This window comes from Tachyglossus aculeatus, chromosome 1, assembly GCF_015852505.1.
Source record: "Tachyglossus aculeatus isolate mTacAcu1 chromosome 1, mTacAcu1.pri, whole genome shotgun sequence".
In the NCBI taxonomy this organism is placed as follows: domain Eukaryota; kingdom Metazoa; phylum Chordata; class Mammalia; order Monotremata; family Tachyglossidae; genus Tachyglossus; species Tachyglossus aculeatus.
The window spans coordinates 31,201,763-31,273,851 of record NC_052066.1 but is presented as its reverse complement, the minus strand read 5'-3'; the positions used below and the strand labels follow the sequence as shown (position 1 = coordinate 31,273,851).

Genomic DNA, 72,089 nt, shown 5'->3' with positions numbered 1-72,089 from the left:
CTATGTGCAGAGCACTGTACTAAGCGCTTGGGAAGTACAAATTGGCAACATATAGAGACAGTCCCTACCCAACAGTGGGCTCACAGTCTAAAAGGGGGAAATCTCCAATGACTTCTTCCCCACTGCTTTCAAACATGCTCATCTCTCCCTGTTCTAAAAAACCCTCCCTTAACCCCATGGCTCCCTCCAGTTATTGCCCCATTTCCCTCCTCCCATTCCTCTCCAAACTCCTTGAGTGAGTTGTCTAAAATAAATACAAATGAATGAATGAATGAATAAATGCCATCATTATTATTATTATGAGAGCTCACCTCCTCCAGGAGACCTTCCCAAACTGAGCCCCCTCCTTCCTCTCCCCCTCCCCAGCCCCACGCTTTACCTCCTTCCCCTCCCCACAGCACATGTATATATGTTTGTACGTATTTATTACTCTATTTATTTATTGTATTTGTACATATTTATTCTATTTATTTTATTTTGTTTATATGTTTTGTTTTGTTCTCTGTCTCCCCGTTCTAGACTGTGAGCCCACTGTTGGGTAGGGACCGTCTCTAGATGTTGCCAACTTGTACTTCCCAAGCTCTTAGTACAGTGCTCTGCACACAGTAAGCGCTCAATAAATACGATTGAATGAATGAATGAATGAATTAATATCTGTGAGAGGATTTCCCCGCCTAAGTCCTCATTTCCTCTTTTCCCACTTCCTTCTGCATCAACCTTGCAGTAGCATTTGCACCCTTTATTCGTCCCTCCCTCAGCCCCTCAGCATTTATATATATATATATAAATATCCATAATTTATTGATTACTAATGCCTGCTTTCCCATGGAGTGTAAATTAACTGTGGGCACAGAGAAGTGCCCAAGGTCACTCAGTAGAGGCAGAATTAGAACCCATGACCTTCTGGATTCCAGGCCCATGCTCCATCCCCTACGCCATGCTGCTTCTCGGCAGTGTATCCATAGAGTTTTCTTGGGAGCCCGGGCTAGGGTGTCAGAGAGCGTGGGTTCTAATCCCGGCTCTGTCGCTTGTCTGCTGTGTGACCTTGTGCAAGCCACTTGACTTCTCTGTGCCTCAGTTGCCCCATCTGTAAAATGGGGATTGAGACTGTGAGCCCCATATGGGACAACCTGATTGCCTTGTATCTACCCCAGAGCTTGGAACAGTGCTTGGCACATAGTAAGCACTTAACAAATAATAATAATGATAGTGGTATTATTAACAAATACCATTATCCCCATAACCACCTGTCTACATGTTTTGTCACCTGTCTACATGTTTTGTTCTGTTGTCTGTCTCCCCCTTCTAGACTGTGAGCCCGTTATTGGGTAGGGACCATCTCTATATGTTGCCGACTTGTACTTCCCAAGCGCTTAGGACAGTGCTCTGCACACAGTAAGCGCTCAGTAAATACGATTGGATGAATAAATGAATGACAGGGAACATGTCTACCTATGCTATATTGTGCTCTCCCAAGGACTTAGTACAATGCTATGCACACAGTAAGCACTCCATAAATACTACTGGTTGTTTAAGGGCTAACTCTGCCTAAGCACTGAACCATGTGCGGGGTTGGTACAATATAAACAGGGGAGGTAAAATTCCTGTCTCACATAGGTCACACAATCTAAGAGGGGAGGAGAACAAGTGTGCTAGTCCCATTTTAGAGGCGAGGAAACTAAGGCAAAAAGAAGTTAAGTGACTTGCCCAAAAATCGCAAGGCAGTCCATCAGTGGTATTTATTGAGTGCTTACGGTGTGCAGAGCACTGTACTAAGCACTTAGGAGAATACAGTATAACAATAAACAGACATATTTGTCATCAATAAATACGATTGATGACATATTCCCTGCCCACAGTGAGCTTACAGTTTCGAGGGAGGGACAGATATTAATATGAATAAATTTGCTCCTCTAACGCCTACCTTCTCACTGGGCCTCAATCTCGTCTATCTCATAGCCAAACTCTCACCTACATCCTACCTCTGGCCTGGACGCCCTCCCTTCTCAAATCCGACAGTTACGTTTGCCGCCTTCAAAACCTTATTGAAGGCACTTCTCCTCCAAGAGGCCTTCCCAGATTAAACCCCCATTTCCTTTTCTCCCACTCCTTTCTGCATCGCCCTGACTTGCTCCCTTTATTCATTCCACCTCCAGCCCCATAGCACTGATGTATATATGTGTAATTTATTTATTTAAATCATCTGTCTCCCCTCCTCTAGGCTGCAAGCTCAATGTGAGTAGGGAATGTGTTTATTGTTGTATTGTAGTTTTCCAAGCTCTTAGCACCGTGATCTGCACACAGGGAGCACTCAGTAAATATGAGTGAATGAATGAACATGTACATTAGTGCTGTGGGGCTGGGAGGGGGGATGATTAAAGGACGCAAGTCAGGGCATGCAGAAGTGAGTGGGAGAAGAGGAAAGGAGGGCTTAGGGAAGGCCTCTTGGAGATGTGCCTTCAATAAGGCTTTGAAGGAGGGAGAGTTATTGTCTGTCAGATTTGAGGAAGGAAGGCATTCCAGGCAGGAGGCGGGATGTGGGCAAGGAGTCAGCGGTGAGATAGACAAGATTGAGGTACAGGGAGAAGGTTAGCATTGGAGGAGCCAAGTGTGTGGGCTGGGTGATAATAGGAGAGTAGCAAGCTTGGGTAGGAGGGGGCAAGGTGATTGAGTACTTTAAAGTCAATGGTAAGGAATTTTCGTTTGATGCAGAGGTAGATGGGCAACCACTGGATTTTTTTGAGGACTGGGGAAACACGGACTGAACTTTCCGGTAGAAAAATGACCCGGGCAGCAGAAGTGAAGTATGGACTGGAGTGGGGTGAGATAGAAGGAAAGGAAGTCAGCAAAGAGGCTGATCCAGTAATCAATCAATCAATCAATCAATCAATCAATTGTATTTATTGAGCGCTTACTGTGTGCAGAGCACTGTACTAAGCGCTTGAGAAGTACAAGTCGGCAACACATAGAGACAGTCCGTACCTAACAGCAGGCTCACAGTCTAGTAATGTACGTCTGTCTCCCTCTCTCCAGTCTCACATTTCCTCTTGCGTTCAAGACATCTCTATCTGGGGATCCTCCAGCACCTCAAACTTAACAAGTCCAAAACAGAACTCCTTATCTTCCTACCCAAGCCCTAGCCTTCCCAAGAGTTTCCTGTCACTAATAATAACAATAATGTTGGTATTTGTTAAGCGCTTACTATGTGCCAAGCACTAGAGAGGACACCACCATCCTTCCTGCCTCACAAGCCTGTAACCTTGGTGTTACCCAGAGAAGCGGCGTGGCTCAGTAGAAATATCCCAGGCTTGGGAGTCAGAGGTCATGGGTTCTAATCCCAGCTCCACCACATTTCTGCTGTGTGACCTTGGGCAAGTCACTTTGCTTCTCTGAGCCTCAGTGACCTCATATGTAAAATGGGGATTAAGACTGTGAGCCCCACATGGGACAACCTGATCACCTTGTACCCCCCCCCCCCCACCAGGGCTTAGAGCAGTGCTTCATACATAGTAAGCTCTTAACAAATGTCATCATTATTATTGCTATCCTTGAATCCTCTGTCATTCAACCCAAATATTCAAGTGACCACGAATTCCTGTCGGTTCCACCTTCACAGCATCACTAAAATCCCCCGTCTCCGCTCCATCCAAACTGCTACCACTCTAATCCAATCACTCACCCTATCCCACCTGGATTACTGCATCAGCTTCCTTGCTGACCTCCCAGCCTCCTGTCTCTCCCCACTCCAGCCCATACTTCACTCTGCTGCCCGGATCACTTTTCTACAAGGACGTTCAGGACAGCGAAGCCCACTGTTGGGTAGGGACTGTCTCTATATGTTGCCAATTTGTACTTCCCAAGCGCTTAGTACAGTGCTCTGCACATAGTAAGCGCTCAATAAATGCGATTGATGATGATGACATGTGACCCCGCTCCTCAAAAGACTCCAGTGGTTGCCCATCCACCTCAGCATCAAACAAAAATTCTTCACCATTGACTTTAATGCACTCCATCACTTTGCCCCTTCCTACTTCACCTCACTACTCTTCTTCCACAGTCCAGCTCGTACATTTCGCTCCTCTAGTGCTAACCTTTTCATTGTGCCTCCATCTTGCCTATCATCATCATCATCATCATCATCATCAATCGTATTTATTGAGCACTTACTATGTGCAGAGCACTGTACTAAGTGCTTGGGAAGTACAAATTGGCAACATATAGAGACAGTCCCTACCCAACAGTGGGCTCACAGTCTAAAAGGGGGAGACAGAGAACAAAACCAAACATACTAACAAAATAAAATAAATAGAATAGATATGTACAAATAAATTAAATAAATAAATACATAGAGTAAAAAAATATGTACAAACATATATACATATATACAGGTGCTGTGGGGAAGGGAGGGAGGTAAGATGGGGGGATGGAGAGGGGGACCAGGGGGAGAGGAAGGAAGGGGCTCAGTCTGGGAAGGCCTCCTGGAGGAGGTGAGCTCTCAGCAGGGCCTTGAAGGGAGGAAGAGAGCTAGCTTGGCAGATGGGCAGAGGGAGGGCATTCCAGGCCCGGGGGATGACGTGGGCCGGGGGTCGATGGCAGGACAGGCAAGAGCGAGGTACGGTGAGGAGATCAGCGGTGGAGGAGCGGAGGGTGCAGGGTGGGCTGTAGAAGGAGAGAAGGGAGGTGAGGTAGGAGGGGGCGAGGGGATGGACAGCCTTGAAGCTGAGGGTGAGGAGTTTCTGCCTGATGCGCAGATTGATTGGTAGCCACTGGAGATTTTTGAGGAGGGGAGTGGTATGCCCAGAGCGTTTCTGGACAAAGATAATCCGGGCAGCAGCATGAAGTATGGATTGAAGTGGAGAGAGACACGAGGATGGGAGATCAGAGAGAAGGCTGATGCAGTAGTCCAGACGGGATAGGATGAGAGCTTGAATGAGCAGGGTAGCGGTTGGGATGGAGAGGAAAGGGCGGATCTTGGCAATGTTGTGGAGCTGAGACCGGCAGGTTTTGGTCACGGCTTGGATGTGACCAACATATATACATATATACAGGTACTGTGGGGAAGGGAAGGAGGTCAGATGGGGGGATGGAGAGAGCGACAAGGGGGCCTATCTCACGGCCAACCCCTAGTCCACGACATTCCTCTTTCATGGAGCCCCCTCCCTCCTCAAATCCAAAGATTACTCTCCCCTCTCCTCCAAGAGGCCTTCCCAGACTAAGCCAACCCGCCTCTTCCTCATCTCCCACTCCCTTCTGCGTCATCCTGACTTGCTCTCTTTGTTCTTCCCCCCTCCAAGCCCCACAGCATAACTGTAATTTATTTGTATTGATGTCTGTCTCCCCGTTCCTAGACTGTAAGCTCACTGTGGGCAGGGAATGTGTCTGTTTATTGCTGTATTGTACTCTCCCAAGCACTTAATACAGTCTTCTGCACACAGTAGGCGCTCAATAACTATGAGTGAATGAATGAGCAATCAAGGCAGGATAGGATGAGTGATTGGATTAATGTGGTAGCAGTTTGGATGGAGAAGAAAGGGTGGATTTGGGGAAAGTTGTGAAGGTCAAACCGACAGGATTTAGTGATAATAATAATAATAATGATGGTTTTTGGTAAGTGCTTACTATGTGCAAAGCACTGTTCTAAGTGCTGGGGAGGATACAAGGTGATCAGGTTGTCCCACGTGGGGCTCACAGTCTTAATCCCCATTTTACAGATGAGGTTACTGAGGAACAGGCTCAGCGGAAAGAGCGCGGGCTTGGGAGTCAGAGGTCATGGGTTTGAATCCCACCGCCCCCACGTGTCTGCTGTGTGACCTTGGGCAAGTCACTTCACTTCTCTGTGCCTCAGTTCCCTCATCTGTAAAATGGGGATTAAGACTGTGAGCCCCACATGGGACAACCTCATCTCCTTGTGTTCCCCCCAGCACTTAGAACAGTGCTTTGCACATAGTAAGCGCTTAACAAATACCAACATTATTATTATTATTATTATTATTATTATTATTATTATTATTAAGTGACTTGCCCGAGGTCACAGAGCTGACAGTTGGCGAAGCGGGGATTTGAACCCATGACCTCTGACTCCCAAGCCTGTGCTCTTTCCATTGAGCCTTGATGGATTGAATATTTGGGTTGAATGACAGAGGAGTCAAGGATAACTCCAAGGTTATATCGCTAGAATCTGCCCTTCCTCTCCATCCAAACTGCTACCATGTTAATACAATCACTCATCCTATCCTGCCATGATTATTCATTCATTCATTCATTCAATCGTATTTATTGAGCGCTTACTGTGTGCAGAGCACTGTACTAAGCGCTTGGGAGAGTACAATTCGGCCACAGATAGAGACAATCCCTACCCAACAACGGGCTCCCAGTCCAGAAGGCGGAGACAGACAACAAAACAAAACAAGTAGACAGGTGTTAATACCATCGGAATAAATAGAATTATAGCTATATACGCATCATTAATAAAATTAATTGAGTAGTAAAGATGTACAAATCTACACAAGTGCTGTGGTGGGGAGGGGGAGGGCTAAGTCTGGGAAGGCTTCCTGGAGAAGGTGAGCTCTCAGTAGGGCTTTGAAGGGAGAAAGAGAGCTGTGTCTGTCGGATTTAAGGAGAAGAGGGCATTCCAGGCCAGTGGCATGACTTGGGCTAAGGATCGGCAGCAAGATAATCGAGATGGAGTCACAGTGAGAAGGTTGACACTAGAGGAGTGAAGTGTGAATCAATCAATCAATCAATCGTATTTATTGAGCGCTTACTGTGTGCAGAGCACTGTACTAAGTGCTTGAGAAGTCCAAGTTGGCAACATATAGAGACAGTCCCTACCCAACAGTGGGCTCACAGTCTAAAAGAGAGAGACAGAGAACAAAACCAAACATACTAACAAAATAAAATAAATAGAATAGATATGTACAAGTAAAATAAATAAATAAATAGAGTAATAAATATGTACAAACATATATACATATATACAGGTGCTGTGGGGAAGGGAAGGAGGTAAGATGTGGGGGATGGAGAGGGGGACGAGGGGGAGAGGAAGGAAGGGGCTCAGTCTGGGAAGGCCTTCTGGAGGAGGTGAGCTCTCAGTAGGGCCTTGAAGGGAAGGCTGGGTTGTAGTAGGAGAGTAGTGAGCTTACGTATGAGGGGGCAAAGTAGTGGAGTGCTTTAAAGTCAATGGTGAGGAGTTTTTGTTTGCTGTGGAGGTGGATGGGCAACCACTGGAGTTTTTTGAGGAGTGGGGTGACATGCCCTGAATGTTTTTGCAGAAAAATGATCTGGGCAGTGGAGTGAAGTATGGACTGGAGTGGGGAGAGACAGGAGGCTGGGAGGTCCGCAAGGAGGCTGAGGCAGTAATCCAGGCGGGATAGAATGAGTGAATGTATTAACATGGTAGCGGTTCGGATGGAGAGGAAAGGGCAGATTCCAGCGATGTTGCAGAGGTCGAACAAACAGGATTTAGTGATGGATTGAATATATGGGTTGAATGAGAGAGAGGAGTCAAGGATGACACCAAGGTTATGGGCTTGTGAGACAGGAAGGATGGCGGTGCCATCTACAGTGATGGGAAAGTCAGGGGAAGGACAAGGTTTAGGAGGGAAGATAAGAAGCTCTGTTTTGCACGTGTTAAGTTGGAGGTGATGGAAGGACAGCCAAGTGGAGATGTTTTGAAGGCAGGAGCCCACTCTTGGGTAGGGACTGTCTCTATATGTTGCCAACTTGTACTTCCCAAGCGCTTAGTCCAGTGCTCTGCACACAGTAAGCGCTCAAAAAATACGATTGATTGATTGATTGATTGATTGAGATGCAAGACTGGAGAGAGCGAGAGAGATCAGGGCTGGAGATGTAGATGTGGGTATCATCCACACAGAAGTGGTAGTTGACACCATGGGAGTGAATGAGTTTTCCAAGGGATTGGGGTGCAAATGGAGAATAGAAGGGACCCAGAGCTGAACCTTGAGGAACGCCCACGGTTAGGGGGTGAGAGGCAGAGGAGAAGCCCGTGAAGAAGACTAAGAAGAGGACAGAGTCAGTGAAGCCAAATTTGGATAACATTTCCAGGAGAAAAGTGTGGTCCACTGCATCGAAGGCGGCTGTGAGGTCGAGGAGAATTAGAATGGAGTAGTGGCCATTGGATTGAGAAGCAGTGTGCCTCAGTGGAAAGAGCATGGTCTTGGGAGTCAGAGGTAATGGGTTCTAATCCCAGCTCCACCGCTTGTCAGCTGTGTGACTTTGGGCAAGTTACTTAACTTCTCTGGGCCTCAGTTACCTCATCTGTAAAATTGGGATTAAGACTGTCAGCCCCCCGTGGGACAACCTGATCACCTTGTGTCCCCCCCAGTACTTAAAACAGTGCTTCGCACATAGTAAGCGCTTAACAAATGCCCTCGTTATTATTATTATTTGGCAAGGAGATCACTGGTGACATTTGAGAGGGCGAGTGAAAGGAATGGGAGCTAGATTGGAGGGGGTCAAGAAGAGAATTGGAGGAGAGGAATTTGAGGCAACAGGTGCAGACAACTTGCTCCAAGAGTTTGGAAAGGAAGGGTAGGAGGGAGAAGGGATGATAACTGGAGGGAGCCGAGTCAAGGGAGGGTTTTTATTAGGATCAATCAATCAATCAATCAATCGTATTTATTGAGCACTTACTATGTGCAGAGCACTGTACTAAGCGCTTGGGAAGTACAAATTGGCAACACATAGAGACAGTCCCTACCCAACAGTGGGCTCACAGTCTAAAAGGGGGAGACAGAGAACAGAACCAAACATACCAACAAAATAAAATAAATAGGATAGAAATGTACAAGTAAAATAAATAAATAAATAGAGTAATAAATATGTACAACCATATATACATATAAACAGGTGCTGTGGGGAAGGGAAGGAGGTAAGACGGGGGGATGGAGAGGGGGACGAGGGGGAGAGGAAAGAAGGGGCTCAGTCTGGGAAGGCCTCCTGGAGGAGGTGAGCTCTCAACAGGGCCTTGAAGGGAGGAAGAGAGCTAGCTTGGCAGAGGGGCAGAGGGAGGCCATTCCAGGCCCGGGGGATGACGTGGGCCGGGGGTCGATGGCGGGACAGGCGAGAACGAGGTACAGTGAGGAGATTAGCAGTGGAGGAGCGGAGGATAGAGGAGACACAGGCATGTTTGAAAACATCTGGGAAGAAGCCTTTGGAGAGCGAACAGTTGAAGACGGCTGTTAGGGAGGGAAGAAGGAAGGGGGTGAGAGTTTCGATAAGGTGTGAAGGAATGGGGTCAGAAGCGCAGGTGCAGGGGGTGGCTTCTGAGAGGAGATCTCTAGAGATACAGCTGGGGTGGGAGAGTTGAAAGGGGGAGCCAGAAGGGGAAGGAACTGAGGAGGGGCAGGAGCAATTTTAGGGAGCTCACACCTGATGGTGTCAATTTTCTTAATATAATAATAATAATTTTGGTATTTGTTAAGCGCTTACTATGTGCCAAGCACTGTTCTAAGGGCTGGGGAGGATACAAGGTGATCAGGCTATCCCACGTAGGGCTCACAGTCTTCATCCCCATTTTCCAGATGAGGGAACTGAGGCACGAAGTGAAGTGACTTGCCCAAAGTCACACAGCTGACAAGCGGCGGAGTCGGGATTTAAACCCATGACCTCTGACTCGCAAGCCCGGGCTCTTTCCACTGAGCCACGCTGCTTCTCAAACAGGTCACTGGGGGCAAGGGACTGGGGGGCAGGGGGACAGAGAACTCAAGAAGGGAGTTCAATGTCCGGAACAACTGGTGAGGGTGATGGGCACGGGGTTAATAAGGGTGGAGAAATAATTTTCCCAGGCAGAGGAGAGGGCAGAGTTAAAGCACGTAAGAATCAACTTGAAGTGGACAAAGTCAGCTTGAAATTTAGATTTCCGGCAGCAGCGAAGGCGGTGGACTGGGCAGGTGATCCAGGGCGGTGGGTTAGGGGTATCATCAATCGTATTTATTGAGCGCTTACTATGTGCAGAGCACTGTACTAAGCGCTTGGGAAGTACAAATTGGCAACATATAGAGACAGTCCCTACCCAACAGTGGGCTCACAGTCTAAAAGGGGGAGACAGAGAACAAAACCAAACATACTAACAAAATAAAATAAATAGAATAGATATGTACAAATAAAATAAATAAATAAATAGAGTAATAAATATGTACAAACATATATACATATATACAGGTGCTGTGGGGAAGGGAAGGAGGTAAGATGGGGTGGGCGGAGAGGGGGACGAGGGGGAGAGGAAGGAAGGGAGAGGGGAGCGAGTGAGTTGAGTTCAGTAAGGAAAGTGGTGTTGAGAGCATCTATTTGGTTATCAAGGGAGGGTAGCTTGGGTACGGAGGCAGAGCGGGGCATGGTGGGTTGAGAAAATTGGATGGGGTCCAAAGATCGAAGGTCCCAAGGGGAATAATACTGATTTACAGAGAGGAGGTTGTGGTAAGATAGAGGGATTTCAGAGCTGATGAGGGTAGAGAGAGTGCAGTGGTTAGAGATGATGAGATGGAGTGTGTGTCCAACCAAGTTGGCGAGTGGGCGAGGTGGGGTGGAACGGGAGGTCGGCGGACTTGAGGAGTGACAGAAGGAGGGTGAGCCCGTTGTTGGTAGGGACCAACTTGTACTTCCCGAGTGCTTAGTCGAGTGCTCTGCACACAGTAAGCGCTCAATAAATACGATTGGATGAATGAATGAATGAATGAAAGTGTCAAAGCTTGGATTAGAACTCAACTCCTCTGACTTTTTTTTTAATGGCATTTATTAAGCACTCGCTATGTGCAGAGCACTGTTCTAAGCGCTGGGGAATTTACAAGGTGATCAGGTTGTCCCACGTGGGGCTCACAGTCTTCATCCCCATTTTACAGATGAGGGAACTGAGGCCCAGAGAAATTAAGTGACTTGCCCAAAATCACACAGTTGACAAGTGGTGGAGCCGGGATTTGAACCCATGACCTCTGACTTCCAAGCCTATGCTTTTTCCACTAGATCCCACGGCTTCTCATTGGGTGTTAATAACACTAATGATAATGATAGCATTTATTAAGCGCTTACTATGTGCAAAGCACTGTTCTAAGCGCTGGGGAGGTTACAAGGTGATCAGGTTGTCCCACGGGGGGCTCACAGTCTTCATCCCCATCGTACAGATGAGGTAACTGAGGCCCAGAGGAGTGAAGTGACTTGCCCAAAGTCACACAGCTGGCAATTGGTGGAGCCAGGATTTGAACCCATGACCTCTGACTCCAAAGCCCGTGCTCTTTCCACTGAGCCACGCTGCTTCTCTATTCGATATTTATATGCTCCTCTTTGGCTTCCCGGGCCAGCCCTTCTACTCATCATCCCTCTCGCAGAAGCGGCTCTCAACGTGAATGATTAGAGAGGTCACAAAGACGTCAACCCCCTCTTTCAGAAGAAGCATCACAGAAGGGAATGAAAAAATCTAAATAACGTCTTCCATCTAAATAACGAAATACAGTAGAAACGGAGAAAGCCAAAAGGTAATTTTTAATATAAAATCGTGGCCATTTTTTCCCTCGTTACATCTCTTGGACCAGGTTTTCCTGCTACTCTGACTGTGGGCAGGGATTGTGTCTGTTTTATTGTGTACATTATACTCTCCCAAGCCCCCTCTCAGGATCGCGCCCGGAGAGCGTCCAGTCCTCTACCAATTTCAGGTACGGGAGGGAGAGTCAAGCAGACTCTCCCATTCCCATTCCCATTCCCAGACCCATTCCATTCCTAGGTTGGGCCTTGGCTAGCGAGCGGAAGGCCATCTGCTACAAGTCAAAACTCACCCGTGCTGGGCCAGGAGACAGTCAAGGGTGGAGACTCATGTTTACCGAGCAGAAGGCGGCGATTATAAACCGCTTCTATATTTTTGCCAGGAAAACTCCATGGATACGCTACCGGAACAATTGCAGTTGGAGGTGGGGAGTTCTGGGAGAGATGTGTCCGTGAAGTAGCTGGAAACAATCAACAGCATAAGACAAGACTCTCCCAAGCACTTAGTACAGTGCTCCACGCACAGTAAGCGCTCAATAAATACTTTTGACTGACTCTGAACCAATCAGTACTGATAAGGGGAGGTTTGAAACGGCACTTATAATAATGGTAGCATTTATTAAGTGCTTACGATGTGCAAAGCACTGTTCGAAGTGCTGGGGAGGTTACAAGGTGATCAGGTGGTCCCACGGGGGGCTCACAGTCTTAATCCCCATTTACAGATGAGGTAACTGAGGCGCAGAGAAGTTAAGTGAGTTGCCCAAAGTCACACAGCTGACAAGTGGTGGAGTTGAGATTTAAACCCATGACCTCTGACTCCAAAGCCGGGCTCTTTCCATTGACCCATACTGCTTCTCCACTTATGTACATATCTGTAATTTATTTACATTAATGTCGGTCTCCCCCTCTAGACTGCAAAGTCAGTGTGGGCAGGGAATGTGTCTGATGTTAAACTGTACTCTCCCGAGCACTTAGTACAGTGCTTCACGCACGGTAAGCGCTCAATAAATGCGATTGACTGACTCTGAACCAATCAGTACTGATAAGGGGAGGTTTGAAACGACACATAATAATGATAGCATTTATTAAGTGCTTACTATGTGCAAAGCACTGTTCTAAGCGTTGGGGAGGTTACAAGGTGATCAGGTTGTCCCATGGGGGGCTCACAGTCTTAATCTAGACTGTGAGCCCACTGTTGGGTAGGGACTGTCTCTATATGTTGCCAACTTGTACTTCCCAAGCGCTTAGCAAGCCCTCCCTCCAGGCTCGCATCTCCTCCTGCCTTCAGGACATCTCCATCTGGATGTCCGCCCGCCACCTAAAGCTCAACATGTCGAAGACTGAGCTCCTTGTCTTCCCTCCCAAACCTTGTCCTCTCCCTGACTTTCCCATCTCTGTTGACGGCACTACCATCCTTCCCGTCTCACAAGCCCGCAACCTTGGTGTCATCCTCGACTTCGCTCTCTCATTCACCCCTCACATCCAAGCCGTCACCAAAATCTGCCGGTCTCAGCTCCGCAACATTGCCAAGATCCGCCCTTTCCTCTCCATCCAAACCGCTACCCTGCTCATTCAAGCTCTCATCCTATCCCGTCTGGACTACTGCACTAGCCTTCTCTCTGATCTCCCATCCTCGTGTCTCTCTCCACTTCAATCCATACTTCATACTGCTGCCCGGATTATCTTTGTCCAGAAACGTTCTGGACATATTACTCCCCTCCTCAAAAACCTCCAATGGCTACCGATCAATCTGCGCATCAGGCAGAAACTCCTCACCCTGGGCTTCAAGGCTCTCCATCCATCACCTCGCCCCCTCCTACCTCACCTCCCTTCTCTCCTTCTACTGCCCAGCCCGCACCCTCCGCTCCTCCACCACTAATCTCCTCACTGTACCTCGCTCTCGCCTGTCCCGCCATCGACCCCCGGCCCACGTCATCCCCCGGGCCTGGAATGCCCTCCCTCTGCCCCTCCGCCAAGCTAGCTCTCTTCCTCCCTTCAAGGCCCTGCTGAGAGCTCACCTCCTCCAGGAGGCCTTCCCAGACTGAGCCCCTTCTTTCCTCTCCCCCTCGTCCCCCTCTCCATCCCCCCGTCTTACCTCCTTCCCTTCCCCACAGCACCTGTATATATGCATATATGGTTGTACTTATTTATTACTCTATTTATTTATTTATTTATTTTACTTGTACATTTCTATCCTACTTATTTTATTTTGTTGGTATGTTTGGTTCTGTTCTCTGTCTCCCCCTTTTAGACTGTGAGCCCACTGTTGGGTAGGGACTGTCTCTATGTGATGCCAATTTGTACTTCCCAAGCGCTTAGTACAGTGCTCTGCACATAGTAAGCGCTCAATAAATACGATTGATTGATTGATTAGTGCAGTGCTCTGCACACAGTAAGCGCTCAATAAATACGATTGATTGATTAATCCCCATTTTACAGATGAGGTAACTGAGGCGCAGAGAAGTTAAGTGAGTTGCCCAAAGTCACACAGCTGACAAGTGGTGGAGTTGAGATTTAAACCCAGGACCTCTGACTCCAAAGCCCGGGCTCTTTCCATTGAACCACACTGCTTCTCCACTTATGTACATATCTGTAATTTATTTATATTAATGTCGGTCTCCCCCTCTAGACTGCAAGCTCGGTGTGGGCAGGGAATGTGTCTGATGTTATACTGTACTCTCCCGAGCACTTAGTACAGTGCTTCACTCACAGTAAGCGCTCAATAAATACGATTGACTGATTCTGAACCAATCAGTACTGATAAGGGAAGGTTTGAAACGACACTTATAATAATGATAGCATTTATTAAGTGCTTACTATGTGCGAAGCACGGTTCTTAGTGCTGGGGAGGTTACAAGGTGATCAGATTTATTTATTAATTTATTTAAATTAATGTCGGTCTCCCCCTCTAGACTGCAAGCTCGGTGTGGGCAGGGAATGTGTCTGATGTTATGCTGTACTCTCCCAAGCGCTTAGTTCGATGCTTTGCACACAGCAAGCGCTCAATAAATACAATTGAATGAATCTCCTTAAGAGCAGGGAACATAACTATCAACACTGTTGATCATCTAGGTGCTCAGTACAGTATTCTGCACACAGTTAAGCGCTCAATAAATACCACTGATGGAGACTGCTACGTCCTAGAGGGAAGAACCATGTTCTGCCCACAGCAGTAGTAAGAGTATTTGTTAAGCAATGTGTGCAGGGCACTGCACTAAGTGCTGAGAGAAAATATACATGTGAGAGCGAGAAGCAGCGTGGCTCAGTGGAAAGAGCCCGGGCTTTGGAGTCAGAGGTCATGGGTTCAAATCCCGGCTCCGCCAACTGTCAGCTGTGTGACTTTGGGCAAGTGACTTCACTTCTCTGGGCCTCAGCTACCTCATCTGTAAAATGGGGAGCTAGACTGTGAGCCCACTGTTGGGTAGGGACCGTCTCTATATGTTGCCAACTTGTACTTCCCAAGCGCTTAGTACAGTGCTCTGCACACAGTAAGCGCTCAATAAATACGATTGATGATGATGAATAGTGCTTTACACATAGTGAGCGCTTAATAAATACCTGTATATATGTTCGTATGTATTTATTACTCTGTTTATTGGGGAAGCAATGTGGCTCAGTGGAAAGAGCCCGGGCTTTGGAGTCAGAGGTCATGGGTTCGAATCCCGGCTCTGCCAATTGTCAGCTGTGTGACTTTGGGCAAGTCACTTCACTTCTCTGTGCTTCAGTTCCCTCATCTGTACGATGGGGATGAAGATTGTGAGCCCCTCGTGGGACAACCTGATCACCTTGTAACCTCCCCAGCGCTTAGAACAGTGCTTTGCACATAGTAAGCGCTTAATAAATGCCATTATTATTATTATTATTATTATTATTTCTCAGGGGGCTCACAATCTAAGAGTGGGCTCGGAAATTCCCGGGAGACAGGTCAGAGCAAGAACAGGGAGCCCGAAGCAGTGTTGCCTAGTGGACAGAACGCAGTCCTGGGAGTCAGAAGGATCTGGGTTCCAATCCCACTCACGATTGAAAGAATGACCCAGTTTCTGTCCCCTATGGGGCCATACACAGAGAGAGCAGTGGGAAGGGAAAGTGTCATCAACTCTACTACAATCCTGACTCCGTCACTTGCCAGCTGGTGACTTTGGGCAAGTCACTTAACTTCTCTGTGCCTCAGTTCCCTCATCCGTAAAATGAGGATTAAGACTGTGAGCCCCACGTGGGACAACCTGATCACCTTGTATCTCCCCCAGCGCTTAGAACAGTGTTTGGCACGTAAGTGCCTAACAAATGCCATCATTATTATTATTATTATTCTTACTCTCCCAAGTGCTTACTACAGGGCTCGGCACACTAAGCGCTCATTAAATGCCAGTGATTGATTGCTGTGTGATACTGGGCAGTTCTCTTAACTCCCCTGTGCCTCAGTTACCGCACCTGCAAAATGGGGATTAAGACCGTGAGCCCCACGTGGAACGGGAACGGTGTCCAACTTGACAAATTTGTACCTACCCCAGTGCTTAGAGTACAGAGAAGCGGCATGGCTCAGTGGAAAGAGCCCGGGCTTTGGAGTCAGAGGTCGTGGGTTCAAATCCCGGCTCCGCCACTAGTCAGCTGTGTGACTTTGGGCAAGTCACTTCACTTCTCTGGGCCTCTGTTACCTCATCTGTAAAATGGGGATTAAGACTGTGAGCCCCCAGTGGGACAACCTGATCACCTTGTAACCTCCCCAGCGCTTAGAACAGTGCTTTGCACATGGTAAGCGCTTAATAAATGCCATCATTATTATTATTGTACAGTAGGTGCATAAGAAATACCATAAAAAAATGACCCTTGGACCAGGAAAAATTAGAAGGAGCAAGTTAACAGCGGGAGGCATGGAGGCAAGGCAAACACACCACCACTTCAGTTGCAGGCACTCCCTGGATGTTTTCTTTGTTTTGCAAGTGTCTCTGCCTTGCTCTTCATTTTTTTTATGGTATTTAAGCATTTACTGTATCCCCAGCATCGGACTAAGCACTGGTGTAGATATTATGGTATCTGTAAAGTACTGTTCTAAGCGCTGGGGTACATACAAAGTCATCAGGTTGTCCCATGTGGGACTCACAGTCTTAATCCCCATTTTACAGATGAGGTAACTAAGGTACAGAGAAGCTAAGTGACTTTGCCCAAAGTCACACAGCTGATAAGTGGCAGAGTCGGGATTAGAACCCACGACCTCTGACTCCCGATAATAATAATAATGATGTTGGTATTTGTTTAAGTGCTTACTATTTGCCAAGCACTGTTATAAGCACTGGGGGGGATACAAGGTAATCAAGGTTGTCCCACGTGGGGCTCGCAGTCTTAATCCCCATTTTATTCACTCAATCGTATTTATTGAGCGCTTAATCAAGGTCGTCCCATGTGGGGCTCACAGTCTTAATCCCCATTTTATACATTCAATCGAATTTATTGAGCACTTAATGTGTGCACTGTACTAAGTGCTTGGGAAGTATAAGTCGGTAACATATAGAGATGGTCCCTACCCAACAATGGGCTCACAGTCTAGAAGGGGGTGACAGACAACGAAATAAAACAGGTGGACAGGTGTCAAAGTTGTCAGAACAAATAGAATTAAAGCTATATGCACATCATTAACAAAATAAATAGTAAATATGTACAGGTAATAAATAGAGCAATAAATCTGTACAAATATATATACAGGTGCTGTGGGGAGGGGAAGGAGGTAGGGCAGAGGGATAGGGAGGAGGAGAGGAAAGAGGGGGATCAGTCTAGGAAGGCCTCCTGGAGGAGGTGAGCTCTCAGTAGGGCTTTGAAAGGAGGAAGAGAGTGAGCTTGGCAGATGGGCAGAGGGAGGGCATTCCAGGGAACGAATGTAGGTCGGGGGTCGACGGCGGAACAGGTGAGAACGAGGTACAGTGAGAAGAATGAGGTACAGTGAGGGAACATTTTACAGATGAAGGAACTGAGGCACCAAGAAGTGCAATGACTTGCCCAAGGTCACACAGCTGTGAGCCCGCTGTTGGGTAGGGACCGTCTCTATATGTTGCCAACTTGTACTTCCCAAGTGCTTAGTACAGTGCTCTGCACACAGTAAGCGCTCAATAAATACGATTGCATGAATGAATGACAAGTGGCAGAGCTGGGATTAGAACCCATTACCTCCAACTGCCAAGCCTGGGCTCCTTCCACTGAGCCACGCTGCTTCTCAATAATAATAATAATAATAATGATGGCATTTATTCATCATCATCATCATCAATCGTATTTATTGAGCACTTACTATGTGCAGAGCACTGTACTAAGTGCTTGGCGTGGCTCAACGGAAAGAGCCCGGGCTTTGGAGTCAGAGGTCATGGGTTCAAATTCCGGCTCTGCCAACTGTCGGCTGTGTGACTTTGGGCAAGTCACTTAACTTCTCTGTGCCTCAGCTACCTCATCTGGAAAATGGGGACTGAGACTGTGAGTCCCCCGTGGGACAACCTGATCACCTTGTAACCTCCCCAGCGCTTAGAACAGTGCTTTGCACATAGTAAGCGCTTAACAAATGCCAACATTATTATTATTATTATTATTACAAATTGGCAACGTATAGAGACAGTCCCTGCCCAACAGTGGGCTCACAGTCTAAAAGGGGGAGACAGAGAACAAAACCAAACATGCTAACAAAATAAAATAAATAGAATAGGTGTGTACAAGTAAAATAAATAAATAATAAATAATTTAATAAATAAATTTATTAAGTGCTTACTATGTGCAAAGCACTGATCTAAGCACTGGGGAGGTTACAGGGTGATCAGGTTGTCCCATGGTGGGCTCACAGTCTTAATCCCCATTTTACAGATGAGGTAGCTGAGGCACAGAGAAGTTAAGTGACTTGCCCAAAGTCACACAGCTGACAATTGGCGGAGCCGGAATTTGAACCCATGACCTCTGACTCCAAAGCCCGGGCTCTTTCCACTGGGCCACGCTGCTTCTCAAGTGCTTCACTAAGCCAGGTTGTGAGCAACATGGAGCTGACCGGCTAGAGGAGGGAGGCCCATTCATTCATTCGATCGTATTTATTGAGCGCTTACTGTGTGCAGAGCACTGGACTAAGCGCTCGGGAAGTACAAGTTGGCAACATATAGAGACGGTCCCTACCCAACAGTGGGCTCACAGTCTAAAAGGGGGAGATAGACAACAAAACAAATTAACAAAATAAAATAAATAGACTAAATATGTACAAGTAAAATAGAGTCATTCATTCATTCAATCGTATTTATTGAGCACTTACTGTGTGCAGAGCACTGTGCTAAGCGCTTGGGAAGTACAAGCTGGCAACATATAGAGTCGGAACCTACCCCAGAGAGGTGAGTGGCCCAAAGCCCCACAGCAGGCAAGCAGCGGGGGCTGGGTCCCCTGCATCCGCCTCACAGAAGCAGCGTGGCTCAATGGAAAGAGCCCGGGCTTCGGAGTCAGAGGTCATGGGTTCAAATCCCATCTCCCCCCCTTGACAATCAATCAATTAATCAATCGTATTTATTGAGCATTTACTATGTGCAGAGCACTGTACTAAGCGCTTGGGAAGTACAAATTGGCAACACATAGAGACAGTCCCTACCCAACAGTGGGCTCACAGTCTAAAAGGGGGAGACAGAGAACAAAACCAAACATACCAACAAAATAAAATAAATAGGATAAATACGTACAAGTAAAATAAATAAATAAATAGAGTCATAAATATGTACAACCATATATACATATATACAGGTGCTGTGGGGAAGGGAAGGAGGTAAGATGGGGGGATGGAGAGGGGGAGCTGTGTGACTTTGGGTAAGCCACTTTACTACTCTGTGCCTCCGTTCCCTCATCTGTAAAATGAGGATTAAGACCGTGAGCCTCATGTGGGACAGCCTGATCACCTTGTAATCCATCATTTAAAATCGCGCTTGGCAATCAATCAATCAATCGTATTTACTGAGCGCTTACTGTGTGCAGAGCACTGTACTAAGCGCTTGGGAAGTCCAAGTTGGCAACATATAGAGACGGTCCCTAACCAACAGTGGGCTCGCAGTCTAGAAGGGGGAGACAGAATAAGCACCTAACAAATACCATTATTATTATCAAGTAGCGAAGCCAGTGCCCGACACCTAGTAAGTGCTTAATGAGTGCCGCAATTATCATTATGACTCCATTTTACAGAAGAGGTAATCGAAACCCTTTCACGTTATTCAGTTGTATTTATTTAGCGTTTCCTGTGTATTAAGCGCTGGGGAAAGTACAATACAGCAAGAGAAAGAGAGACAATCCCTGCCCACATAGAGCTCACAGTCTAAAGTGGGGAGGCCCAGAAAGACGAGTGGCCCAAGGCCTCACAGCGAGCAAATGGCATTCATTCATTCAATCGTATTTATTGAGTGCTTACTGTGTGCAGAGCACTGTACTAAGCGCTTGGGAGAATACAAGTTGGCCACAAATAGAGACGGTCCCTACCCGCCAAAGGGCTCACAGTCTAGCAGGGGAGAGGCATTCATTCATTCAATCGTATTTATTGAGCGCTTACTGAGTGCAGAGCACTGTACTAAGCGCTTGGAAAGTACAGGGGGAGACAGAGAACAAAACAAAACATATTAACCAAATAAAATAAATAGAATAAATATGTACAAATAAAATCAATAAATAGAGTAATAAATACGTACAAACATATATACAGGTGCTGTGGGGAGGGGAAGGAGGTAAGGCGGGAGGGATGGAGCCTGGGCTTGGGTGTCAGAGGTCAGAGCTATGCCACTTGTCCGCTGTGTGCCTCTGGGCAAGTCACTTCACTGTGCCTCAGTTCCCTCATCTGTAAAATGGGGATTAACACTGTGAGCCGCACGCGGGACAGCCCGATTACTTTCCAACCAGGTCCTTAGAATAGCACCGGGCACATAGTATTAATGGTCTTTGTTAAGCGTTTATTATCGAGTGGCCGAGCCAGTGCCTGACACCTAGTATGTCCGCCTCGCTGGGCAGCAGCCGGGCCGGGGATGGACAGATCGGGCTTGCCGAGCGCTTAGTCCAGTGCTCTGCACTCGGTCAGCCTCATCTGGAAAATGGGGATGAAGACTGTGAGCCCCCCGTGGGACAACCTGATCACCTTGTAACCTCCCCAGCGCTTAGAACAGTGCTTGGCACGTAGTAAGCGCTTAATAAATTATATCAATCAATCAATCAATCAATCAATTGCATTTATTGAGCGCTTACTGCGTGCAGAGCACTGGACTAAGCGCTTGGGAAGTCCAAGTTGGCAACATATAGAGACAGTCCCTACCCAACAGTGGGCTCACAGTCTAAAAGGGGGAGACAGAGAACAAAACCATACTAACAAAATAAAATAGAATAGATATGTACAAGTAAAGTAAATAAATAAATAGAGTAATAAATATGTACAAACATATATACATATATACAGGTGCTGTGGGGAAGAGAAGGAGGGAAGATGGGGGGGATGGAGAGGGGGACGAGGGGGAGCCTCGTCTGTGAGCCCGCTGTTGGGTAGGGACCGTCTCTATATGTTGCCGACTTGGACTTCTCAAGCGCTTAGTCCAGTGCTCTGCACACAGTAAGCGCTCAATAAATACGACTGAATGAATGAATAAGTGCCATCATTATTATTATTATGAGAGCTTACCTCCTCCAGGAGGCCTTCCCAGACTGAGCCCCCTTTTTCCTCTCCTCTCCCCCATCCTCCCGCCCTACCTCCCTCCCCTCCCCACAGCACCTGTATCAATGTTTGTACAGATTTATTACTTGATTTAGTTTACTTGCCCATATTTATTCTATTTATTTTATTTTGTTAATGTTTCGTTTTGTCGTCTGTCTCCCCCTTCTAGCCTGTGAGCCCGCTGTTGGGTAAGGACCGTCTCTGTATTAGGGACCGTCTCTATCTGTTGCCAACTTGTACTTCTCAAGCGCTTAGTACAGTGCTCTGCACACAGTAAGCGCTCAATCAATACGATTGAATGAAAAGTACTTCATGAGGGCCGCGATTCTCATTATGACTCTCCATTTGCGGTTGAGGTAACTGCAGTTGAGGTGACTCTCCATTTGCAGATGTGCGACCCGTCCACGTCATTCAGTCGTATTTCTTGAGCGTTTCCTGTGTACTAATCAATCAATCAATCAATCGTATTTATTGAGCGCTTACTTTGTGCAGAGCACTGTACTAAGCGCTTGGGAAGTACAAGTTGGCAACATATAGAGGCAGTGTACTAAGCCCTGGGGAAAGTACAGCGTAGCAATAGAGAGACAGACAATCCCTGCCCACATAGGGCTCACAGTCTATAGGGGGGAAGCCCCACGTGGGACAGTCCGATGAGCTTGTCCCTGCCCCAGCGCTTAGAACAGCGCTCGGCATCCAGTAAATGCTTAACTAATCCCATCGCGGTCCTCAGGCCCACGCTGTGCCCACTAATAATAATAATAATAATAATGATCATCATCATCAATCGTATTTATTGAGCGCTTACTGTGTGCAGAGCACTGGACCAAGCGCTTGGGAAGTCCAAGTTGGCAACATCTAGAGACGGTCCCTACCCAACAGTGGGCTCACAGTCTAGAAGGGGGAGACAGAGAACAAACCAAACCATACTAACAAAATAAAATAAATAGAATAGATATGTACAAGTAAAATAAATAAATAAATAAATAGATGATGGCATTTATTAAGTGCTTACTACATGCAAAGCACTGTTCTAAGCGCTGGGGAGGTTACAAGGTGATCGGGTTGTCCCACGGGGGGCTCACAGTCTTCATCCCCCTTTTCCAGATGAGGGAACTGAGGCCCAGAGAAGTGAAGTGACTTGCCCAAAGTCACCCAGCTGACAATTGGGGCCGGGATTCGAACCCCTGACCTCTGACTCCAGAGCCCGAGCTCTTTCCCACTGAGCCACGCTGCTTCTCTTAATGATAATGGTTTTTGTTAAGTAATAATAATAATAATAATGGCATTTATTAAGTGCTTACTACGTGCAAAGCACTGTTCTAAGTGCTGGGGAGGTTACAAGGTGATCAGGTTGTCCCACGGGGGGCTCACAGTCTTCATCCCCATTTTCCAGATGAGGGAACTGAGGCCCAGAGAAGTGCAGTGACTAGCCCAAAGTCACCCAGCTGACAACTGGTGGGGCCGGAATTCGAACCCCTGACCTCTGACTCCAAAGCCCGAGCTCTTTCCCACTGAGCCACGCTGCTTCTCTTAATGATGATGGTTTTTGTTAAGTAATAATAATAATAATAATGGCATTTATTAAGTGCTTACTACGTGCAAAGCACTGTTCTAAGTGCTGGGGAGGTTACAAGGTGATTAGGTTGTCCCACGGGGGGCTCACAGTCTTCATCCCCATTTTCCAGATGAGGGAACTGAGGCCCAGAGAAGTGCAGTGACTAGCCCAAAGTCACCCAGCTGACAACTGGTGGGGCCGGAATTCGAACCCCTGACCTCTGACTCCAAAGCCCGAGCTCTTTCCCACTGAGCCACGCTGCTTCTCTTAATGATGATGGTTTTTGTTAAGTAATAATAATAATAATAATGGCATTTATTAAGTGCTTACTACGTGCAAAGCACTGTTCTAAGTGCTGGGGAGGTTACAAGGTGATCAGGTTGTCCCACGGGGGGCTCACAGTCTTCATCCCCATTTTCCAGATGAGGGAACTGAGGCCCAGAGAAGTGCAGTGACTAGCCCAAAGTCACCCAGCTGACAACTGGTGGGGCCGGAATTCGAACCCCTGACCTCTGACTCCAAAGCCCGGGCTCTTTCCCACTGAGCCACGCTGCTTCTCTTAATGATGGTAGCTTTTGTTAAGTAATAATAATAATAATAATAATAATGGCATTTATTAAGCGCTTACTACATGCAAAGCACTGTTCTAAGCGCTGGGGAGGTTACAAGGTGATCAGGTTGTCCCATCGGGGGCTCACAGTCTTCATCCCCATTTTACAGATGAGGTAACTGAGGCCCAGAGAAATGAAGTGACTTGCCCAAACTCACCCAGCTGACAATTGCCGGAGCCGGGATTCGAACCCCTGACCTCTGACCTCTGACCTATGCCAATTGGCATATATTGGCATTATAGATGCCCACAATAATAATGGCATCTGTTAAGCGCTCACTATGTGCCAAGCACTGTTCTAATAATAATAATGGCATTTGTTAAGCACTCACTATGTGCCAAGCACTGTTCTAATAATAATAATGGCATTTGTTAAGCGCTCACTATGTGCCAAGCACTGTTCTAATAATAATAATGGCACTTGTTAAGCGCTCACTATGTGCCAAGCGCTGTTCTAATAATAATAATGGCACTTGTTAAGCGCTCACTATGTGCCAAGCGCTGTTCTAATAATACTAATGGCTTTTGTTAAACACTCACTATGTGGCAAGCACTGTTCTAATAATAATAATGGCATTTGTTAAGCGCTCACTATGTGCCAAGCACTGTTCTAATAATAATAATGGCACTTGTTAAGCGCTCACTATGTGCCAAGCGCTGTTCTAATAATAATAATGGCACTTGTTAAGCGCTCACTATGTGCCAAGCGCTGTTCTAATAATACTAATGGCACTTGTTAAGCGCTCACTATGTGCCAAGCACTGTTCTAATAATAATAATGGCTTTTGTTAAGCACTCACTATGTGGCAAGCACTGTTCTAATAATAATAATGGCATTTGTTAAGCGCTCACTATGTGCCAAGCACTGTTCTAATAATAATAATGGCACTTGTTAAGCGCTCACTATGTGCCAAGCGCTGTTCTAATAATACTAATGGCATTTGTTAAGCGCTCACTATGTGCCAAGCGCTGTTCTAATAATACTAATGGCACTTGTTAAGCGCTCACTATGTGCCAAGCACTGTTCTAATAATACTAATGGCTTTTGTTAAGCGCTCACTATGTGCCAAGCACTGTTCTAATAATAATAATGGCATTTGTTAAGCGCTCACTATGTGCCAAGCACTGTTCTGAGCACTGGAGGGGCAGGGGTACAGGGTAATCGGATTATCCCACGTGAGGCTCACAGTCTTCATTCATTCAGTCTTCATCCCCAATTTACAGATGAGGTAAATCCACTCCTTCAATCATACTCATTGAGCGCTTACTGTGCGCACAGCACTGTACTAAGCGCTTGGGAAGTATAATCAATAAATCGTATTTATTGAGCGCTTACGGTGTGCAGAGCACTGTACTAAGCGCTTGGGAAGTACAAATTGGCAACATATAGAGACGGTCCCTACCCAACAGTGGACTCACAGTCTATTATAGCTATATACACAGTGACTTGGCCAAGGTCACACAGCGGACAAGTGGTGGAGCCAGTATTAGAGAAGCAGCGTGGCTCAATGGAAATAATAATCAATCAATCAATCAATCAATCTTATTTATTGAGCGCTTACTGTGTGCAGAGCACTGTACTAAGCGCTTGGGAAGCCAGCAACACATAGAGACAGTCCCTACCCAACAGCGGGCTCACGGTCTAGAAGGGGGAGACAGAGAACAAAACCAAACATACTGACAAAATAAAATAAATAGAATAGACATGTATAAGATAAATAGAGTAATAAATATGTACAAACATATATACAGGTGTTGTGGGGAATAATAATAATAATAATAATAATAATAATAATGTTGGCATTTGTTAAGCGCTTACTATGTGCAAAGCACTGTTCTAAGTGCTGGGGGGAACACAAGGAGATGAGGTTGTCCCATGTGGGGCCCACAGTCTTAATCCCCATTTTCCAGATGAGGGAACTGAGGCACAGAGATGTGAAGTGACTTGCCCAAGGTCACACAGCAGACATGTGGGGGAGGAGGGATTCGAACCCATGACCTCTGCCTCCCAAGGCCGCGCTCTTTGCACTGAGCCACTCTGCTTGGGGCATTTGTTAAGCGCTTACTACATGCAAAGTACTGTGGAAAGAGCCCGGGCTTTGGAGTCAGGGGTCGTGGGTTCTAATCCCAGCTCTGCTAGTTGTCAGCTGTGTGACTTTGGGCCAGTCGCTTCACTTCTCTGGGCCTCAGTTCCCTCATCTGGAAAATGGGGATTAAGACTGAGCCCCACATCATCATCATCAATCGTATTTATTGAGCGCTTACTGTGTGCAGAGCACTGTACTAAGCGCTTGGGAAGTACAAGTCGGCAACATATAGAGACATGGGACGATCTGATTACCTCGCATCCGCCCAGCACTTAGAACAGTGCATTGCACATAGTAAGCACTTAATAAATTTCATTATTATTATTATTAACCCAAGACCTCCGACTCCCAAACCCGCGGTCTTTTCACTAAGCCATGCTGCTTCATTCATTCATATTTATTGAGTGCTTACTGTGTGCAGAGCACTGTACTAAGCGCTTGGGAAGTACAAGTCGGCAGCATATTCATTCGTTTTTATTGAGCGCTTACTGTGGGCAGAGCACTGTACTAAGCACTTGGGAAGTACAAGTCGGCCGCATATTCATTCATTTTTATTGAGCGCTTACTGTGTGCAGAGCACTGTACTAAGCACTTGGGAGAGTACGAGTCGGCCGCATATTCATTCGTTTTTATTGAGCACTTACTGTGGGCAGAGCACTGTACTAAGCGCTTGGGAAGTACAAGTCGGCCGCATATTCATTCGTTTTTATTGAGCGCTTACTGTGTGCAGAGCACTGTACTAAGCACTTGGGAAGTACAAAAGTCGGCAACACATTCATTCGTTTTTATTGAGCGCTTACTGTGGGCAGAGCACTGTACTAAGCGCTTGGGAAGTACAAAAGTCGGCAACATATTCATTCGTTTTTATTGAGTGCTTACTGTGGGCAGAGCACTGTACTAAGCGCTTGGGAAGTACAAGTCGGCAGCATATTCATTCGTTTTTACTGAGTGCTTACTGTGGGCAGAGCACTGTACTAAGCACTTGTGAAGTACAAAAGTCGGCAACATATTAATTCGTTTTTATTGAGTGCTTACTGTGGGCAGAGCACTGTACTAAGCACTTGGGAAGCACAAATCGGCAGCATATTCATTCGTTTTTATTGAGTGCTTACTGTGGGCAGAGCACTGTACTAAGCACTTGGGAAGTACAAAAGTCGGCAACGTATTCATTCGTTTTTATTGAGCACTCACTGTGGGCAGAGCACTGTACTAAGCGCTTGGGAAGTACAAAAGTTGGCAACATATTCATTCGTTTTTATTGAGCGCTTACTGTGGGCAGAGCACTGTACTAAGCACTTGGGAAGTACAAGTCGGCCGCATATTCATTCGTTTTTATTGAGCGCTCACTGTGGGCAGAGCACTGTACTAAGCGCTTGGGAAGTACAAGTAGGCTGCATATTCATTCATTTTTATTGAGCACTTACTGTGGGCAGAGCACTGTACTAAGCACTTGGGAAGTACAAAAGTCGGCAACATAGTCATTCGTTTTTATTGAGCACTTCCTGTGGGCAGAGCACTGTACTAAGCACTTGGGAAGTACAAGTCGGCAGCACATTCATTCGTTTTTATTGAGTGCTTACTGTGGGCAGAGCACTGTACTAAGCACTTGGGAAGTACAAAAGTTGGCAACATATTCATTCATTTTTATTGAGCGCTTACTGTGGGCAGAGCACTGTACTAAGCACTTGTGAAGTACAAAAGTCAGCCGCACATTCATTCGTTTTTATTGAGTGCTTACTGTGGGCAGAGCACTGTACTAAGCGCTTGGGAAGTACAAGTCGGCAGCATATTCATTCGTTTTTATTGAGCGCTCACTGTGGGCAGAGCACTGTACTAAGCGCTTGGGAAGTACAAGTCGGCCGCATATTCATTCGTTTTTATTGAGCACTTACTGTGGGCAGAGCACTGTACTAAGCACTTGGGAAGCACAAATCGGCAGCATATTCATTCGTTTTTATTGAGTGCTTACTGTGGGCAGAGCACTGTACTAAGCGCTTGGGAAGTACAAAAGTCGGCAACATATTCATTTGTTTTTATTGAGTGCTCACTGTGGGCAGAGCACTGTACTAAGCACTTGGGAAGTACAAAAGTTGGCAACATATTCATTCGTTTTTATTGAGCGCTTACCGTGGGCAGAGCACTGTACTAACCACTTGGGAAGTACAAAAGTCGACAACATATTCATTCGTTTTTATTGAGTGCTTACTGTGGGCAGAGCACTGTACTGAGCACTTGGGAAGTACAATTCGGCAAGAAATAAGACAATCCCAGCCCAACAACAGGCTCACGGTCTAGAAGGGAGGGACAGACCAAGGCCAGCAGAAAGGCTGGTCAATCTACTGAGCGCTTACGGTGCGCAGAGCACTGGTTTAAGCGCTTGGAAAGTACAATTTGGCAAGAAATAGAGATAATCCCTGCCCAACATCGGGCTCACAGGCTAGAAGGGGGGAGACATTCATTCATTCGATCAATCAATCGTATTTATTGAGCGCTTACTGTGTGCAGAGCACTGTACTAAGCCCTTGGTAAGTACAAGTTACTCATGCATATTTATTGAGCGGTTACTGTGTGCAGAGCACTGTACTAAACATTTGGGAAGTACAAATTGGAAACATATTAATTCACTCAATCAATCAATCAATCAATCAATCGTATTTATTGAGCGCTTACTGTGTGCAGAGCACTGGACTAAGCGCTTGGGAAGTACAAGTTATTCATTCATATTGAGCGGTTACTGTGTGCAGAGCACTGTACTAAGCATTTGGGAAGTACAAATCGGCAACATATTAATTCACTCAATCGTATTTATTGAGCGGTTACTGTGTGAAGAGCACCATACTAAGCGCTTGGGAAGTACAAGTTATTCATTCATATTTATTGAGCGGTTACTGTGTGCAGAGCACTGTACTAAGCATTTGGGAAGTACAAATCGGCAACATATTAATTCACTCACTCAATCAATAAATCATATTTATTGAGCACTTGCTGTGTGCAGAGCACCGTACTAAGCACTTGGGAAGTACAAGTTATTCATTCATATTTATTGTGCGGTTACTGTGTGCAGAGCACCGCACTAAGCATTTGGGAAGTACAAATCGGCAACATGTTAATTCATTCCATCGTATTTATTGAACGGTCACTGTGTGCAGAGCACTGAACTAAGCACTTGAAAAGTACAATTTGGCAACAGGTAAAGACGGCCCCTATCCAACAACGGGCTCACAGTCTGGAAGTGGGGGAGACATTCATTCAATCTATTTATTGAGCACTTAATGTGTGCAGAGCACTGTACTAACCAATCAATCAATCGTATTTATTGAGCGCTTACTGTGTGCAGAGCACTGGACTAAGCGCTTGGGAAGTACAACTCAGCAAGAGGGACGATTCCTGCCCAACAACGGGCTCACAGTCTAGAAGGGGAAGACATTCACGTGGCTCAGTGGAAAGAGCCCGGGCTTTGGAGTCAGAGGTCATGGGTTCAAATCCTGGCTCTGCCACTTGTCAGCTGGGGGACTTTGGGCAAGTCATTTAACTTCTCTGGGCCTCACTTACCTCATCTGTAAAATGAGGATTAAGACTGTGAGCCCCATGTGGGACAACTTGTTCACCTTGTAACCTCCCCAGGGCTTAGAACAGTGCTTTGCACATAGTAAGCGCTTAATAAATGCCATTATTGTATTGTATTCACTCATTCGTTCAATCGTATTTATTGAGCACTTACTGTGGGCAGAGCACTGGACTAAGCGCTTGGGAAGGACAAATTGCAATAGAGACGATCCCTGCCCACCAAGGGGTTCACAGTCTAGCAGGGGGAAGGCATTCATTCAGTCGTATTTATTGAGCGCTCACTGTGTGCAGAGCACTGGACTGAGCGCTTGGAAAGGACAATTCGGCCACCGATCAATCAATCAATCAATCGTATTTATTGAGCGCTTACTGTGTGCAGAGCACTGGACTGAGCGCTCAATCAACGGTCAATTAACGGTCAATTAACGCGATTCAGCGAATGAATGAAGTCAGCGCTGAACAAACGCACTCGGATGGATGAATGAATGAATGAATAAACGGACGAGCGAGCGCGCGCACGCGCGTAAATGGGGGCCGCCCCGCCCGACAATGGGGTGCAGGGGAGGCGCCTGCGCACGCGCGCGCGAGCTTCGATTTTGGCGCGCTTTGGTGGGCGGGGCGTCCCGGCCTCCGGCGGCCAATGGGCGAGCCGCGCGGGCGGGTCCGCCAATCAGCGCGGCGGAGGCGGGGGCTATAAAAGGGCGGCGGCGGGCGGGGCCGGCCCTGCGGAGGAAGGGGGGGGCGCCTCCCGCGCAGTCAAGCACGATTGAGTGAATGAATGAATGAAGTGCTCACTAAATACGATTGAATGAACGGATGAATGAACGGGCGAATGAAGGAAGTGCTCAATAAATATGAATGAAGTGCTCACTAAATATGATAATAATAATAATCAATCAATCAATCGTATTTATTGAGCGCTTACTATGTGCAGAGCACTGTACTAAGCGCTTGGGAAGTCCAAATTGGCAACATATAGAGACAGTCCCTGCCCAACAGTGGGCTCACAGTCTCAGAGGGGGAGACAGAGCACAAAACCAAACATACTAACGAAATAAAATAAATAGAATAGATATGTACAAGTAAAATAAATAAATAAATAAATAAATAGAGTAATAAATATGTACAAACATATATACAGGTGCTGTGGGGAAGGGAAGGAGGTAAGATGAATGAACGCGATTCAGCGAATGAAGTCAGCGCTGAATAAACGCGCTTGGATGAATGAATGAATGAATGAATAAACGGGGGAGCGAGCGCGCCTGACGGGGGCCGCCCCGGCCGACAATGGGGTGCAGGTGAGGCGCCTGCGCACGCGCGCGCGAGCTTCGATTTTGGCGCGCTTTGGTGGGCGTGGCGTCCCGGCCTCCGGCGGCCAATGGGCGAGCCGCGCGGGCGTGATGGGGGCCGCCCCGGCCGACAATGGGGTGCAGGTGAGGCGCCTGCGCGCACGCGCGCGCGCGCTTCGATTTTGGCGCGCTTTGGTGGGCGGGGCGTCCCGGCCTCCGGCGGCCAATGGGCGAGCCGCGCGGGCGTCCGCCAATCAGCGCGGCGGAGCGGGGGCTATAAAAGGGAGTCGGCGGGGGCGAGGCGCGGCAGTCCGTGCGGGCGTCCGTCCGTGCGGCTGGAGGGTGAGGCCCCCGCGCCGTCTAACCCTAAGCATCCCCGCGAGGCGGGTGGGCGGGCGCTTCCCGGGCCCCCGCGCTGTTTTGGTGGCTGGCTTTCAGCGCGGGGGGAAGCGCCGCTGCGAGCCGCCGGCCCCCGGAGCCGAGCCGGCCCGCTCCTCCTCCTCCTCCTCCGCCGCCGCCGCCGCTCCAAAAACGCCAGCCCGGGGCCTCCTCCTGCTCCTCCGCCCGCGGATCCTCCCGCCCGCCCGGCCGCCCCCCGCGCCGAGGCCGCGGTCGGGCCCGTGTCCGCCGCGAAGAGTTCGTCTCTGTGAGCCTCGGGGGCGGGCGGGCGGGCGGGCCGGAGCGCAGCCCATAGCGCAGGGCTTAGCGCCCGACGCAGGCAGACTAACTTGAGCGGCGCCGCGCGCGGGCCGCGGCCTCCCTGAGCCGTGGGAAGGGCCGCCCGGGCCGCCGCTCACACACACGTGTGCGGCCGATCCGTCGGCCTCCTCTCTCATCTCAGCATCATCAGCCCTATTGATTGAGCGCTTACTATGTGCAGGGCACTGGACTAAGCGCTTGGGAAGTACAAGTGGGCAAATTGGGAGGATCTCCCAGCCTCCTGCCTCTCCCCACTTCAATCCTGCCCGGGTTGTCTTTGTGCAGAAACGCTCTGGGCATGTCACTCCCCTCCTCAAAAAACCAGTGGCTACCCATCAATCTGCGTATCAGGCAGAAACTCCTCCCCCTGGGCTTCCAGGCCGTCCATCCCCTGGCCCCCTCCTCCCTCCCCTCCCTTCTCTCCTTCTCCAGCCCAGCCCGCACCCTCCGCCGCTAATAATAATGATGGCATTTGTTAAGCGCTTACTATGTGCAAAGCACTGTTCTAAGCGCTGGGCGGGGGGATACAAGGGGATCAAGTTGTCCCACGTGGGACTCACAGTCTTAATCCCCATTTTTACGGACGAGGGAACTGAGGCTCAGAGAAGTGAAGTGACTTGCCCAAGGTCACACAGCAGACTTGTGGCGGGGCCGGGATTCGAACCCACGACGTCTGACTCCAAAGCCCGGGCTCTTTCCACTGAGCCACGCTGCTTCTCCTCACCGTACCTCGTTCTCGCCTGTCCCGCCATCGACCCCCGGGCCTGGAATGGCCTCCCTCTGCCCATCCGCCCAGCTCGCTCTCTTCCTCCCTTCAAGGCCCTACTGAGAGCTCACCTCCTCCAGGAGGCCTTCCCACACTCAGCCCCTTCCTCCCTCTCCCCCTCGTCCCCCTCTCCATCCCCCCATCTTACCTCCTTCCCTTCCCCACAGCACCTGTATATATGTTTGTACACATTTATTACTCTATTTATTTATTTTACTTGTACCTACCTATTCTATTTTATTTTGTTGGTATGTTTGGTTTTGTTCTCTGTCTCCCCCTTCTAGACTGTGAGCCCACTGTTGGGTAGGAACCGTCTCTGTATGTTGCCAATTTGTACTTCCCAAGCGCTTAGTACAGTGCTCTGCACATGGTAAGCGCTCAATAAATACGATTGATGATGATGATGATGATGGAATGGCCTCCCTCTGCCCATCTGCCAAGCTCACTCTCTTCCTCCCTTCAAGACCCTACTGAGAGCTCACCTCCTCCAGGAGGCCTTCCCACACTGAGCCCCTTCCTTCCTCTCCCCCTCGTCCCCCTCTCAATCCCCCCATCTTACCTCCTTCCCTTCCCCACAGCACCTGTATATATGTTTGTACATATTTATTACTCTATTTTACTTGTACCTATCTATTCTATTTATTTTATTTTGTTAGTATGTTTGGTTTAGTTCTCTGTCTCCCCCTTTTAGACTGTGAGCCCACTGTTGGGTAGGGACTGTCTCTAGATGTTGCCAATTTGGACTTCCCAAGCGCTTAGTACAGTGCTCTGCACATGGTAAGCGCTCAATAAATACGATTGATGATGATGATGGTGCTCTGCACACAGTAAGCACTCAATAAATACGGTTGATTGCCGACCGCTCAGACCGGTGCCCCAAGCTCGTTTGTGTGGCTTTGGGCAGGTCACTTCACTTCTCTGGGCCTCAGTTCCCTCATCTGTAAAATGGGGATGAAGACTGTGAGCCCCCCGTGGGTCAGCCTCATCACCTTGTATCTCCCCAGCGCTTAGAACGGTGCTTTGCCCATCATAAGCATCTGTAAAACGGGGATGATGATGATGGCATTTGTTAAGCGCTTACTATGTGCAAAGCACTGTTCTAAGTGCTGGGGAGGTAACTGGGTGATCAGATTGTCCCACGGGGGGCTCATGGTCTTCATCCCCATTTTACAGATGAGGTAACTGAGGCCCAGAGAAGTTAAGTGATGCCCACAGTCACCCAGCTGACAAGTGGCAGAGCCGGGATTCGAACCCCTGACCTCTGACTCCAAAGCCCGGGCTCTTTCCACGGTGGGCCTCGTCTGTGTGACTCTGGGCAAGTCACTTCACTTCTCTGGGCCTCAGTTCCCTCATCTGTAAAATGGGGATGAAGACTGTGAGCCCCCCGTGGGACAGCCTGATCACCTTGTATCTCCCCAGCGCTTAGAACAGTGCTTTGCACATAGTAAGCGCTTAATAAATATCATCCTTATCATTATTATTCTCCGTAAAACGGGAATGAAGACTGTGAGCCCCCCGTGGGACAGCCTGGTCACCTTGTAATTTCCCCAGCGCTTAGAACAGTGCTTTGCACATAGTAAGCACTTAATAAATACCATTATTATTATTATTAGTCTCTGTAAAACGGGGATGAAGACTGAGCCCCCCCGGGGACAGCCTGATCACCTTGTATCTCCCCAGCGCTTAGAACAGTGCTTCACACATAGTAAGCACTTAACAAATACCATTATCATCATTATTATTATCTGTAAAACGGGGATGAAGACTGTGAGCCCCCCGTGGGACAGCCTGGTCACCTGGTAATCTCCCCAGCGCTTAGAACAGTGCTTGGCACATAGTAAGCGCTTAATAAATATTATTATTATCTGTAAAACGGGGATGAAGACTGAGCCTCCCGTGGGACAGCCTGATCACCTTGTATCTCCCCAGCGCTTAGAACAGTGCTCGGCACACAGTAAGCGCTTAAGAAATTCCAGACTGTGAGCCCACTGTTGGGTAGGGACCGTCTCTATATGTTGCCATCTTGGACCTCCCGAGCGCTTAGTACAATGCTCTGCACACAGTAAGCACTCAATAAATACGATTGAATGAATGAATGAACTATATGATGCCAACTTGGACCTCCCGAGCGCTTAGTACAATGCTCTGCACGCAGTAAGCACTCAATAAATACGAATGAATGAATGAACTTGTACTTCCCAAGTGCTTTGTGCAGTGCTCTGCACACAGTAAGCGCTCAATAAATACGATTGAATGAATGAAGGCACACAGTAAGCACTCAATAAATACGATTGGTGACCCGCTGTTGGGTAGGGACCGTCTCTATACGTTGCCAATTTGTACTCCTCAAGCGCTTAGTACAGTGCTCTGCACACAGTAAGCGCTCAATAAATACGATTGATTGATTAGTACAATCAATGCTCTGCACACAGCAAGCACTCAATAAATACGATTGAATGAATGAACTTGTACTTCCCAAGTGCTTAGTGCAGTGCTCGGCACACAGTAAGCGCTCAATAAATGCAACTGAATGAATGAATGCACACAGTAAGCACTCAATAAATACGCTTGGTGACCCGCTGTTGGGTAGGGACCGTCTCTATATGTTGCCAATTTGTACTCCTCAAGCGCTTAGTACAGTGCTCTGCACACAGTAAGCGCTCAATAAATACGATTGATTGATTAGTACAATGGTCTGCACACAGTAAGCACTCAATAAATACGATTGAATGAATGAAGGCACACAGTAAGCACTCAATAAATACGATTGGTGACCCGCTGTTGGGTAGGGACCGTCTCTATACGTTGCCAATTTGTACTCCTCAAGCGCTTAGTACAGTACTCTGCACACAGTAAACGCTCAATAAATACGATTGATTGATTAGTACAATGCTCTGCACACAGTAAGCACTCAATAAATACGATTGAATGAATGAACTTGTACTTCCCAAGTGCTTAGCGCAGTGCTCGGCACACAGTAAGCGCTCAATAAATACAACTGAATGAATGAATGCACACAGTAAACACTCAATACGATTGGTGACCAGCTGTTGGGTAGGGACCGTCTCTATACGTTGCCAATTTGTACTTCTCAAGCGCTTAGTACAGTACTCTGCACACAGTAAACGCTCAATAAATACGATTGATTAGTACAATGCTCTGCACACAGTAAGCACTCAATAAATACGATTGAATGAATGAACTTGTACTTCCCAAGTGCTTAGTGCAGTGCTCGGCACACAGTAAGCGCTCAATAAATACGATTGAATGAATGAACTTGTACTTCCCAAGTGCTTAGTACAGTGCTCGGCACACAGTAAGCGCTCAATAAATACAATTGAATGAATGAATGAATGCACACAGTAAGCACTCAATAAATACGATTGGTGACCCGCTGTTGGGTAGGGACCATCTGTATACGTTGCCAATTTGTACTTCTCAAGCGCTTAGTACAGTGCTCTGCACACAGTAAGCGCTCAATAAATACGATTGATTGATTAGTACAATGCTCTGCACACAGTAAACACTCAATAAATACGATTGAATGAATGAACTTGTACTTCCCAAGTGCTTAGCGCAGTGCTCGGCACACAGTAAGCGCTCAATAAATACAACTGAATGAATGAATGCACACAGTAAACACTCAATAAATACGATTGGTGACCCGCTGTTGGGTAGGGACCGTCTCTATACGTTGCCAATTTGTACTTCTCAAGCGCTTAGTACAGTACTCTGCACACAGTAAACGCTCAATAAATACGATTGATTGATTAGTACAATGCTCTGCACACAGTAAGCGCTCAATAAATACGATTGAATGAATGAACTTGTACTTCCCAAGTGCTTAGTGCAGTGCTCGGCACACAGTAAGCGCTCAATAAATACGATTGATTGATTAGTAGAATGCTCTGCACACAGTAAGCACTCAATAAATACGATTGAATGAATGAACTTGTACTTCCCAAGTGCTTAGTGCAGTGCTCGGCACACAGTAAGCGCTCAATAAATACAACTGAATGAATGAATGCACACAGTAAGCACTCAATAAATACGCTTGGTGACCCGCTGTTGGGTAGGGACCGTCTCTATACGTTGCCAATTTGTACTTCGCAAGCGCTTAGTACAGTGCTCTGCACACAGTAAGCGCTCAATAAATACGATTGATTGATTGATGGATTGATCTGTAAAACGGGGATGAAGACTGTGAACTCCCGTGGGACTCTTGGGGAGTCCCCCTTTTAGACTGTGAGCCCGCTGTTGGGTAGGGACCGTCTCTAGATGTTGCCGACTTGGACTTCCCAAGCGCTTAGTACAGTGCTCTGCACACAGTACGCGCTGAGCAGCAATGGGGCCGGGGGCAGACAAATCGGGCCCGCCGAGCGCTTGGACCAGTGCTCTGCACCCGTTAAGCCTCGTCTGTGTGACTGGGCAAGTCACTGAACTTCTCCGTGCCTCAGTTCCCTCATCTGTAAAATGGGGATGAAGACTGTGGGACAACCTGATCACCTTGGAACCTCCCCAGCGCTTAGAACAGCGCTTGGCACATAGTAAGCGCTTAAGAAATACCATCGTTGTTATTAGAAGGGGAAGACAGACAACAAAAACAAGTAGATAGGTGTCAATAGTATCGGAATAAATAGAATTACCGCTCTGTACACACCATGAATAAAATAGAGTAGTATATATGTACAAGTAAAATAGAGTAATAAATTTGTATAAATATATACAAGTGCTGTGGGGAGGGGAAGGGGCAGGGCAGAGGGAGGGCGGGTGATGGGGAGAGGAGGAGGAGGAGAGGAAAAACAGGCTCACAATCTAGAAGGGGGGAGACAGATAACAACACAAAACAAGTAGACAGGCCCTTTGTTCTCAATCAATCGTATTTATTGAGCGCTTACTGTGCGCAGAGCACTGGACTAAGCGCTTGGGAAGTACAAGTTGGCAACATATAGAGACAGTCCCTACCCAACTCAGTACAGCTCACAGTCTAAAAGTCTAAAGGAGTTTTGTCTCCAACAAAACTGCTACCACATTAATCCAAAAACTTATCCTATCCCACCTTGCATCAGCCTCCCAGGTGAATTAGAAAGTGGGGTACATGGAGGAAGAAAGGGGCCTCCTCCCTGCCTCATTCCAAAGGGCAAGCAGCGTGGCTCGATGGAAAATCAATCAATCAATCAATCAATCAATCAATCATATTTATTGAGCGCTTACTGTGTGCAGAGCACTGTACTAAGCGCTTGGGATGTACAAGCTGACAACATATAGAGACAGTCCCTACCCAATAGTGGGCTCACAGTCTAGAAGGGGGAGACAGAGAACAAAACCAAACATACTAACAAAATAAAATAAATAGAATAGATGGGTACAAGTAAAATAAATAAATAAATAGAGTAATAAATATGTACAACCATATATACATATATACAGGTGCTGTGGGGAAGGGAAGGAGGTAAGATGGGGGGCATCGAGAGGGGGTCGTGGGGGAGAGGAAGGAAGGGGCTCAGTCTGGGAAGGCCTCCTGGAGGAGGTGAGCTCGCAGTAGGTCCTTGAAGGGAGGAAAGCCCGGGCTTTGGAGTCAGAGGTCATGGGTTCAAATCCTGGCTCTGACAATTGTCAGCTGTGTGACTTAGGGCAAGTCACTTCACTTCTCTGTGCCTGTTACCTGATCTGTAAAATGGAGATTAAGACTGTGAGCCCCCCCCATGTGGGACAACCTGATCCCCTTGTAACCTCCCCAGCGCTTAGAACAGTGCTTTGCACATAGTAAGCGCGTAATAAATGCCATTTAAAGAAAAAAAAGACGGAGGCTGGGGAGAGCCAAGCCAGAAGACCGGATGAAGTCGGGTTTGTGGGATGCGTGGAGAAAGGAAAGGGGCAGGCAGGGAAGAGAATTTACAAATAGCGTGGCTCAGTGGAAAGAGCCCAGGCTTGGGAGTCAGAGGTCATGGGTTCTAATCCCGGCTCTGCCACACGTCTGCTGTGTGACCTTGGGCAAGTCACTTAACTTCTCTGTGCCTGCTCATCTGTAAAATGGGGTTTAAGACTGTGAGCCCCACGTGGGACAACCTGATCACCTTGTATCCCCCTCCAGCGCTTAGAACAGTGCTTTGCACATAGCAAGCGCTTAACAAATGCCGTTATTATTATTAAATACTTAAATTATGCTCTTCTCCCATGCTCAATCATTTAAGAGACCACTCTCCTTTTGACTCTGTCCCCCTCAGAGCCTCTTCCCGTCTCACTCTCCCGGTTACGGAACCATTCCATATTCTGAAAACTGGACAAATGCAGACCTTACTCGGTGGGACCAGCATAGATTTGAGAGTCAGAGGACCTGGGTTCTAATCCTAGCTCAGCCAATCAATCAATCAATCATATTTATTGAGCACTAACTGTGTGCAGAGCACTGTACTAAGCACTTGGGAAGTACAAGAGAAGCAGCGTGGCTCAGTGGGAAGAGCCCGGGCTTGGGAGTCAGAGGTCACGGGTTCTAATCCCGGCTCCCCCACATGTCTGCTGTGTGACCTCGGGCAAGTCACTTAACTTCTCTGAGCCTCAGTTCCCTCATCTGTAAAATGGGGATTAAGATTGTGAGCCCCACGTGGGACAACCAGATCACCTTGTATCCCCTCCAGCGCTTAGAATAGTGCTTTGCACATAGTAAGCGCTTAACAAATACCAAAATTATTATTATTATTATTGTTATTACAAGTTGGCAACATATAGAGACGGTCCCTACCCAACAGTGGGCTCACAGTCTAGAAGGGGGAGGCAGAGAACAAAACAAAACATATTAACAAAATAAAATAAATAGAATAGATATGTACAAGTAAAATAAATAAATAGTGGGCTTGGACGAGTCACTTAATTTCTCTATGCCTGAGGTTCCTCATCTATTAAAGATTATGGCGCTTAGAACAGTGCCCAGCGCTTAGAACAGTGCTCAGTGCTTAGAACAGTGCTCTGCACATAGTAAGCGCTTAAGAAATGCCATTATCATTATTATTATTATAAGTTCTTTGAAGATGAGTTTCAAGATGTTTGACCTTGAAGATGAGTTTTGAGATTTTGAGCTTCGTGTGTCGGCAAAAAAGTGTCTGCTTTCTCCTCTAGACTGTAAGCTCATTGTGGGCAGGGAATGAGCTCATTGTTATATTGTACTCTCCCAAGCGCTTAGTACAATGTTCTTCACACGGTAAGTGCTCAAAAAATACGATTAACTGACAGACTGGATTGTTTCTGTTGCCGAATTGTACTTTCCAAGTGCTTAGTACAGTGCTCTGCACACAGTAAGTGCTCAATAAGTACGAATGAATGAATGAATGGACTCTGATTGACCTTTGTGTGTGTGTGTGTGTATTTTTGTATGACTGAAAGTAGTACATTACAATGAATCCACCGATCAATCAGTGGTACTTATTGAGCATGAGAATGAATGCTACTTATTGAGAATGAATGGTACTTATTGAGCACTGAGAATGAATGAATGAATGTACAGATGTCCCACAGGGCAAGACAGCAGTGGAGACAGTCATCATAACCAACATCATCATCATCAATCGTATTTATTGAGCGCTTACTATGTGCAGAGCACTGTACTAAGTGCTTGGGAAGTGCAAATTGGCAACATATTTATATATATAGGCTGTCAATAAATATATATATTTATTGGCAACAGTATTTATTACATATATAGGCTGTGTGAGGCACCAAACTAAGCTATGAGGCGAGCAGAATAAAAACCCCCAAAGGGTTTACACTCTAATGGGGCAGTCACCAGGCAGAAATTATTTAGGAATAGCGGGAGCAAAAGAACAGAAATTCAAGTAGGGTGTATATTATTGCTGAGTTGTATTTTCCAGGCACGTGGTACAGTGCTCTGCACACAGTAAGTGCTCTGTAAATACGATTGACTGAATACATGGTTTGTTTTGTTGTCTGTCTCCCCCTTCTAGACTGTGAGCCCGCTGTTGGGTAGGGACCGTCTCTATATGTTGCCGACTTGTACTTCCCAAGCGCTTAGCACAGTGCTCTGCACACAGTAAGCGCTCAATAAATACGATTGAATGAATGAATGAATGGACTCTGATTGACCTTTGTGTGTGTGTGTGTGTGTGTGTGTATTTTTGTATGACTGAAAGTACATTACAATGAATCCACCGATCAGTCAATGGTACTTATTGAGCACTTGCTGTGCGCAGAGCACTGTACTAAATGCTTGGGAGAGCACAAAGCAACCATTGGTAGACACATTAGAGAAGCAGCATGGCTCAGTGGAAAGAGCCCAGGCTTTGGAGTCAGAGGTCACAGGTTCAAATCCCGGCTCCGCCAACTGTCAGCTGTGTGACTTTGGGCAAGTCACTTCACTTCTCTGGGCCTCAGTCCCCTCATCTGGAAAATGGGGGTTCATTCAATTCAATCGTATTTATTGAGCGCTTACTGTGTGCAGAGCACTGGACTAAGCGCTTGGGAAGTCCAAGTTGGCAACATATAGAGGCGGTCCCTACCCAACAGTGGGCTCACAGTCTAGAAGGGGGAGACAGAGAACAAAACAAAACATATTAACAGAATAAAATAGAGTAAATATGTACAAGTAAAATAAATCAATAGAGTAATAAATGCGTACAAACATATATACATATATACAGGTGCTCTGGGGAAGAGAAGGAGGTAAGGCGGGGGGGATGAGGAGGGGGAGAGACTGTGAGGCCCCTGTAGGACAACCTGATCACCTTGTAACCTCCCCAGTGCTTAGAACAGTGCTTTGCACATAGTAAGCGCTGAATAAATGCCATTATTATTATTATTATTATTATTCCCTGTCCACAAGGAGCTTACAGCCCAGATGGGGTAGCCCAGCACAACACCCAGCCAGGCTCACCCAACTTTGGGATCTGGGGGTGTGCAGACTCAAGCGTGTTGTATCTCCAGTGGCTGCCTGTCAACCTACGCATCAAGGAAAAACTCCTCCCCCTGGGCTTCCAGGCTGTCCATCCATCCCCTGGCCCCCTCCTACCTCCCCTCCCTTCTGTCCTTCTCCTGCCCAGCCCGCACCCTCCGCTCCTCCGCCACTCACCTCCTCACTGGGCCTCGTTCTCGCCCGTCCCACCGTCGACCCCCGGCCCACGTCCTCCCCCTGGCCCGGAATGGCCTCCCTCCACACATTCATCCGCCAAGCTCGCTCTCTTCCTCCCTTCAAGGCCCTACTGAGAGCTCACCTCCTCCAGGAGGCCTTCCCACACTGAGCCCCCTTTTTCCTCACCTCCTCCCTATCCCCCCCAGCCCTACCTCCTTCCCCTCCACAGCACCTGTATATATCTGTACAGATTTATTACTCTATTTATTTTACTTGTACATATTTACTATTCTATTTATTTTGTTAATGATGTGCATTTAGACTGTGAGCCCACTGTTGGGTAGGGACCGTCTCTCTATGTTGCCAACTTGTACTTCCCAAGCGCTTAGTACAGTGCTCTGCACACAGTAAGCGCTCAATAAATACGATTGAATGAATTTAGCTTTAATGCTGTTTGTTCTGATGTCTTGACACCTGACCACATGTTTTGTCTTGTTGTCCGTCTCCCCCTTCCAGATTGTGAGCCCACTGTTGGGTAGGGACCATCTCTATATGTTGCCAACTTGGACTTCCCAAGCGCTTAGTGCAGTGCTCTGCACACAGTAAGAGCTCAATAAAGACGACTGAATGAATGAAATGAATGGCACTGACTGTGTTTGTTGTTTCCTAGCACTGCTTATGTTTTAACCTCTGTGTGTCACAATCCACGCAAAGGCTCAAAAAGAACTGCTTCTTACTGTTTTTTACTGAATCACGCTGACCAACCTGCATCACTTTTCATCAATCGTATTGATTGAGCGCTTACTGTGTGCAGAGCACTGGTTCTCCCAAGTTTCAGCTGGGTGCAGCATCGTATGGGACTCTGAATCGTTAAAAAAAAATCAATCAATCAATGGTATTTATTGAGCGTTTACAGTGCGCAGAGCACTACTTGGGAGTGTACAATATAAAAAGGTAACAGAGTTGGTAGACACAGTCCTGCCAATGCTTCCTGTTACTCCTTGCCTTTGATCCCCTTTTAGACTGTGAGCCCGCTGTTGGGTAGGGACTGTCTCTAGATGTTGCCAATTTGTAATTCCCAAGCGCTTAGTACAGTGCTCTGCACACAGTAAGCGCTCAATAAATACGATTGATGATGATGATTACTCAGTTTCAACTTGCCACACAGTGCCTGTTTATAAACACCACGGTAGTCCACTCTCCTTATCTGTCCCTGCCAGTGGGATAGACGGGAGTGGGAGAAGAGGAAAGGGGGGCTTAGTCAGGGAAGGCCTCTTGGAGGAGATGGGCCTTCAGTAAGGCTTTGAAGCAGGGGAGAGGAACTGCCTGTCGGATTTGAGGAGGAAGGATGTGGGCGAGAGGTTGGCAGCGAGATAGACGAGACTGAGGTACAGGAGCAATGCACACGGGCTGGATTGTGGTAGGAGAGTAGCGAGGTGTAGTGATTGAGTGCTTTAAAGCCAACGGTGAGGAGTTTTTGTTTGTTGCGGAGGTGGATGGGCAACCGCTGGAGTTTCTTGAGGAGTGGGGAAACATGGCCTGAATGTTTTTGTGGAAAGATGATCCGGGCAGCAGAGCGAAGTATGGACTAGAGTAGGGAGAGACAGAAGTCCGGGAGGTCAGCAAGGAGGCTGATGTAATAACGCAGGCGGGGTAGTATGAGTGATTGTATTAACTTGGTAGAGTTTGGATGGAGAAGAAAGGATGGATTTTAGCGATGCTGTCAAGGTGGGACCGACGGGATTTGGTGATGGATTGACTATGTGGGTTGAATTCATTCATTCAATCGTATTTATTGAGCGCTTACTGTGTGCAGAGCACTGTACAAAGCACTTGGGAATAATAATAATAATAATGATGGCATTTCTTAAGCGCTTACTATGTGCAAAGCACTGTTCTAAGCACTTGGGAATAATAATAATAATGATGGCGTTTATTAAGCGCTTACTATGTGCAAAGCACTGTTCTAAGCACTTGGGAATAATAATAATAATGATGGCATTTATTAAGCGCTTACTATGTGCAAAGCACTGTTCTAAGCACTTGGGAATAATAATAATAATGATGGCATTTATTAAGCGCTTACTATGTGCAAAGCACTGTTCTAAGCACTTGGGAATAATAATAATAATGATGGCATTTATTAAGCGCTTACTATGTGCAAAGCACTGTTCTAAGCACTTGGGAATAATAATAATAATGATGGCGTTTATTAAGCGCTTACTATGTGCAAAGCACTGTTCTAAGCACTTGGGAATAATAATAATAATGATGGCGTTTATTAAGCGCTTACTATGTGCAAAGCACTGTTCTAAGCACTTGGGAATAATAATAATAATGATGGCATTTATTAAGCGCTCACTATGTGCAAAGCACTGTTCTAAGCACTTGGGAATAATAATAATAATGATGGCATTTATTAAGCGCTCACTCTGTGCAAAGCACTTTTCTAAGCGCTGGGGAGGTTACAAGGTGATCAGGTTGACCCACATCGGGCTCCCAGTCTTAGTCCTCATTCTACAGGTGAGGCAACTGAGGCCCAGAGAAGTGAAGTGACTTGCCCCAAGTCACACAGCTGGCAAGCGGTGGAGCCGGGATTTGAACCCATGACCTCTGACCCCAAAGCCCGGGCTCTTTCCACTGAGCCGCGCAACATGGAGAGACGGTCCCTACCCAACAGCGGGCTCACAGTCTAGGAGGGGGAGACAGACAACAAAACAAAACATGTTAACGAAATCAAATAAATAGAATAAATATGCACAAGTAAAATAGAGTAATAAATACGTACAATTCATTCATTCATACATTCGTTCAATCGTATTTACTGAGCGCTTACTGTGTGCAGAGCACTGTACTAAGCGCTTGGGAAGTACAAGTCGGCAACATAGAGAGACGGTCCCTATCCAACAGCGGGCTCACAGTCAACACATTGGCTGTTGAGAGGAGTCGAGGATAACGCCGAGGTTACGGGCTTGTGAGAAAGGAAGGGTGGTGGTGCCGTTTACAGTGATGGGAAAGTCAAGGGGAGGACAGGATTTGGGAGGGAAGACGAGGAATTCTGTTTTGGACGTGCTAAGCTTGAAGTGACGGGAGGACATCCAAGTAGAGATGTCTTGAAGGCAGGAGGAAATGTGAGACTGCAGAGAGGGAGAGAGATCGGGGAGGAGATGTAGATTTGGGTATCATCCGCGTAGAGGTGGGAGTCGAAGCCACGGGAGCGGATGAGTTCTCCAAGGGACTGGGTGTAGATGGAGAATAGAAGGGGATCCAGAACCGAACCTGAGGAACCCCCGTGGTTAGGAGGTGAAACAGTCTGTGAAGGAACCTGAGAATGAACCACCAGAGAGATAAGAGGGGAACCAGGACAGTGTCGGCGAAACCAAGGTGGGATAACGTTTCTAGGAGAAGGGGGTGGTCGACAGTGTCGAAGGCGACCGAAAGGTCGAGGAGGATTAGGAATCTCTCCCCACTCCAGCCCCGCAGCACCGGCATATCCATAGACTTTGCCCTTCCCCTACCTGAAAGTGATTTTAAAGTCAGCCTCTCTCACTAGATTGCAGATCTCTTGAGGGCAACAATCTTGTTTAACCTCTGTATAGTATTGCACTCACACAAGAGCTTAATACTGTGTTTTGAACACCGTAAGTGGTCAATAAATACCGTTGATTCACTGAACTCATCTTCCTACCCAAATCCTCTCCTCCCCTAGACTTTCCCATCACTTTGGACATCACCACTCTCCCTGTCTCATAAGCCTATAATAATAGTAATGTTATTTGTTAAGCACTTATTACGTGCCAGATATTGTACTAAGCGCTGGGGTGGATACCAACAAATCGGGCTGGACACAGCCCCTGTCTCAAATCATCATCATCATCGATCGTATTTATTGAGCGCTTACTATGCGCAGAGCACTGTACTAAGCGCTTGGGAAGTACAAATTGGCAACATATAGAGACAGTCCCTCCCCAACAGTGGGCTCACAGACTAAAAGGAGCTCATAGTCTCAGTCGCCGTTTTACAGATGAGATAACTGAGGCCTAGAGACGTGAAGTGACTTGCCGATGGTCACACAGCGGACAAGTGGGGGAGCCGGGATTAGAATCCATGACCTTCTGATTCCCAAGCCCATGCTCTATGCACGATGCCACGCTGCTTCCCCTATTAGAGTTAACGCTATCTTTGACCTACGTATTTTGTACTTCCCAAGCGCTTAGTACAGTGCTCTGCACATAGCAAGCGCTCAATAAATACGATTGATGATGATGATGATTCATTAACTACATTTTGTTGATTCTACCTATCCCTTCTCCTCAGACTGTCAGCCCCATGTGACCAATCTGAACATCCTCAGAATCCACCCCTTCCTCTCCATCCAAATTGCTACCACACTGCTCCAAACGCTTTTTCTATCCCACCTCGACTACCGCATTTCTGGACAGAGGGCATCCATTTTTTCCCAATTTAAAAAAAAAACACATAAATCGATGCAACCCGAGCAGGGGTCTTCCACGTCTGAAGCGTCGTGTTTACTAGGCAGGTCAAATGAAATCCTTTCGAGACCCGCGCATCCCAAATCGAGTTTTCCAACCGTTTTATTCGGTCAGCAACTTCAGAAGCACCTTTGGTGCACCACGTTGGGTCCGACGTCCTTGTATTCCGAAGCGGTGATCCAGGTGTCCTGGAAGGCGGAGAGGGAAGCCAGGATGGACCCCCCCATCCACGCCGAGAGTCCCCTACGCGGAGGCGCTGAAACCCGCACCGCGGTGTTGGCCGGCACGAGCCGCCCGATTCCCTTCGACAGGCGCTGGTCCAGCCCGGGAAAGAGGCTCGATCCCCCGGCGAGGATCACGTTGGAGAACAATGGGCTCCTCAGCTCCGTGTCACACTTCATGACGCTGTCGAAGCACTGCACGTCGATGCCGGGGGCCTCCACCCCCACGTCGGAGGGCGAGAAGAGGCTCTCGGGGCAGCGGAACAGCTGGTCCGCGATCTCGATGACCTTGCCGTCGGGCAGCCTGTACGCGCGCGTTGCCTTCTTGGCTGCCTCTCGGTCCAAGCTCAGGGCCACGTAGCAGCCGGTCTCCTTGATGTTCCTGACGATCCTTCTCTCCTCTGTTTTGAGCAGGAGGATCCCGCTCTCCGTCAGCAGCCTCGTGAGGTGATCGGTGAGGTCCCGCCCGGCCAGCTCCAGCCGAAGGACGGCGTGAGGCAGGCAGTGGCACTCGAGGACGGGGACGCAGGCGGTGACCCCGTCGCCGCAGTCCAGCACGCAGCCCGTGGTGCGGCCTGAGGCGTAGAGGGCCAGCGCGGCCTGGACGGAGACGTAAAAGGCGGGAACCCCGAACGTCTCGAAGAACAGCTCCGTCATCCGCTGCCGGTTGGCCAGAGGATTGAGGGCCGTCTCGGTGAGCAGGACCGGCCTTCCGCTGGCCTCCACCTTCAGATTTTTCTCGTAGATGTTCCTCCATATGGCCTCCATTTCCTCCCAGGAGGTGATGATGCCTCTTTCCACCGGGTAACTGAAAGGTTGGCGAGAGACTAGTGAGCGTGACTTTGTTTTAAAGCCCACCCACCCAACCCCTATCTCTGAATCTTGCCCGCTAACCACATAAATGATAATGATAATGGCATATATTAAGCGCTTACTATGTGCACTGGGGAGTTTACAAAGTGATCAGGTTGTACCACGCGGGGGGCTCACAGTCTTAATCCCCATTTTCCCCGTAGATGTTCCTCCATATGGCCTCCATTTCCTCCCAGGAGGTGATGATGCCTCTTTCCACCGGGTAACTGAAAGGTTGGCGAGAGACTAATGAGCGTGCCTTTGTTTTAATGCCCACCCACCCAACCCCTATCTCTGAATCTTGCCCGCTAGCCACATAAATAATAATAATAATAATGATGGCATTTATTAAGCGCTTACTATGTGCACTGGGGAGTTTACAAAGTGATCAGGTTGTCCCACGGGGGGGGCTCACAGTCTTAATCCCCATTTTCCCCGTAGATGTTCCTCCATATGGCCTCCATTTCCTCCCGGGAGGTGATGATGCCTCTTTCCACCGGGTAACTGAAAGGTTGGCGAGAGGCTAATGAGCGTGCCTTTGTTCTAAAGCTCACCCACCCAATCCCTATCTCTGAATCTTGCCCGCTAGCCACATAAATAATAATAATAATGGCATTTATTAAGCGCTTACTATGTGCACTGGGGAGTTTACAAAGTGATCAGGTTGTCCCACGGGGGGGGCTCACAGTCTTAATCCCCATTTTCCCCGTAGATGTTCCTCCATATGGCCTCCATTTCCTCCCAGGAGGTGATGATGCCTCTTTCCACCGGGTAACTGAAAGGTTGGCGAGAGACTAATGAGCGTGCCTTTGTTTTAATGCCCACCCACCCAACCCCTATCTCTGAATCTTGCCCGCTAGCCACATAAATAATAATAATAATAATGATGGCATTTATTAAGCGCTTACTATGTGCACTGGGGAGTTTACAAAGTGATCAGGTTGTCCCACGGGGGGGCTCACAGTCTTAATCCCCATTTTCCCCGTAGATGTTCCTCCATATGGCCTCCATTTCCTCCCAGGAGGTGATGATGCCTCTTTCCACCGGGTAACTGAAAGGTTGGCGAGAGACTAGTGAGCGTGACTTTGTTTTAATGCCCACCCACCCAACCCCTATCTCTGAATCTTGCCCGCTAGCCACATAAATAATAATAATAATGGCATTTATTAAGCGCTTACTATGTGCACTGGGGAGTTTACAAAGTGATCAGGTTGTCCCACGGGGGGGGCTCACAGTCTTAATCCCCATTTTCCCCGTAGATGTTCCTCCATATGGCCTCCATTTCCTCCCAGGAGGTGATGATGCCTCTTTCCACCGGGTAACTGAAAGGTTGGCGAGAGACCAGTGAGCGTGCCTTTGTTTTAAAGCCCACCCACCCGATCCCTACCTCTGAATCTTGCCCGCTAGCCACATAAATAATAATAATAATGGCATTTATTAAGCGCTTACTATGTGCACTGTTCTAAGCGCTGGGGAGTTTACAAAGTGATCAGGTTGTCCCACGGGGGGGCTCACAGTCTTAATCCCCATTTTCCAGATGAGGGAACTGAGGCTCAGAGAAGTTAAGTGACTTGCCCAGGGCCACACAGCAGACTTGGGGTGGAGCCGGGATTTGAACCAATGACCTCTGACTCCAAAGCCCGGGCTCTTTCCACTGAGCCACGCTGCTTCCCCAAGATCCCCCATCCAAGATCCCACCTCAAACAGCCCTCAAAATCCGGTGATACCGTCGCAGGGTCATTTTAGCAGCGGTCGTTGCCGAGGCTGAGTGATTTCGGGCTGCTTCACGCTGCTTAGAGAAGCAGCATGGCTTTTAGTGGAAAGAGCCCGGGTTTGGGAGTCAAAGGTCGTGGGTTCTAATCCCGGCTCCGCCACTGATCGGCTGTGTGACTCTGGGCAAGTCACTTCACTTCTCTGGGCCTCAGTTCCCTCATCTGTAAAATGGGGATGACGACTGTGAGTCCCAAATGGGACAACCTGATTACCTTGCATCTACCCCGGCGTTTAGAACAGTGCTTGGCATGTAGTAAGCACTTAACGAACACTATCATCATCATGGTGGATAGAGCCTGGGCGTAGGAGTCAGAAAGTCATAGGTTCTAATCCTGCCTCCGCCGCCTCCATCATCATCATCAATCGTATTTATTGAGCGCTTACTGTGTTCAGAGCACTGTACTAAGGGCTTGGGAAGTACAAGTTGGCAACATATAGAGACAGTCCCTACCCAACAGTGGGATCACAGTCTAAAAGGGGGAGACAGAGAACAAAACCAAACATACTAACAAAATAAAATAAATAGAATAGATATGTACAAGTTAAATAAATAGAGTGATAAATATGTACAAACATATATACATATATACAGGTGCTGTGGGGAAGGGAAGGAGGTAAGATGGGGGATGGAGGGGGGACGAGGGGAAGAGGAAGGAAGGGGCTCAGTCTGGGAAGGCCTCCTGGAGGAGGTGAGCTCTCAGTAGGGCCTCCTCTCTGCTGTGTGACCTTGGGCCCGTCACTTCACTTCACTGGGCCTCAGTTACCTCATCTGCAAAATGGGGATTGAGACCGTGAGCACCACGTGGGACAGGGATTGCGTCTAACCCAATTTGCTGGCATCCACCCCAGTGCTTAGTACAGTGACTGGCACACAGTAAGCACTTAACAAATACCACAATTATTATTATTATTTCAAAATCATTCCTCTCTTAATTTTGTCTCATCCTTCCTACCCTCCGTTTCCACCCGTTCATATCATTTAAAGATTATATTACAAATTATTTATTCTTAATAATGTCTGTCTCCCCCCCGAGACCGTATGTTCCCCTTTGCTCTTGTTTAGGTAATTCCCATCATTTAAAAAGTTTTCTTCCTTTTCTTCTCCTTTTTTTGGCAGCATGGCCTAGTAGAAAAAACACAAGAGTGGGAAGCCCTGGACTGGTCACCTCTCTATGCCCATTTATCCGTTCATAAAATAGACGCTCCTCCCCGGCTTCTTAGATGGTGTCCCTTTTGGGACAGGGATTGTGTCCAATCAAATTATCTTGTATCAAGAAGCATCTCAGCCTAATTAATGGAGAGAACACATGGCTGGGAGTCACAAGCCCTGGGTTTTGATCGTGACTCTGTTACTCGTCCGCTGTGTGAATTTAGACACAGTGGAAATTGTGCCTCGATTTCCTTACTTGTGAAATGGGGATTAAAAACCTGTTCTCCCTCCCACTTAGACCATGACTCCCATGTGGAACGGGGACTGTGTCAGATATAATAATAATAATAATAATGGTATTTCATTCATTGAATCGTATTTATTGAGCGCTTAATGTGTACAGAACACTGTACTAAGCACTTGGGAGAGTTAGAGGTCATGGGTTCAAATCCCGGCTCTGCCAATTGTCAGCTGTGTGACTTCGGGCGAGTCACTTCACTTCTCTGGGCCTCAGTTCCCTCAACTGTAAAATGGGGATTAAGACTGTGAGCCCTCCGTGGGACAACCTGATAACCCTGTAACCTCCCCAGCGCTTAGAACAGTGCTTTGCACATAGTAAGCGCTTAATAAATGCCATTATTATTATTATTAACAATAAACAGGCACATTCCCTGCCCAAAATGAGGTTTAAGGGGCTTAAGCATATAAGTGCTTACTATATAATAATTATAGTATTTGTTAAGCGCTTACTCTGTGCCAAGCACTGTCCTAAGCGCTGACTGTCACTCTGTATGCCACAGTATATCTAAGCACTGGGGTAGATGCAAGTTATTCAGGTCACACTCAGTCTTTGTCCAATAATCTAAGGAGGGAGAACAGGCATTGAAACCTTATTTTACAATTGAGGAAACTGAAGGACAGAGAAGTTGAGCGACTTGCTGAAGGTTACCCAGCAGAGAAGTGGCAGAGCTGAAATTAGATCCTAGATCATCCGATTTCTAGGCCTGTGCTCTTTCCATTAGGCCATGCTGCTTCTCCATCTTCTTGAGGGCACTGTATTGTGCTTTGTACATGATAAGCACTTAATAATTATAATGGCATTTGTTAAGCACTTACTACGAGCTAGACGCTGTATGAAGAGATGGGGTAAATACTAGCAAATCAAGTTGGGCACAGTCCCTCCCCTACACGGTGCTCAGTCTTAATCCCCATTTTAAAGATGAGGTAAATGAAGTATGAAGAAGTATGAAGTATGAAGACTTGCCCAAGGACATGCAGCAGACAAGTGGGGGAGGCAAGATTAGAACCCAGGTCCTCCTGACTCTCAGGCCTGTTCTCTACCACCTAGGCCATGCAGCCTCTCTAAAATATCATTTACGTACCACCATTATATTACTCCTGTGCTTGGCACCCAATAAGCACTTAATAAGCGCTTTAGTTTTTTATCCATCTCCCCCTAGTTGGCCCCTTTCCTTAGCGTCCCCGTTTCTCCACAACCATGCCCATGGCATAGCGGATAGAGTACATCCTGGGAGTCAGAAGATCATGGGTTCTAATCCTGCCTCTGCCACTACTATGTGACCTTGGGCAAGTCACTTCACTTGTCTGGGCCTCAGTTACCTCACCTGTAAAATGGGGATTGAGATTGTGAGCCCCACGTGAGACAGGGATTTGCTTGTATCCACCCCAGTCCTTAGTACAGCGCTTTGCACACAGTAAGCACTCAATCATCATCATCATCATCATCAATCGTATTTATTGAGCGCTTACTATGTGCAGAGCACTGTACTAAGCGCTTGGGAAGTACAAATTGGCAACATATAGAGACAGTCCCTACCCAACAGTGGGCTCACAGTCTAAAAGGGGGAGACAGAGAACAAAACCAAACATACTAACAAAATAAAATAGAATAGATATGTACAAATAAAATAAATAGAGTAATAAATATGTACAAACATATATACATTTATACAGGTGCTGTGGGGAAGGGAAGGAGGTAAGATGGGGGGATGGAGAGGGGGACGAGGGGGAGAGGAAGGAGGGGGCTGAGTGTGGGAAGGCCTCCTGGAGGAGGTGAGCTCTCAGCAGGGCCTTGAAGGGAGGAAGAGAGCGAGCTTGGCGGATGGGCAGAGGGAGGGCATACGACTGCATGAATGAATGAATACAGTGAGTGGCACATTAGTAAGCACTTAACAAATACCACCGTCATGCCCCTTTGGTCTTCCCTTCCCACCACGGCCTCCTCCCTCTGGCCCGGGCCGGACCGGGCTTGGACCAGGTCACCTGATGAAGAGGCTGCTCCGCCGGGCCTGTGCCTCCTCGCCCACATACAGGTCCCTCATAGTGTGTGCCCCCAACTGGCCCCTCCCCCAGCCGGCAATGTTGGCGTAGACGAAACGGGGGGCCCTGACCCCAGCCATGCCCGACTTGATGAATCCCGAACCGTTGTCGATCACCACGGCGGGCGGGAAGTACCCCATGCTGGGCAGTGGTCCCAGGGCCTCAGTCAGGCCTCGGTGGTCTAGGAACTTGGGTGACGCCTTGGGGGTCTCCAGGGTCTTGGAGATCTCTGAGCTTCAGTGGGGGGTCTCCGAGGTCTCAGAATCTCAATGGCGCCTTGGGAGAACCTGGAGTTTGGGTAGGATCTCGGTGGGGCCTTGGTCCCCAGAGCATCTGTAGGGCCTGAGGGGTCACCAGAGTCCCTGTAGGGGCTCAGGTGTCACCAGAGTCTCTGTAGCATCCAGGAGGTCACCAGGGTCTCAGGGGTCACCAGTGTCTCTGTAGCATCTCAGGGGGTCACCAGGGTCTCTGAAGGGCCTCAGGGGTCACCAGAGTCTCTGTAGCATCTCAGGGGGTCACCAGAGTCTCTGTAGGGGCTAAGGGGTCACCAGAGTCTCTGTAGGGGCTCAGGGGTCACCAGAGTCTCTGTAGGGCTTCTGGGGGTCACCAGAGTCTCAGTGGGGTCTCAGGGATCTCCAGAGTCTCAGAGGGGCCTCAGGGGTCACCAGAGTCTCTGTAGGGCCTCAGGAGTCACCAGTGACTCTGTAGGGCCTCAGGGGCCACCAGAGTCTCAATGGGGAGTCAGGGGGTCACCAGAGTCTCTGTAGGGCCTCAGGGGTCACCAGAGTCTCAGGGGGGCCTCAGGGGTCACCAGAGTCCCAGTGGGGCCTCAGGGGGTCACCAGAGTCTCTGTAGGGGCTCAGGGGTCACCAGAGTCCCTGTAGCATCTCAGGGGGTCACCAGAGTCTCTGTAGGGCCTCAGGGGTCACCAGTGACTCTGTCGGGCCTCAGGGGCCACCAGAGTCTCAATGGGGAGTCAGGGGGTCACCAGAGTCTCTGTAGGGCTTCAGGGGGTCATTAGAGTCTCAGTGGGGCCTCAGGGGTCACCAGAGTCTCTGTAGGGGCTCAGGGGTCACCAGAGTCTCAGCAGGGCCTCAGGCAGGGGTCACCAGAGTCTCTGTGGGGACTCAGGGGTCTCCAGAGTCTCTGTAGCATCTCAGGGGGTCACCAGAGTCTCTGTAGGGGCTCAGGGGTCACCAGGGTCTCTGTAAGGCTTCAGGGGGTCTTTAGAGCCTCAGTGGGGCCGCAGGGGTCACCAGAGTCTCTGTAGGGCCTCAGGGGTCACCAGTGACTCTGTAGGGCCTCAGGGGTCACCAGAACTGTAGGGCCTCAGGGGCCACCAGAGTCTTAGTGGGGAGTCAGGGGGTCACCAGAGTCTCTGTAGGGACTCAGGGGTCACCAAAATCTCTGTAGGGGCTCAGGGGTCACCACAGTCCCAGTGGGGCCTCAGGGGTCACCAGAGTCTCTGTAGGGGCTCAGGGGTCACCAGAGTCTCTGTAGCATCTCAGGGGGTCACCAGAGTCTCTGTAGGGCCTCAGGGGTCACCAGTGACTCTGTCGGGCCTCAGGGGCCACCAGAGTCTCAATGGGGAGTCAGGGGGTCACCAGAGTCTCTGTAGGGGCTCAGGGGTCACCAGGGTCTCTGTAAGGCTTCAGGGGGTCTTTAGAGCCTCAGTGGGGCCTCAGGGGTCACCAGAGTCTCTGTAGGGGCTCAGGGGTCACCAGAGTCTCTGTAGCATCTCAGGGGGTCACCAGAGTCTCTGTAGGGCCTCAGGGGTCACCAGTGACTCTGTCGGGCCTCAGGGGCCACCAGAGTCTCAATGGGGAGTCAGGGGGTCACCAGAGTCTCTGTAGGGGCTCAGGGGTCACCAGGGTCTCTGTAAGGCTTCAGGGGGTCTTTAGAGCCTCAGTGGGGCCTCAGGGGTCACCAGAGTCTCTGTAGGGGCTCAGGGGTCACCACAGTCCCAGTGGGGCCTCAGGGGTCACCAGAGTCTCTGTAGGGGCTCAGGGGTCACCAGAGTCTCTGTAGCATCTCAGGGGGTCACCAGAGTCTCTGTAGCATCTCAGGGGTCACCAGAGTCTCTGTAGGGCTTCAGGGGGTCATTAGAGTCTCAGTGGGGCCTCAGGGGTCACCAGAGTCTCTGTAGGGGCTCAGGGGTCACCAGAGTCCCAGTGGGGCTTCAGGGGTCACCAGAGTCTCTGTAGGGGCTTCAGGGGTCACCAGAGTCTCTGTAGCATCTCAGAGGGGTCACCAGAGTCTCAGCGGGGCCTCAGGCAGGGGTCACCAGAGTCTCTGTGGGGACTCAGGGGTCACCAGAGTCTCTGTAGAGACTCAGGGGGTCACCAGAGTCTCTCTGTAGGGGCTCAGGGGTCACCAGAGTCTCTGTAGGGGCTCAGGAGTCACCAGAGTCTCTGTAGGGGCTCGGGGGTCACCAGAGTCTCTAGCATCTCAGGGGGTCACCAGAGTCTCTGTAGGGGCTCAGGAGTCACCAGAGTCTCTGTAGCATCTGAGGGGGTCACCAGGGTCTCTGTAGGGGCTCAGAGGTCCCCAGAGTCTCTGTAGGGGCTCAGGGGTCCAGCCCCTGAAAAGGCCCTATAGCCCTGCCCTGCCCCCCAGGGCCTGAGGCGAGGCACAGTACGTCATGACGTAACAGGCCCAAAACGTCGTGACGCACAACGACGTCCCTTTGTATCGTGCCCGCCTTCCAAACGGCCTGACGGGGGCGCCGCCGCGGCTCCCCGTCTGCGCGTGCGCGGCAGGGCGCAGGCTGGGCCGCCGCCATTCCGAGGCCTGGAGGACAGTCAGTCAGTCGATCAATCAGTCAATCAATCATCAATCAATCAATCAATCACATTTACTGAGCGCTTACCGTGCGCAGAGCACTGGACTAAGCTCTTGGAAACTACAATTCGGCCACAGACAGAGACCATCCCTACCCATCAGCAGGCTCACAGTCTAGGAGGGCTCACCTGTATATATGTATACATGTCCATATTTATTACTTTATTTATTTATTTTACTTGTACCTATCTATTAATAGTAATAATAATAATGGCATTTATTAAGCGCTTACTATGTGCAAAGCACTGTTCTAAGCGCTGGAGAGGTTACAAAGTGATCCGGTTGTCCCACGGGGGGCTCACAGTCTTAATCCCCATTTTACAGGTGAGGTAACTGAGGCCCAGAGAAGTGAAGTGACTTGCCCAAAGTCACACAGCTGGCAATTGGCAGAGGCGGGATTTGAACCCATGACCTCTGACTCCAAAGCCCGTGCTCTTTCCACTGAGCCATGATGCTTCTCTATTCTATTTATTTTTATTTTGTTAGTGTGTTTTGGTCTTGTTCTCTGTCTCCCCCTTCTAGACTGTGAGCCCACTGTTGGGTCGGGACTGTCTCATGTTGCCAGCTTGTACTTCTCAAGCGCTTAGTACAGTGCTCTACACACAGTAAGCGCTCAATAAATATGATTGATTGATAGAAGGAGGAAGACAGACAAAACAAAACGTGTAGACAGGCATCAGTAGCATCAGTGTAAATAAATAGAATTATAGCTATTCATTCATTCAATCGTATTTATTGAGCGCTTACTGTGTGCAGAGCACTGGACTAAGCGCTTGGGAAGTACAAATTGGCAACATATAGAGACGGCCCCTAATAATAATAATAATAATAACAATGATTATGGCATTTGTTAAGCACTTACTATGTGCAAAGCACTGTTCTAAGCGCTGGGTTGTTCCAAGGTTGTACAAGCTGATCAGGTTGTCAATCAATCAATCAATCGTATTTATTGAGCGCTTACTGTGTGCAGAGCACTGGACTAAGCGCTTGGGAAGTACAAGTTGGCAACATATAGAGACGGTCCCTACCCAACAGTGGGCTCACAGTCTAGAAGGGGGCTCACAAGCTGATCAGGTTGTCCCACGTGGGGCTCACAGTCTTAATCCCCATTTGACAGATGAGGTAACTGAGGCACAGAGAAGTGAAGTGACTTGCCCAAAGTTACACAGCTGACAATTGGTGGTTTCAGGATTTGAACCCATGACCTCTGACTCCAAAGCCTGGGCTCTGTCCACTGAGCCACGCTGCTTCTCATAAGCTGTGTATCCTGTCAGTCAGGCAGTCGTATTTATTGAGCACTTACTGTGTGCGAAGCACTGTACTAAGCGCTTGGGAGGGTACAAAAGAACAATAAACAGACACGTTCCCTGCCCACAGTGAGCTGACAGTCTAGAGGGGGAGACAGACAGAGACAGACATGAATAGAAATGAATAAATAACAGATCCGGACAGAAGTCTCCCAAGGGTTTAGTACAGTGTTCTGCACAAAACGGGCTCACAGTCTAGAAGGGGGAGACAGACAACGAAACAAAATATCAATCAATCAATCAATCAATCGTATTTATTGAGCGCTTACTGTGTGCAGAACACTGTACTAAGCGCTTGGGAAGTACAAGTCGGCAACACATAGAGACAGTCCCTACCCAACAGCGGGCTCACAGTCTAGAAGGGGGAGACGGACAACAAAACCAAACATACTAACAAAATAAAATAAATAGAATAGATATGTACAAGATAAATAAATCATCATCATCATCATCATCAATCGTATTTATTGAGCGCTTACTGTGTGCACAGCACTGGACTAAGCGCTTGGGAAGTACAAGTTGGTAACATATAGAGACAGTCCCTACCCAGCAGTGGGCTCACAGTCTAAAAGGCGGAGACAGAGAACAAAACCAAACATACTAACAAAATAAAATAAATAGAATAGATACGTACAAGTAAAATAAATAGAGTAATAAATATGTACAAACATATATATATACAGGTGCTGTGGATAAATAGAGTAATAAATATGTACAAATACACACAAGTGCTGTGGGGGAAAGAGGGTAGAGCAGTGGGAGGGAGTGGGGGGCGGTGGGGAGGGGAGAATAATAATAATCATTATTATTATTATGGTATTTGTTGAGCGCTTACTATGTGCCAAGCACTGTTCTAAATGCTGGGATAGATACAAGTTAATCAGGTTGTCCCACGTGGGGCTCACAGTTTTAGTCAGAGGTCCTGGGTTCTAATCCGGTTTGTCAGCTGTGTGACTTTGGGCAAGTCACTTAACCTCTCTGGGCCTCAGTTCCCTCATCTGGAAAATGGGGATTAAGGCTGTGAGCCCCACATGGGACAACCTGATTGCCTTGTATGTCCCCCAGCGCTTACAGCAGTGTTTGGCACTTAGTAAGCACTTAACAAATACCGTAATTATCAGCACTTAGCACATAACGCTTGGTACATAGTAAGTGCTTAATTGGGGATTAAGGCTGTGAGCCCCACCTGGGGCAGCCTGATGACCTTGTGTCCCCCCCGGGGTTTAGAACAGTGCTTTGCACATAGTAATCACTTAACAAATGCCATCATTATTATTATTCCCCCCATCTTACCTCCCTCCCTACCCCACAGCACCTGTATATATGTATATATGTTTGTACATATTTTTTTTACTCTATTTATTTATTTATTTATTTAATTTATTTGTACATATCTATTCTATTTATTTTATTTTGTTAGTATGTTTGGTTTTGTTCTCTGTCTCCCCCTTTTAGACTGTGAGCCCACTGTTGGGTAGGGACTGTCTCTATATGTTGCCAATTTGTACTTCCCAAGCGCTTAGTACAGTGCTCTGCACATAGTAAGCGCTCAATAAATACGATTGATGATGATGATGATGATATTATTATTATTAATCCCCATTTTATGAATTAGGTCACTGAGGCCCAGAGAAGTTAGGCTGCTTGTCCATGGTCACACAGCAGACAAGTAAGCCTTTTAGACTGTGAGCCCACTGTTGGGTAGGGACTGTCTCTATATGTTGCCAACTTGTACTTCCCAAGCGCTTAGTACAGTGCTCTGCACACAGTAAGCGCTCAATAAATACGACTGATTGATTGGCAGAGCGGAATTAGAACCCACGACCTCTGACTCCCAAACCCGGGATCTTTCTATGAAATTTCCCTGGTGCTCAGGGCAAAGCAAGAGAAGGGAGGGGAGAGACAGAGCGGACACCAGCGCTTAGAGCAGTGCTTGGCACATAGTAAGCGCTTAACAAATACCACGGAGAGATTGTTCATTCATTCATTCATTCATTCATTCAGTCAGTCAGTCAGTCAGTCACATCATGGCTTTGCGGGGAGAGCTCAGGCCTGGGAGCCGGAGGTCATGGGTTCGGATCCCGCTCCGCCACTGGTCAGCTGTGTGACTTTGGGCAAGTCACTTAGAGAAGCAGCGTGGCTCAGTGGAAAGAGCCCAGGCTTTGGAGTCAGAGGTCATGGGTTCGAATCCCGCCTCCGCCACTTGTCAGCTTGTGTGACTCTGGGCAAGTCACTTCACTTCTCTGGGCCTCAGTTCCCTCATCTGGAAAATGGGGATTAAGTCTGTGAGCCCCACGTGGGACCACTTGGTTACCTTGTATCTACCCCAGCGCTTAGAACAGTGCTTTGCACATAGTAAGCACTTAATAAATGCCATCATTATTATTATTATTCACTTCTCTGGGCCTCAGTTCCCTCATCTGTACAATGGTTGGTTACCTTGTATCTACCCCAGCGCTTAGAACAGTGCTTTGCACATAGTAAGCGCTTAAGAAATGCCATCATCATTATTATTATTATTATTCACTTCTCTGGGCCTCAGTTCCCTCATCTGTACAATGGGGAGATTAAGACTGTGAGCCCCACGTGGGACAACCCGATCACCTTGTATCCCCCCAGTGCTTAGAACGGTGCTTGGCACATAGTAAGCGCTTAATAAATGCCATCATTATTATTCTAATCCCCTGCCACCTGTCTGCCGGGCGACCTTGGGCAAGTCACTTGACTTCTCCGTGCCTCAGTTCCCTCATCTGTAAAATGGGGTTGAAGACTGTGAGCCCCACGTGGGACAACCTGATTACCTTGTATCTACCCCCCAACTTAGAACAGTGCTTGGCACATAGTAAGCACTTAACAAATACCGTAATTATTATTATTATTATTTATGAAGCGCTTACTGTGCACAGAGCACTGTGCTAAGCGCTTGGAAAGTACAATACAGCAATAAAGAGAGACAACCCCTGCCCACAATGAGCTCACAGTCTAGAGGGAGGCAGACATCATGTTGTTCATTCGGCCGTATTTATTGAGCCCTTACTGTGGGCAAAGCACCATACTAAGCGCTTAGTACAGCGCTTTACTCCCAGGAAGCCTAGCCTATGTGCCTCAGTTTCCTCAACTGTAAAATGGGGACTGAGAGCCCCATTTGGGACAACCTGATCACCTTGTATCCTCCCCAGCGCTTAGTACAGTGCTTGGCACATAATAAGCGCTTCGCAGCGTGGCTCAGTGGAAAGAGCCCGGGCTTTGGAGTCAGAGGTTATGGGTTCAAATCCCGGCTCTGCCAACTGTCAGCTGTGTAACTTTGGGCAAGTCACTTGACTTCTCTGGGCCTCAGTTCCCTCATCTGGAAAATGGGGATTAAGACTGTGAGCCCCCCGTGGGACCACCTGATCACCTTGTAACCTCTCCAGCGCTTAGTCTTTTAGACTGTGAGCCCACTGTGGGGTAGGGACTGTCTCTATATGTTGCCAATTTGTACTTCGCAAGCGCTTAGTACAGTGATCTGCACATAGTAAGCGCTCAATAAATACGATTGATTGATTGATTGATTAGAACAGTGCTTTGCACATAGTAAGCGCTTAACAAATGCTAAAAAATGCCATTATTATTATTATCATCATTATTGTTATTACTAAATGAAGTGCTCAAGCGGGAGTCTAAAGCTTGGGAAGGGGGGAAGATGGTGTCAGTTTTGACTGTATTGGCCAGCCGCTCAAGCGCTTAGTATAGCAATAATAATAATAATAACGGTATTTGTTAAGCGTTTACTATGTGCCGAACACTGTTCTAAGCGCTGGAGGAGATACAAGGTGATCAGGTTGTCCCACGGGGGGCTCACAGTCTTCATCCCCATTTTACAGATGAGGGAACTGAGGCCCAGAGAAGTGAAGTGTGAGGCCCAAGGTCACACGGCTGACAAAGTCATCAGTTCATATCATTCATCGCCAACGGATCGCAAACTCTAATTCCGGGCGTCTTCAAGCGCTTAGTCCAGTGCTCTGCACACAGTAAGCGCTCAATAAATACGATTGAATGAATGAATGAACTGAGCGCCTACTGTGTGCAGAGCACTGTACTAAACGCTTGGGAAGTACAAATCTGCAACATCTAGAGACGGTCCCTACCCAACAACGAACCCACAGTCTAGAAGGGGGAGACAGACAACAAAACAAAACAAGTAGACAGGCATCAACAGCATCCAAATAGATAAATAGAATTATATAGACACATCATTTTACAGATGAGGGAACTGAGGCCCAGAGAAGTTAAGTGACTTGCCCAAGGTCACACAGCTGACAAAGTCATCAATTCATATCATTCATTGCCGACGGATCGCAAACTCTAGTTACCGGGCGTCTCCCAGCGCTTAGAACGGTGCTTTGCACATAGTAAGCGCTTAATAAATGCCATCATTAATCTTAATGTTAAATTATTACAATATACTATATATTATATAATATTACAATAATAATAATTTTAAAGCAGAACAGTGCTTTGCAAGTAGTAAGTGCTTAATAAATGCCATTAATAATAATAATAACAATGGTATTTTATTAAGCGCTTACTACATGCAAAGCAGAACAGTGCTTTGCATGTAGTAAGCGCTTAATAAATGCCATTAATAATAATAATAATAATAATGGTATTTAGTAAGCGCTTACTATGTGCAAAGCAGAACAGTGCTTTGCACGTAGTAAGGGCTTAATAAATGCCATTAATAATAATAACAATGGTATTTATTAAGCGCTTACTACGTGCAAGGCAGAACAGTGCTTTGCACATAGTAAGCGCTTAATAAATGCCATTATTAATAATAATTTTAAATTATTATAGCATAATATATTATATAATATAATAATAATAATTTTAAAGCAGAACAGTGCTTTGCACGTAGTAAGCGCTTAATAAATGCCATTAATAACAATAATAAATGCCATTAATAATAATTTTATTAAATAATAATATATCATTATATAGTAAATAATAATATAATTATGTATTATTATAATTATATACTGATAATACATATTATTTATTAAATAATATAACACTAATAGTAATGGTATTTATTAAGTATTAAGGTATTTATTCAGTAAATTTATTTATTTATTAATAATAATAATAATGATGACATTTATTAGTCATTATTAATAATATAGCATTAGTATTGCACAGTAAGCGCTCAATAAATACGATTGATTGATTGATTAAGCGCTTACAACGTGCAAAGCAGAGCAGTGCTTTGCACGTAGTAAGCGCTTAATAATAATAATAATGGCATTTATTAAGCGCTTACTACGTGCAAAGCACTGCTCTAAGCGCTGGGGAGGTTCCAAGGTAATAAGGTTGTCCCACGGGGGGGGGGGCTCACAGTCTTCAACCCTATTTTACAGAATAAATAGAATAATAAATATGTACAAATCTACACCAGTGCTATGGTAGGGGAAGGGGGTAGAACAGAGGGAGGTTAATCAATCAATTAAGCGTCATTGTCCAGGGTTCCTCTCTTTTAGTTTCTCCTTTTACCTTCCTGCACAATAAAAAGTTCAACAAAACATAGTGCATGTCAATATAATTTATTTAAAATGAAAGAAATGGGTGAGAAGAGTGTCTATCAGGGGTAACTCGAAGGCTTTAAGGCAGGAAGTTTCCGTAGTGTAGTGGTTATCACGTTCGCCTAACACGCGAAAGGTCCCCGGTTCGAAACCGGGCGGAAACATTTTTATTTTTTCTCCAGGGCTGGCCTACAAAATCTCCCCAAAATACTACAAAATATCCCTAAAATGCCTGTCCTCCTAATTTGCTCCAGGGCTGGCCTACAAAATCTCCCCAAAATACTACAAAATATCCCTAAAATGCCTGTCCTTCTAATTTTCTCCAGGGCTGGCCTACAAAATGTCCCCAAAATACTACAAAATATCCCTACAATGCCTGTCCTCCTAATTTTCTCCAGGGCTGGCCTACAAAATCTCCCCAAAATACTACAAAATATCCCCAAAATGCCCGCCCTCCTAACTTTAGTCACTCTCTTTACTTTTTCAAGACCAAATGCATCAAAACGAATAAATCCTGTTTTCATTCTCTTCACTTCTTCAAGGCTAAATTCATCCAAAGGAACAAATTCAGTTTTCTTTCTCTTCACTTTTTCAAGGCCAAATTCGTCCAAATGAACAAATTCTGTTTTCTTTCTCTTCACTTTTTCAAGGCCAAATTCATCAAAATGAACAGATTCTGTTTTCTTTCTCTTCACTTTTTCAAGGCCAAATTCATCCAAACGAACAAATTCTGTTTTCTTTCTCTTCATCATCATCATCAATCGTATTAATTGAGCGCTTACTTTTTCAAGACCAAATTCATCCCAACAAACAAATTCAGTTTTCTTTCTCTTCACTTTTTCAAGGCTAAATTCATCCAAACGAACAAATTCTGTTTTTTTTTCTCTTCACTTTTTCAAGGCTAAATTCATCCAAACGAACAAATGCTGTTTTCTTTCTCTTCACTTTTTCAAGGCCAAATTCATCCAAACGAACAAATTCTGTTTTCTTTCTCTTCAGTTTTTCAAGGCCAAATTCATCCAAACGAACAAATTCTGTTTTCTTTCTCTTCAGTTTTTCAAGGCCAAATTCATCAAAACGAACAAATTCTGTTTTCTTTCTCTTCACTTTTTCAAGGCCAAATTCATCCAAACGAACAAATTCTGTTTTCTTTCTCTTCATTATCATCATCAATCGTATTTATTGAGCGCTTACTTTTTCAAGACCAAATTCATCCCAACAAACAAATTCTGTTTTCTTTCTCTTCACTTTTTCAAGGCTAAATTCATCCAAACGAACAAATTCTGTTTTCTTTCTCTTCAGTTTTTCAAGGCCAAATTCATCCAAACGAACAAATTCTGTTTTCTTTCTCTTCACTGTTTGAAGGCCAAATTCAGCCAAATGAACAAATTCTGTTTTCTTTCTCTTCACTTTTTCAAGACCAAATGCATCCAAACGAACAAATTCTGTTTTCTTTCTCTTTACTTTTTCAAGGCCAAATTCATCAAAACGAACAAATTCTGTTTTCTTTCTCTTCACTTTTTCAAGGCCAAATTCATCCAAACGAACAAATTCTGTTTTCTTTCTCTTCACTTTTTCAAGGCCAAATTCATCCCAACGAAAAAATTCCGTTTTCTTTCTCTTCACTTTTTCAAGGCCAAATTCATCCAAATGAACAAATTCTGTTTTCTTTCTCTTCACTTCTTCAAGGCCAAATTCATCCCAACAAACAAATTCTGTTTTTTTTCTCTTCACTTTTTCAAGGCCAAATTCATCAAAATGAACAAATTCTGTTTTCTTTCTCTTCACTTTTTCAAGGCCAAATTCATCAAAACGAATAAATTCTGTTTTCTTTCTCTTTACTTTTTCAATGCCAAATTCATCAAATTAGAGAAGCAGGGGAAAGAGCACGGGCTTTGGAGTCAGAGGTCATCAGTTCAAAACCCGATTCCACAGCTTGTCAGCTGTGTGACTTTGGGCAAGTCACTTAACTTCTCTAAGCCTCAGTTTCCTCATCTGTAAAATGGGGATTAAGACTGTGAGCACCCGTGGGACAACCTGGTTGCCTTGTAACTTCCCCAGTGCTTAGAACAGTACTTTGCACATAGTAAGTGCTTAATAAATGCCATTATTATTATTATTATTATCAAAACGATTAAATTCTGTTTTCTTTCTCTTTACTTTTCCAAGCCCAAATTCATCAAAACAAATAAATTCTGCTTTCTTTCTCTTTACTTTTTCAAGCCCAAATTCATCAAAACGAATCATTTCTGTTTTCTTTCTCTTTACTTTTCCAAGCCCAAATTCATCAAAACGAATAAATTCTGTTTTCTTTCTCTTTACTTTTTCAAGGCCAAATTCATCAAAATGAATACATTCTGTTTTCTTTCTCTTTACTTTTCCAAGCCCAAATTCATCAAAACGAATAAATTCTGTTTTCTTTCTCTTTACTTTTTCAAGGCCAAATTCATCAAAATGAATACATTCTGTTTTCTTTCTCTTTACTTTTCCAAGCCCAAATTCATCAAAACGAATAAATTCTGTTTTCTTTCTCTTTACTTTTTCAAGCCCAAATTCATCAAAACGAATCATTTCTGTTTTCTTTCTCTTTAGTTTTCCAAGCCCAAATTCATCAAAACGAATAAATTCTGTTTTCTTTCTCTTTACTTTTTCAAGCCCAAATTCATCAAAACGAATACATTCTGTTTTCTTTCTCTTTACTTTTCCAAGCCCAAATTCATCAAAACGAATAAATTCTGTTTTCTTTCTCTTTACTTTTTCAAGCCCAAATTCGTCCAAATGAATAAATTCTGTTTTCTTTCTCTTTACTTTTTCAAGACCAAATTCATCAAAACGAACAAATTGTTTTCTTTCTCTCTACTTTTTCAAGGCCAACTTCATCAAAACGAATAAATTCTGTTTTCTTTCTCTTTACTTTTCCAAGCCCAAATTCATCAAAACGAATAAATTATGTTTTCTCTTTACTTTTTCAAGACCAAATTCATCAAAATTAATAAATTATGTTTTCTTTCTCTACTTTTTCAAGACCACATTCATCAAAACGAATTAATTCTGTTTTCTTTAATAATAATAACGATGGCATTTGTTAAGCGCTTATTTTGTGCATAGCACTGTTCTAAGCACTGAGCACTGTTCTAAGCGCTGAGAAAGAAATAATAATGATGGCATTTGTGAAGCGCTTACTATGTGCTGGGATTAGAACCCACGACCTCTGACTCCGAAGCCCCGGCTCTTTCCACTGAGCCACTTTCTCTTTACTTTTTCAAGCCCAAATACATCAAAATAATAAATTTGCTTTTCTATCCGGGTGATAAGGTCAAAACTACCGTTTCCTCCGTTCTCTAAAAATCTTGACTAATATTTTTGTGAGAGGTTCATTTGGCAAAAGCCCGGGCTTCGGAGCCGGAGGTCGTGGGTTCTAATCCCGACTCTGCCACTTGTCTGCTGTGTGACCTTGGGCAAGCCACTTAACTTCTCTGTGCCTCAGTTACCTCATCTGTAAAATGGGGATGAAGACTGTGAGCCCCACGTGGGACAACCTGATTGCCTTGTATCTACCCCAGCGCTTAGAACAGTGTTTGGCATATAGTAAGTGCTTAACAAATACTATTATTATTAATATTATCCATTCATTCAGTGTTACAATGGAAAGAGCACAGGCTTGGGAGTTAGAGGTCTTGGGTTCTAATCCCAGCTCCGCCACTTGTCAGCTGTGTGACTTTGGGTAAGTCATTTCACTTCTCTGTGCCTCAGTTACCTTCTCTGTAAAATGGGGTGAAGACTGTGAGCCCCATGTGGGACAACCTCATTACCTTGTATCTACCCCTGTGCTTAGAACAGTGCTTGGTAGCATAGTAAGCACTTAACAAATACCCTCATTATTATTATTATCCAAATTTTGCTTTCCAAGCACTCAATACAGTGCTCTGCACACAGTAAGCGCTCAGTAAATATGATTGAATGAATAAAGAATTCAGGTTTCTGCATGTTGAAGTACCAGCAGGTCAGCCATTTGGTTATTTCGCAGAGTAACCCACAACCATTTAATAATAATAATGATAATGTTGGTATTTGTTAAGCACTTACTATGTGCCAAGCACTGTTCTAAGCGTTGGGGTGGATACAAGGTAATCAGGTTGTCTCACGTGTGGCTCACTGTCTTCATCCCCATTTTACAGATGAGGGAACTGAGGCCCAGAGAAGTGAAGTGACTTGCCCAAAGTCACACAGCTGACAAGTGGAGGAGCCGGGATTTGAACCCACGACCTCTGACTCCCAAGCCCGGGCTCTTTTCACTGAGCCACGCTGCTTCCCTTTTGAATTTCTTTCAAAACTGAATCCCCTTGGGACAATTTGTTAATTGTGCTCTATAAAAACAGACTCGTGTTGTAGAGAAAACATTCCCTAAATCTTCTATCGAGTCGTATTCAAGCCATGTAATGCAAATACGCAGTAAGAATTGTATTTATTTAGCGCTTACTATTTGCAAAGCACTGTACTAAGCCCTAGGAAGGAAAACATAAATGAAATATAGTCATGGTTCAAATGACTGGCTTAGTGGAAAAAGCACGGGTTCGGGAGTCAGAGATCGTGGGTTCTAATCCTGCCAGATTAGTCAACTTCTCTGTGCCTCAGTTACTTCATCTGTAAAATGGGGATTAAGTGTGTGAGCCCCACGTGGGGCAACCTGATTACCTTGTGTCTACCCCATCTCTTAGAACAGTGCTTGACATAGTAAGCGCTTAACAAATACCATCATTCTTATTATCATTATTATTTATTGTTACATGGTACTCTCCCAAGTGTTTAGCATAGTGCTTGACACAGTAAGCGCTTAACAAATACCATTATTCTTATTATCATTATTATTTATTGTTACATGGTACTCTCCCAAGTGTTTAGCATAGTGCTCGACACAGTAAGCGCTTAACAAATACCATTATTCTTATTATCATTATTATTTATTGTTACATGGTACTCTCCCAAGTGTTTAGCATAGTGCTTTGCTCACAGTAAGCACTCAATAAATACGATTGAATGAAAGAATGAATGAGTGAATCTAGAATGAGTTGGGGGAAGATGTTGGCAAACAGACACCTACGGAAAGGCAAACAAAAATACAATAATAATAATAATAATGGCATTTATTAAGCGTTTACTATGTGCAAAGAACTGTTCTAAGCGCTTGGGGAATACAAGGTGATCAGGTTGCCCCACCGGGGGCTCACAGTCAATCCCCATTTTACAGATGAGGTAACTGAGGCCCAGAGAAGTTAAGTGACTTGCCCAAGGTCACACAGCTGGCAATTGGTGGAGCAGGATTTGAACCCATGACCACTGACTCCAAAGCCTGGGCTCTTTCCATTGAGCCACACTGCTTCTATTGAGCCACGCTGCTTCTATACAAATAATATAATAATACAAATGACATAGGCTCAGTGAAAAGAGCCCGGGATTTGGAGTCGGAGGTCATGGGTTCAAATCCCGACTCTGTCACTTGTTAGCTGTGTGATTCTGGGCAAGTCACTTAACTTCTCTGTGCCTCAGTGACCTCAACTGTAAAATGGGGATGAAGACTGTGAGCCCCACGGGGGACAACCTGATCACCTTGTAACCTCCCCAGCGCTTAGAACAGTGCTGTGCACATAGTAAGCGCTTAATAAATGCCATTATTATTATTATTATTATTATTATTATTATTATTATTATTATTATAGGCGGTGACAAGCTGGAAAGGGGCAGCAGAATTTCAGGCTTCACATAGCTCAGACCAACAGTCACGGAAGTTACAGCCACAGCTACGCTGGTGACCTTCTCATCTGTAGCTGCATATGTCAAGTCCCTCCCCGTGGGGAGATCAATCAATCAATCAATCAATCAATCGTATTTATTGAGCTCTTACTGTGTGCAGAGCACTGTACTAAGCGCTTGGGAAGTCCAAGTTGGCAACATATAGAGACAGTCCCTACCCAATAGTGGGCTCACAGTCTAAAAGGGGGAGACAGGGAGCAAAACCAAACCTATCAAGAAAATAAAATGATATATAGATGATATAATTATAGTAGATCTGGTTGCATTTTTAAATAAAACCGCACATGCTTCAATAGTCACAAATAAAAGTCACACAGTGTGAGGCTGTTATATTACTTATATTATATATTATATATATTATATTATATTATATATATATTATACATATTATATTATATTACTCTATTTATTTATTTATTTATTTATTTTACTTGTACATATCTATTCTATTTATTTTATTTTGTTAGTATGTTTGGTTTTGTTCTCTGTCTCCCCCTTTTAGACTGTGAGCCCACTGTTGGGTAGGGACTGTCTCTATATGTTGCCAATTTGTACTTCCCAAGCGCTTAGTACAGTGCTCTGCACATAGTAAGCGCTCAATAAATACGATTGATGATGATGATGAGGCAGCACGATTCATTTAAATTGCAAGTTAAACTTCAAGGGGTGTACACTCATTCTCTTGTCACTGGTAGGGACTGTCTCTATATGTTGCCAACTTGTGCTTCCCAAGCGCTTAGTACAGTGCTCTGCACACAGTAAGCGCTCAATAAATACGATTGAATGAATGAATGAATGAATGGTAAGCTCCTTGAGGGCAGAGATCATGTTTTCTACCCCTATTGTATTCTTCCAAGGGTTTAGTACAATGCTCCCTCAGTAAATCCTACTGATGGATTTATTGATGATTCAGGATGCCTAACCTAACATTTCAGTTCTGCAATACCTTCATCATCATCATCATCAATCGTATTTATTGAGCGCTTACTGTGTGCAGAGCACTGTACTAAGCGCTTGGGAACTACAAGTTGGCAGCATATAGAGACGGTCCCTACCCAACAGTGGGCTCACAGTCTAAAAGGGGGAGACAGAGAACAAAACCAAACATACTAACAAAATAAAATAAATAGAATAGATAGGTACAGGTAAAGTAAATAAGTAAATAAATGGAGTAATAAATATGTACAAGCATATATACATATATACAGGTCAGAGCACAGACTTGGGGGCTTACTATGTGCAGAGAACTGTACTAAGCGCTTGGAAAGTCCAATTCAGCAACAAATAGAGACAATCCCTACCCAACAACAGGCTTGCAGTCTTGAAGGGGAGAGCAGAGAACAAAACCAAACGTACTAACAAAATGAAATAAATAGAATAGATATGTACTGGCAAAATAAATAAATAAATAAATAGAGTAATAAATATGTACAAGCATATATACATATATACAGGTAAGAGCACAGGCTTGGGGGCTTACTATGTGCAGAGAACTATACTAAAAGTGCTTGGAAAGTCCAATTCAGCAACAAATAGAGACAATCCCTACCCAACAACAGGCTTGCAGTCTTGAAGGGGAGAGCAGAGAACAAAACCAAACATACTAACAAAATAAAATCAATAGAATAGATATGTACTGGCAAAATAAATAAATAAATAAATAGAGTAATAAATATGTAAAGCATATATACATATATACAGGTAAGAGCACAGGCTTGGGGGCTTACTATGTGCAGAGAACTGTACTAAGTGCTTGGAAAGTACAATTCAGCAACAAATAGCTGCTCCACCACTCCACCACTTGTCAACTGCGTGACTTTGGGCAAGTCACTTAACTTCTCTGGGCCTCAGTTCCCTCATCTGGAAAATGGGGATGAAGACTGTGAGCCCCACGTGGGACAACTTGATCACCTTGTAAATTCCCCAGCGCTCAGAACAGTGCTCTGCACATAGTAAGCGCTTAATAATGCCCTTATAATAATAATAAATACAGACAATCCCTACCCAACAACAGGCTCACGGTCTGGAAGGGGAGAGCAGACAACAAAACAAAACAAAACAAAACACGTAAACAGGCATCAGTAGCATCACTGCCCATTTTTAGGAGCTTCGTAGAGAAATCCTGAAACAATAATAGTTGCATGTAAGCCCTCGACCCTCAACTTTTTTTCCAAAATCTTTCAAAAATATATTAGGGTGCCTAGGCCTCAGATCCTAGAAGGTGGTCCGAGGCTGCTGTCTGCCCTAGAGATTTGTACGTATTTACTATTCTATTTATTTTTTAATGACGTGCATTTAGCTTTAATTCTATTTGTTCTGACGACTTGACACCTGCCAACCTGGTTTGTTTTGTTGTCCGTCTTCCCCTTCTAGACCGTGAGCCCCTTGTTGGGTGGGGACCGTCTCTATATGTTGCCGACTCGTACCTCCCAAGCGCTTAGTACAGTGCTCTTCACACAGTAAGCGCTCAATAAAAATGATTGAATGAAATGAACGAATGAACTGTACTTTCCAATCGCTTAACCCAGTGCTCGGCACACAGTAATTGCTCAAAAGACACGACTGAATGAACGAATGAAATGAATAAACTGTGCAGGGCTGAGCTGGCACCTTATTTCCATCCAGAAGGGCCTCAGGCCCAACTGGCACCTCCGCATTTCGGTGTAATCAATCAATCGTATTTATTGATGTATTTATCGGTGTAAAGAACATGGTGAGGAGAGGATGATTTGGACACCTCTCTACATGTTTTATTTTGTCGTCTGTCTCCTCTTCCTAGACTGTGATCCCGTTGTTGGGTAGGGACCGTCTCTATACCGCGCCAACTTGTAATAATAATAATAATAATGATGGTATTTGTTAAGCACTTACTATGTGCAAAGCACTGTTCTAAGTGCCGGGGAGGTTACAAGGTGATCAGGTTGTCCCACCGGGGCCTCACAGTTTTAACCCCCATTTTACAGATGAGGTAACTGAGGCCCAGAGCAGTTGTGACTTGCCCAAAGTCACACAACTGACAGTTGGCGGAGCTGGGATTTGAACCCATGACCTCTGACTCCAAAGCCCGGGCTCTTTCCACTGAGCAACGCTGCTTCTCCTGCGCTTCCAGTTTTAACCCCCCTTTTAGACTGTGAGCCCACTGTTGGGTAGGGACTGTCTCTGTATGTTGCCAATTTGTACTTCCCAAGCGCTTAGTACAGTGCTCTGCACATAGTAAGCGCTCAATAAATACGATCGATGATGATGATGATGAACCCTCATTTTACAGATGAGGTAACTGAGGCCCAGAGAAGTTAAGTGACTTGCCCAAAGTCACACAGCTGGTAATTGGCGGAGCCGGGATTTGGACCCACGACCTCTGACTCCAAAGCCCGGGCTCTTTCCACTGCTTCTCCTGCACTTCCCAAGCGCTTAGTCCAGTGCTCTGCATAGAGTCAGTGCTCAATAAATACGATTGAATGAAATGAATGAATGAACTGTGCTTTCCAAGCGCTTAGCCCACTGCTCTGCACACATTAATTTGCTCAATAGACAAGAATGAATGAACGAATGAAATGAATGAACGAATGAAATGAATAAACTGTGCAGGACTGGGCTGGCGTCTTGTTTCCATCCAGAAGGGCCTCAGGCCCAAATGACGAGGAGCTGTGCTAGGTGGTGATGACCTGCTGCTCGCTCGGGTGATTAAGTGTGCAAAAAAAGATGCTCGAGGCGTGTGTGCACATGAATGTGAGTGTGCAAAAAGGATGCTTGGGGCCTGTGTGCACGTGAGTGTGCAAAAAAGGATGTTTGGGGCGTATGTGTACAAAAAGGATGCTTGGGGCCTGTGCACGTGAGTGTGCAAAAAAGGATGCTTGGGGCGTATGTGTGCAAAAAGGATGCTTGGGGCCTGTGCACGTGAGAGTGCCAAAAGGATGCTTGGGGCCTGTCTATTCTATTTGTTTTATCTTGTTAGTATGTTTGGTTTTGTTTTCTGTCTCCCCCTTCTAGACTGTGAGCCCACTGTTGGGTAGGGACCGTCTCTATATGTTGCCAGCTTGTACTTCCCAAGCGCTTAGTCCAGCGCTCTGCACACAGTAAGCGCTCAATAAATACGATTGATTGACTGATTGATTGAAATGGCGCTGCCACATTGCAGTGTAAAGAACATGATGAGGAGGGGATGATTTTGACACCTTTCTACACGTTTTGTTTCGTTGTCTGTCTCCCCCCTCCTAGACTGTGAGCCCGTTGTTGGGTAGGGACCGTCTCCATATGTTGCCGACTTGTGCTTCCCAAGCGCTCAGTCCAGTGCTCTGCACACAGTAGGCGCTCAATAAATGCGATTGACTGAAATGAATGGATGAATTGTACTTTCCAAGCGCTTAACCGCTGTGTGCTCTGCACACAGTAATTGCTCAATGGACACAGCGTGGATCAGTGGAAAGAGCAAGGGCTTTGGAGTCAGAGGTCATGGGTTTGAATCCCGACTCCACCACATGTCTGCTGTGTGACCTTGGGCAAGTCACTTAACTTCTCCGAGCCTCAGTTACCTCATCTGTAAAATGGGGATTAAGACTGTGAGCCCCACGTGGGACAACTTGATCACCTTGTATCCCCACCAGCGCTTAGAACAGTGCTCTGCACATAGTAAGCGCTTAACAAATGCCATTATTATTATTATTATTATTATTATTATTAGACACGACTGAATGAACGAATGAAATGAATAAACTGCAGGGCTGAGCTGGCATCTTGTTTCCATCCAGAAGGGCCTCAGGCCCAAATGGCGCCTCCACATTGCAGTGTAATAATAATAATAATAACGATGATGGTATTTGTTAAGCACTTACTACGTGCGAAGCACTGTTCTAAGCACTGGGGAGGTTACAACGTGATCAGGTTGTCCCATGGGGGGCTCACAGTTTTAATCC

General features: G+C 46.4%; 1 protein-coding gene and 1 non-coding gene across 2 annotated transcripts; one reads left to right on the top strand and one right to left on the bottom strand.

Annotated features, from left to right (window-relative positions):
- Positions 1-45,337: 45,337 nt before the first annotated feature.
- ACTRT3 (actin related protein T3) lies at positions 45,338-53,276 on the bottom strand. The gene is made up of 2 exons (XM_038747562.1): positions 51,603-53,276; positions 45,338-46,352 (listed from the first exon to the last, which is right to left on the bottom strand). The coding sequence occupies exons 1-2, from the start codon at positions 51,797-51,799 to the stop codon at positions 45,443-45,445; spliced, it is 1,107 nt and encodes a 368-aa protein (XP_038603490.1). The 5' UTR covers positions 51,800-53,276; the 3' UTR covers positions 45,338-45,442.
- An 8,180-nt stretch (positions 53,277-61,456) lies between these two features.
- TRNAV-AAC lies at positions 61,457-61,529 on the top strand. The gene has a single exon. It is a non-coding gene; the product is annotated as a tRNA-Val (tRNA).
- The last annotated feature ends 10,560 nt before the right edge of the window (positions 61,530-72,089 follow it).

Bases quoted from the DNA above. Each gene is read 5' to 3' on its own strand.
- ACTRT3 (XM_038747562.1), bottom strand. From the start codon at position 51,799: ATGGGGTACTTCCCGCCCGCCGTGGTGATCGACAACGGTTCGGGATTC. The intron at 46,353-51,602 runs GTGACCTGGTCC...CCAACCTTTCAG, and splicing joins CGGAGCAGCCTCTTCATCAG to TTACCCGGTGGAAAGAGGCA.